The following is a 72,089-nucleotide window of genomic DNA, read 5'->3' as shown; positions in this document are numbered from 1 at the left end:
TTAGAAACGTTACATTGAAGTCCCCAAGCACTATCACATCTCTTCTGTGTTTGAATATGAGACGATCTCCTCTGTGTTTGAGTATGTATATTATGAGAGCCTCTAACTGCTTCAAAAAGAGACTAAAGTTCCCTCAAGGTGCTATGTGTACTGTTGCTAGTGAGATATGAAGACAGTTCTATGGCTCACACTTCCAAATATTATTCTAAACATTAATTCTGCACACCAGTTGCTCTACATGTGGTACTGCTTTTCACGTAGATGGCAGCACAACCTGTTTCTTTATATTTTCTACAAAATGATGATGTTAAGTAATAACTATCAAAAGTTTTTCTATACCAGAATTAGTAAGGTGCTCAGTAAAGCACAAAACATGGGCACACACTATACTTTGTGGAAACTGATTATAGGTTCAAGGTTCATTGGCCTTTGGTGTCACAGTGCCACCTGTGAGACTGACAGTATCTTAATAGGCAATTCAGGATGATAATTTGCTGTTTAAAATGGTCATTATCCATATTCCAGTATATACTGGTAAAGGATATTCATTCTTTTGAGGCTCACCAACAAAGGTGGCGCAGTGTTTAAGGCAGCTGTCTTGCTTTCGCGAGGACCAGTATATAATTTCTCACACAGACAAACTGTACAGGCATAGAAGCGAAGCCTGATCAGGATGGAATAGGATAGGCATATGAAGGGAGTTTTTGAATTAAAAGAGTAAAATAATGTGAAATTTGTATATATATTTATGTACTCTGGATACACAAGGGGTCGTCTGGGCCGAACTGTAAGGGCATCAGCCAGTCCAGGTGGTAATAGAATAAGGGAATAAGAAAATGGAGATAAGGTAGATTGCATTTGAGTTCACTGGTGGCCAGTCTAGAAGAACAGTTATAGACATTTGGCCTAAGCCTTCTGTTCTGTAAAAAGCTAAAAGATAATAGACAGTACAAAGCAGTCCATTCTGTAGTGGACCTGGAGTACAACAGTGTGACCAGACTGTGTGCTGCACTCCAAGAAAGGGCCAGCAACCACCACATGACACGTTTCATGCATCCAAATGACTAGCTGTGGTGGTGCATGTAGCTGGTTTTGTCAGCAAAGTATCAGAGACAGTGGTGTGATTCTGATGCCACTTGTCTATCAGGCACTTAGACACAGTAGGAACTCAGGGTTGTAGCAGGCCAGAGTATAAATGAATTATCAATGAATACTTCTTGTAATCCAGACTGTTTACACGTCCTGTACAATATAGATTTAGGCAATCTGTGATTTCCCCTCGGTCAATTAAGGCAAATACCGAAACTGTTCCTTTGGAGAGCATACAGTCTATTCCTTCCCACCATCTCTAGTGGCCTTTCTTGTTGAGATTCACAAAAAAATCACATACTAATAATAAATTATTAGTATTTATTATCAGGTTGCATCATTCATCAGTCATGCCTGGACAGACAGTGTCAAATATACAGTATTAATGAATTACAATACAAATAATAAATGACATTTAAACAAATTAAACATTTCTATCCAGAATACATTTTCTTCAACATATATTTCATTAATAGTTTTGCTAAATTTGGGGAAAGTTCAGCAGAGCCATTCACTGTGATTAGGGTCAAACATTACTATATTGAACAATGGAAGATCCAGGATGGAATAACGACAGTGTTGTGAAAAGGACAGATTCCTGCTCACCATATATAGAAACACACACACACACTCACTCACTTTAATACAAACACGACCACACACACAAATTACCAGTGTCTATCCAGACTGATGGCAGTAACTGCATTGTTATATATTCATTGACTTTTGAGAGTTTATTAACTATTTAATCATTTTTTATGTGAAACAAATACTAACAAAGAGATAGAGGGGCTGGCCAGTACTTTCCTCAGCTCAATACAGCCGATAGATTCACAAAACAGAACATAAAATTTACATTCCTAGCTTTCGGAACTTTGTTCCTTCATCAGGGAAGAGAGAGGGGAAGAAGGGAAAGTGGATTCAGTTACTCACAACCCAGGTTATGAAGCAACAGGGAAAGGTAAACAGGAAGGGTAGCAAGGATGGAGGCATGGTTGTCAGAGGGAAGCCAAAGATATTCTACTGTTAAGTACTGTGCCAGCTTCAAACCAAAGAGGATGCATACAGAAGTAAAGAGGTATATCGTATAAAGATGAACACAACTATGTAGGATGAAAAGATGTGTGAATGGCTAAAGAGTAGAGGGAAAAAGGAGAAGACTGAAGAGTAAATGGGAGTGAGGTTGGTTAACGTAGGTTCAGTCCAGGGGGATGGCGGGATGAAAGGATGTGTTGGAGTGCAAGTTCCCATCTCTGCAGTTCCGAGGGACTGGTGTTGGGTGGGAGAAGCCAAATGGCACGTATGTTGTAGCAGGTTCCTAGGTCCCTAGAATTATACTGGACGGCATGCTCTGCTACTGGGTATTGGACATCTCCTAGGCGGACAGTTCGTCTGTGCCCATTCACGCGCTGAGCCAGTTTAGTTGTCGTCATACCGATGTAAAAGGCTGTGCAGTGCAGGCATGTCAGCTGATAAATAAATGTGTGGTTTCACATGTGGCCCTGCCTTGAATTGTGTGTGTTTTACCAGTAGCGGGACTGGAGTAGGTGGTTGTGGGGGGGATGAATGGGGCAGGTTTTGCAGCGGGGTCGGTTACAGGGGTAGGAACCGTTGGGTAGAGAAAGTGTTCTGGGAATATTGTAGTGTTTGACAAGGATGTTACGGAGGTTAGGAGGGTGACGAAAGGCAACTCTGGGTGGTGTGGGGAGAATATTGTCAAGGGATGATCTCATTTCAGGGCTTGACTTGAGAAAGTCATATCCCTGGTTGAGTAATTTGTTGATGTATTCGAGGCCAGGATAATACTGGGTGACAAGGGGGATGCTTTTGTGTGGTCTGGGGGTAGGAACATTGTTGTTGAATGGGGAGGAATGTATTGCTCGGGAGATCTGTTTGTGGACAAGGTCTGCAGGATAGTTGCGGGAGAGGAAAGCACTAGTCAGGTTATAGGTGTAATTGTTGAGGGATTTTCGTCACTGGAGCAGATACGTTTGCCACGAATACCTAGGCTGTAGGGAAGGGAGCGTTTGATGTGGAATGGATGGCAGCTATCAAAGTGAAGGTGTACTGTTGTTTGCGGGTTTGATATGGACAGAGGTGTGGATGTGAGCTTCAACAAAATGGAGGTCAACATCCAGGAAGGTGGCTTGGGTTTAGGAGAAGGACCAGGTGAAATTCAGATTTGAAAAGGAGTTGAGGTTATGGAGGAAATTAAGGAGTGTTTCTTCACCATGAGTCCAGACCACAAAGATGTCATCTATAAACCTATATAAGGCCAGGGGAAGCAGCTGTTGTGTCTTCAGGAAAGTCTCCTCCATGCGGCCCATGAAGAGGTTGGCTTAGGATGGAGCCATCTAGGTTCCCATGGCCGTTCCCCTGATTTGTTTGTAGGTCTGGCCTTCAAAAGTGGAGTAATTATGGGTGAGGATGAAGTTGGTAAGTGTGATAAGGAACGAAGTTTTTGGAAGATCTTTGGGTGGGCATTGGGAGAGGTAGTGTTCAAGGGCAGAGAGACCATGGGTATGTGGGATGTTTGTGTAAAGGGATGTAGCATCTATAGTGACAAGAAAGGTTTCAGGTGGGAGGGGAGTGGGAACGGATTTGAGGCGTTCTAGGAAGTGGTTTGTGTCTTTTATTGTGTGTTTTTTATTATTATTTTATTTTTTATTATGTTTTATATTTTGTGTCTTTTATTGTATGTTCTGTTTTGTGAATATATCGGCTGTACTGAGCTGAGGTAAGTACTGGCCAGTCCCTCTATCTCTTTGTTAGTATTTGCTTCACATCTTAATATGAGATTTTCCATTAATCATTTTTTTTACAAGTTCATATAATGTTTTGTATTATTTTCATCACGAGTAATAGTTTCACTCACCGTCTCTATTTCACATGGTTTGCAGATAGTTTTTGTGAGTTGTTCTGGTTACCATGTCCAGATTCCATTGCAGACGGTATTTCTTTTGTCAGTTCAAAACGTAAGCCACACTATCATGCTTCTAAATAGAACTTTATTTATTCTTTGAGATACTCACAATGTGGACTCTGCTGTTGCTTAGACCAACATTGTTAAGGCCTGTAGTGGATGATGAATGCTACTAATAAACAGATGTGCCCAGTTAGCCTAAGGGCATTGAAACTTAACTAGCACAACACCTCAAGCACGTTCAACAGAAAACAGATTCCGAATTAATGCAACTAAAAGAACTACACCTACATCTACATACATACGAGGTCTGTTAGAAAAGTATCCGACCTTTGACCGTGAAAAAAAAACTGGATTATCTGGAACGTTGGACACCTAATCACCCTCAAAGTAGTTCCCTTGGGATTCCACACACTTCTCCCAGTGATTATTTCATTTTATTAGTGCTTACGGGTCTGTTAATTGATATTCCAAAACCAAGCTTGCCTCTACATTACGTAAACTTGCATATAATAGAGGTCAGACTTCAGTAGGCAAGCCAACGAAATAAGAATACACAAACAGAATAAAATACTGGCTTCGTATTTACGTTTTGTTGGTGGGTTCACTTTTATCATACAAGGTGCCTAAACAATTTATATATTTTAAGAGTCTTTCGTTCCTAGTCAGGGCCAAAGCTGCTGTATCTAACTTGGATTTAAAATATTGTAAATACTGACACTGTAATAAAATAAACTCTTTGCTACGCAAGCTATTAATAAATGAAATGCTTTAAAGTGCTTTGTGGCTGCTGCTGTGGAAAAAGACATATTCAAAATGGCCTATTAATGCCATCTGATTGTTATATATCAGCGATGTTCTTGTTTTCTGGCGGCATGGCAGCTATAAGTGTATAAAACATTGACATGAGGGATCAGAAGGTTACTTCCAATAATAACAAGGCTAACATGTTATACATATATTAACAATTACAATGTAAATGACTCTTTCTCCAAGAATAGTGAAAACAGAAGTAAGACAGAGAGAAGAATAGCGGCTATTACGACTGCTTCTTTTATAGAACAAGAAATGATATTATTATTTATAATTACAGTTGTCAAGGATGGTAGATTGTTCAGACTATGTCTTAGATGAAAAATAATTACTGTACATTTCAGACATTTTAGTAGTAAGTTACAAAAATTACACAGTGTTTAATGTCCAAATTTGAAGACAATTTCGCCCCCCGGAAGTCCAGGAACACTCTTATTCACAGTTTGTGTGAGTGGCATTCAGTCTCATTTTATTTCAAAAATAATATGAGTTCTTGTCTTCACAAGTTCAAAAATTCACATACATTACACATTGTTTGTACACACCTTTTGAAACATATTCGAGTTGATACTCTCTTTGAGTCTAGAGTTGATTTCATTGGTGTTATGTAGTCACAATGATTAAAAACTTTATGTATTTCTACATTGTTATTTGTTGAATGCTTTATGCTGGGGACTAATCTTCATTGGATGCTCTTCCATTTCGATGCGGGCCAACAGGAAAACCCTGGCGGAAGGGACTGACAATGCCACTCATTTCTTTCATTTTATGCTTTTGTTTGCCATACATCACCATGAAATTAAAACAGTTTTACAGAAACAGATTGAAGATGTTACGCAAAAGATATTAACTCAACACTACATGGCACATGACAAAAAGTTTTTCAGTTTACAATGTTAAGATTTAATTTTTCTTAATTTCGGTTTTTGTTCTGTGTTGGCAGTTTATTCAGAATTTATTACTGTAGGCACAAATGTGATCAATATATTTTCAAATTAAAGGTTTTTTGTTGTTATTTGTTTCCAAAAGTTCTTATATGGTGAAAGTGTCTAATTCTCTCTTTGAGCTTCTGCACATTGATGTGTTTAAATATTTTCTTGAATGGCATTGTCTTGATGCATCACTACAGTCAGTGAATGTCATCATAAGTCTACGCTGAGTTGAGTGGTGGTGCATTAGCTGGAAACCAATGTCGTCGGTGAGCCAACGTCTGGCTGGAACGCACGTTTGCCAACTCTCAGACATGCTGCTACTAGTCTGAAATGTTGCTCACAAATGGGTTCATGAAAATAAATTTAAAAATGGTATAGAATTATGACCCCACACAGATGTTATTTTGCTGCAGGATAGAATTTGATTAATGCACTATTTATTGTTCTGCACAGGCCCAGTTTCTGTCACTGTCTCTTACACTTGTGCGAGGATTTAGTGCCTTCATTTTCTAAAATGTGGTTGTTTTAATTCGTACTACATAAATCAGTTCACAAAGAGGTTGTAAAACAGTTATTAATTAGTTATGTTTGTGAAATTATAATGCACATCACTATGCAGGCACTTAATAAGCGTTCCTCACATTGACGGTTTGTATCCTACACGTGGTTCCACAAACATTTCCACGTGCACCTGCTTACTGTTTATTTCAGCTAGAATCGACAGCGAAGCAGAAATTTACATTGTTGCTGTGCTGCAACTCGTGTCCATTCCAAACACACTGAATTCAATGTTTTGGTTCTACTATCATATCACCTTCTTAACGTCTGGCATTTTTCTGTGCATAGTATGGCTAAAGTTCAAAATTACACTCAATTTTCAATAACCATAGTTAATTCACCATCACTGTTACTACAAATGTTAGCTTTTTAATTGCTTTCATCAACATACTTTGTTTTAAAGTTCATGTCTGCTTAGCATGATTGATGGCTTTGTGGTGTTATGTTCCTTTATATGCCACAGCTCACACTTTTAGTACATCTCGTGTGTGAACATCTAGGCACATACTTATTTGTATTTCCTTGTTATTACTTAGAGCACACCATGTCAAGGTTTTGTGTGATCAGTTGATTATTAAGACTGGTAACAAGACTCTGGCCTGACTTTACAATATTTCTACCTTATTTTCAAACTAAATCATATTTTTATGATTTCATTTATCCTTGTAAGACCACCTTGCTTTGTACTCAAGTAGCAAACTGAAGATCCTATCGTGAAGTTAAATTTAGATCACAGTGCCAAAAATCAGCAAATACGTGTGTGTGCAAATAGTATGACACAATTAAAATGGATGATCCTACATGTTTTATTATCACAGCATCATAGATCATTCGTGGTGTTTGTTATTTCCACTGCATTATACACGTGATCATTTCCTCCACTGATTTCATTAAAGTCTCTTTCGTAGCATGATTGCAACTTAAGGACTTATAACAGCAAGTCATGAAAATGTGACATAACTGCTATATCTACTGTTTCAAAGGACTAGAATTACATCTGAATTGCAAATAATAACCAAAGAAAATTAAGAAAAAACATAAGATCCCTTTCACTCATTGACTTCTTAATCCTCAATAATAACTACTACTCTCAAAGGTAATATGTGGTTGACCAGCTGTCCATTGCAAACTTATCTGCACAAATACACTAGACAATTGATACAAAACAGTTAATGAATAATGCAATTATCAATGAGAACTTACAGCTTCAGTCAAATGATGAAGATTCATTGAATACTTGTGTACTAGCACATAAAAAGAGTAGAAATTCTCTATATGTACTGTACAAAACACACTGTCTATACATTTTAAGATCCTTATATGGATAGAAGCCCTTTATCTTACCTGTCTCCACATTTGTCAGCACATAGCTACAGTTGTGTGGCATATGTACAATTTTGTAAGGTCCTGCATACAGCATTTGCCATTTCTTATTTCTCTTATTTGTTAAGGACGACATAGGGTGGTTTCTAAGTGAGAATAAGTCATCTACTTGGTAGTTAATTGTCTTTTTCACAGTCTTTTATCATATCTTGCTTTCCTCTTTTGAGCACAACTAGTCAAACTGACTAGAGCTTCTCTTACTTTTTCATCTCTTGATTTATTTGGCCTTGGTAATTTTGGCAATAGCATTAGACACTCATTTGATTCAATTACATTAAAGGCGAGCTCAATGGGTGTGTAACCCATCACTGGATGTGGTAAGTTTGCTTTCAAATACAGGTACCAATTCAGACCACCTCATATATTGTTTAGAAGCATAAGTGTGTACAAAACAATGTGTTCCACTGGGCTTGCTTCTGGGTGGAATCTAGCAACTAGAATGTACAAACTTGGATTTTTCTAGATTGGCTATTAACCCAGCATCTGCAAATTTTCTGAATACTCTTTCTAAGATGTCAACATGTTCTTTACACATAGAGATGGCCACTAACAGATCGTCCACGTACGAAGTTACTCTGTCAAGTACATCTGGTCCTAACACTATATCCAAAGGGGTTATAACTATTCCCAAGCTCACATTGGGGCCAAAGGGAAGCATTTAACTGATAATTTCTACCTTCAAAAATAAAGGCAGAAAGTGGGACCTGCCAGTAACTGAATTTTAAATCAAAAACGAGCTTAGATACTTAACCACAAAGAATTTATGTACAGGTACGGGTTTTGCTGGTTGATTTAGGGGAGGGGACCAAATAGCAGGGTCATCAGTCCCATCAGATTAGGGACGGACGGAGAGGGGAGTCGGCCGTGCCCTTTCAAAAGAACTATCCCGGCATTTGCCTGAAGTGACTTAGGGAAATCACGTATAGCTACAAAGATGGTTCTATTATACCGAGTAGTATTATTTTTCTTATTTCTTTGGTAACTGCATCTTTTTTCCATGAGTCAAAGGACATAACCTTTAATTACACTACGCTTCTCAGAAAAAAAAAAAAACACATAAATGACCATTTAATAGCTGAGTCGATTGCTTTTATTGTTCCATATCTAAATAATCCAATTGTTTTGCCTTGGACTTAATCAGATTTATCGTACCAAGAGCATCATCTTCCACTGTGTCAGAGTAGTAAAAATCCTAACTGTTAAGTCGGTGCTAATCCATAGTATTTGCAGCCCCCTGCACTTTACTTGGATACTCTGACAGTATTTGGCGTGTATCTCCTTGGTTCGCACAAAAAGCAAACAATTCTCCTACCTTCATTCACTATGCTGAATTGTCCATTCTGCCTTTCTCTCGTGTAAGAAGTCACACCCCAGGGTACAGGTCACCATTAATCACTTAACCACAAGAAATGAGCATTTCATGGCTTCTTTACCAAATTCCTGCACCTTGATATGCTACTTAGTAGTTTGTACCTGTGCACAAATGGCTCTAGTCAGCTTACAGTTGTGCACTGGATACGTGGGCAGTTTTTCTGATTACTTATGGCTTTAAAAAAATGATAGCTCAGTACACTGGTCATTGCTCCTGTGTCAATATATTCCTCCACAGGTATGCTGCCTATACATGCCTTGACTATTGCTTACTTTATCTCAGCTCCAGTGCTCTTGCATCTATGTGGTTCCATTAGTACATCTTTCTGCATCTCAATACCATCATTGTACCTCAGCATTTGTATATTCTCATTATTGTCAAGGTGTGTGTACTCTCTCTGCCCACCGACCAACAATGGGGAGCTTATTGCAGTCAATTCTAGTTTGATGGCCACGAGGGGTCCGAACAACTTTCGTTCTTCACCTCGACAATTCTTACATTATGATTTGGATCAGGCCATGGTGGTTGGTTGAGGTTTGCGTTCTGTCCTGATTTCCTACTGTCAATATATGATTATTATTCTGTGGTGGTGGTGGTCGTCCTGTGCTCTGGATCCACTGTACTGGATAATTACTGTTACTGTTGTTATTATTATTCCACTGATTTCTGTTATTTCTCTTCCACTGTTTACTACTGTTGTTGTTATAACCTGGATTAAAAATCTGTCACTACAGCACTATTTTCTGTTGAACTGCACATGACCATTTCCATTTTGCCATCCACCATTACCTTGTTGTTGTTCATACTTCCTCTCGTTATTATTTCCTTGGTTAGATTGAGCATTTTGGTTTTCGTGTTTGCTCAGAGACGACTGATTATTCCCATGCTCTCTGCTTGCTTTTGTGTCTTCCTGTGCCATGTCAGTGGCATCTAACACAGGAAGATACATTTCTAGATCATCTTCCGGTACATTTATTAATTTATCTTCGATGTGACTTGGTAGTCGTAATTCCAATATCCTAATCACACCTTGATTCGAAATTGGTTCGGCCCAGTACCAGTCTCATTTATATATTTCTCAAAATACTTTCATAAAATTCCCTGTTTGGGATCGTATATCTCAGGGCTGTACTTCCATTCTAAGTCTTTCTAGTATTGAATGCGACCAGTACTTCGCTAAAAATGCTCTTTCAAATTGGTCAACAGTGTGACACCTATCTATCATCTCCTTTTCCCATAGTACTCCATCATCTTTTATATGGGAAACAATGAACTGGATTTTTTGTTTCTCTAGCAAAGCATTAGGTAGTATATTCATAAACCCATTGATAAATATAACACGACGGACAGACTTCTTTTCTGTATTGAACATTTGAAATTATCCATGCTTGATGAGGCTTTCTTCTATCACCATGTTAGGTACAGATGAAGCCCCCATAACATTAGCAGTTATTTGCGGTTCTCTTTGTGGGCTAAAACTCCCTGTAGTATATTCATATGGTGGTTCATGAGTGCCAAAAGCACTTGCTGCATTGCCGTAGGTATTGCTACCATTGCAGTGCTACTTTCAGGTTAAGTGAGCTTTTTCATTCCAAATTGGAAATATGCTGTACCACGGCACATCATTGGTGTGTTCTAAATCAGTTTGCTCGCTTCAGCTTCATTGTCGTTACTGAAAGCTATAACATTACTTGCTTGCTGTATAGCATCTTTTAACTTAATGTCAATCTGTTCCACAACTTTGTTATCATTAAATTTTGTTTCTACCTTCTTTGCTTGTGGTTTCCCTCTCCACAAGCTCTAGATTTTCTTAACGATTAGTCAACATTTCCATGTCATCTTTAATAACTGCATGGGCAGTCTACAAATTTTGTACATCACTCACAAGGTTACTGACTAAATTTGGTAGCTCGCAATACGCTTTTTTCGTTTTAGATATCTCTATTTTAACTTTTTCAAACTACTTGTTAATCTGTTCGGCAAGTTCCTTATCCCTTGCAGCCTGCTACTCATTAGTGTATGTGCCGGCTGACTTATCTGATCTAAATCCTTGCTAGTCATCGATAGAGTGAATTGTAACTGATTATTGTCACTACCTCTCTGCAAAGTACTAGCTGCGGTACTGACTACACTTTCGTTTCGTACATTGCTTATTTCTTGCATGTTTTCATGCATCCCTAAATCTGAAGTAAACTATGAACCAATATTCTGTCCAACCCTAACCATAACTGATCAGACTTCTGTAGGCAAGCCAATGAGATAAGAGTATATAAAGAGAATAAAATACTGGCTTTGCATTTACTTTTTGTTGGTGGATTCACTTTTATCATACAAGGCACCTAAACAATTTATATAATTTAAGATTCTTTACAAAATTGTTAATGGTTTCGTGGCCACTTGTTGACAAACTGCCTATTGGCTTCTGTCTCGGGTTCTTAGGCCGACATTCATATGATGATTTTACTGACATTTCGCCAGCACAAGTAGCTGGCATTGTCAAAGCTTCACCCTCCATTGCTGGTGGTGAACTGGAGCTGAGCTTGCGGCCGCAGACTATATGTCCCAAGTTTTTGCCATCCCTTGTGATGTGCTGGTCACAAGGGGTGGCGAAAACCTGGAACACAGTGTGTATCGAAAGCCAACACACACGGACCAATACCTGCACAAACTATCAAACCACCATCCAAGCCAGAAAAGAGGCATGATTAATACGCTCGTAATTCGAGCAGGACAAATATGTGAGCCGCAGCACCTCAGATGCAAAATGCAACACCTGGAAAGTGTTCTGAGGAGCAATGCGTACTCCAGAAATTATATTAGAAGTGTAACAGAGCCAAAAAACTCGGTAAAGTAAGAAATCAGAAAAAGATATGTCAGGTACGGCCTTTCTGCCATACATCCCCAGAGTGACGGCCTTATATTGCGCAAACACGGTGTAAAGACAATTTTCAAACTGACAAGTAAGATCAAAGAGTGTCTTAGATCGGCAAAGGAGAAAAGGGACCCAGTTGCAATGTAGGGAATATACCGCATACCATGCACATGCAGAAAAGTTTATGTCGGAGTGACTGGACAATCAAAGAACATAAGCGACATTGCAGGTTGGGGCAGGTGAAGAAATCGGCCGTGGCAGAGCACACACTGAGTGAGACCAACCACGTAAAAAAATTCGCTCACACGGAAGTTCTGGCTGTAGAGAAGCACTATCACACCCCCTTGTTCAGAGAAGCTGTAGAAATACAAAAATACCTGAATAGCTTCAACAGGAAAGAGGAAAGCCTTAAGGAAAACGCATCCTGGCTTCCTGTGCTGTAGCGAACGACCGTCGCAGGTAGCAAGAGGAGAACCACACTGGAAATGACTGCGGAGAAGCCCTCGGATGTTGGCGCACCAGATACATATAGTCTGCGGCTGCGAGCTCGGCTCCAGTTCACCAGCGGCAATGGAGGGTTAAGCTTTGACAATACCAACCATTCATGCTGGCGAAACGTTAGTAAAATCATCACATGAACATCGGCTGAAGAACCCGAGACAGAAGCCAATAGGCAGTTTGTTAAGATTCTTTCCTTCAAGGCCAAAGCTGCAGTATCTAACTTGCATCTAAAATATTGTAAATATTGATAATGTAATAGAATAAACTCTTCGCTATGCATGCTATGATTAAATTAAATTCTTTAAACTGCTTTGTGGCTGCTGCTGTGGAAAAAAGACATGAAATATTTCATAATATTGGAAACTGCTGCGTAACAGCGGCTGATTGTTGCACACCAGTGGTGCTCTGAATCCTGGCGGCAGGAGGGGGAAGGTGGAAAGAAAAAATCATTGGGATAATTTCTGTATTTAAAGTAAATTCTTTAAAACTTGTGTTACAGAATATCTCTCTCTCTCTCTCTCTCTCTCTCTCTCTCTCTCTCTCTCAAGAAAGTACAGATACTCTCCTATGTGGATCTATACTAAAGACAAAAACAACATAGATTCCAACAGAATTCCACTACAGTCGAACAAAAGAATCTGATTACCTAACGAGGCACTTGTAATGAGTACTGCTATCTTTGATGTTAAAACCTAGTGATACTGTACTCCTTACTTATCACTGGCTTCTGGGATTTTCCACGCTGTGCACGCCTTTTCTTTGGAGGGAGCACTGTCTAGCTGTATAACACTGACAATGGCCCAGCACCATTGGTCACGAGTGAATTGTTGAACTTCAGCATGTAGCTGTCACGCACAACCATGTCACAGATAAATACTATTAAGAATTTGCTAGTAAGTACAGTTAAAAGCTGAAATTTTATGATGGTTTGTACAAAACAAGTGTTTGAGTAATAAATTTATTTCACAGAAAGGCATGTGGGATTAGCTACGAGATTTATGGTTCAAATAGTATTGTGTTTTTTTTTTAATCAATAACTTAAATGGAAAAACATATTGATGGTGGAATGAAGATGAAAAGGCTTCCCTGATTAGTGATTACCCATTTAATTAATGTGGATATGCAACACACAAATGGTTACTTTAGAATAAATGTGAAATGAACTTAACTGATAACACAAGATTTGATGAGTTTAGGCATTGTAAGGGAAGTAAGTGTGTTATGTGTTAAAAGGCCAAGAAAACAAAGTAATATTAATTTGTTCTGTTGTTATTTCAGAGTGAAAAAAACTGAACAGATTTTTAATAATTGAAAAGTAGAAGAGAGACATGTTCATACTAGGTACATAGTCAGGTTTATTTCATAACGAAGCACGTTCTCTATGTAAAGCTCCCATACTCGAGTCCAATAGCTGCAAAGTTAATTAAAACAGCTGAAAAGAGGAGCCTTACATCTGTCACCATGATGGGACAGTAATTTTATAATCTCATCATTTTTCCAGCTAACTGTAACACACTGACATTATCATGTAGTAGGACACTTATGGAAATGTCATAAGCCGCCAGTACCTATATTTTTAACTACTGTAACGTTGGGTTTTACAGATGAGTGCAAATGGTCAGTTATTGATGATAAGAATGCTCACAATTCCACTATGGAGAGCCAGAACTACTTTTCATGTCCTGACAGTACAGTGGCTGCAGACAGAACTGGAAGAAAAACTAAACTAAATTAAACAGACCTTAGGGCATTAAAATGACTGTTATCTCGAATAAGATGATGTCTGCCATGAAATACACTGCTGAAATTCATGTGAACAGAGAATATAGAGGCAACAAAACCATGCCTTAGTGACAATGTAAATAAAACATTCACAGTGCAACTGCTATATCCATATTCCTTGTAATACTTATGAACGCCAGCATAAAATGCAAGGGGTAAAAAACCTGAAGTACTGCCAGTCAAAACATGAAAAGACAGACCAATGCATTTACTTTCACACAGTTGCTTATTTCAGAATGTTTTGTGTGTAGTAGTACATACAGGCAATATACAACTGAGAATGTCTTTTTCCAGCTGTGGAAATGCAGCAGCTTTGGTATATTTTGGCTCGTCATAAGAGGTTTTCAGTGAATCCTGCAGTTGTATTGAAATGAAAGGTAATTGGTAACATCTGCAAAACTGTTTTAGATGAAAATGTTTGTCAAACAGCACCATCAATATTTCTGCCAGGGAGTTGCTTTGCCTAATATGATAATGTCCCAAAACTTGTGGCTGAAAATGTCGTGGATTGGTTTGGTGAATGTAATGATCAGATGACTTTTATTTCCTGACCTGTACCATCACCGTAGATTATATCACTGTGGTTTGCACTTGTGCAAGGAAAAAAAAATCTATCAAGGAATCAGAAGTTAAAGAGGGATTTATAAGATCCCATTAAACACCATTAAATTTTTACATATACATCAAACTCCAGTTTATGGTGAGTTGTAAGTGAACAGTAATTCTCATTATGTACATTTAAGTTAATATCTTGTCTGTCTGAAAAACTTAAGATCATTGCACCTAAGTGCACTACTGGTAAAGTGCATTTTAACCAGTGCCTGTATTTTCAGTCTTGACTGCTTAAAGGATAACTGGTGCTGCTGAGGATAACAGATGTTGTCCTTAACCCACTGGGTTAAAATCTCAAATACAATTGGAACAAAGCACTTGTGAAACTGTGAATGACATCACACCAAATTTCTGTGTTTGTATGTTGTGCTAAAAAAAAATGAGAATTATTTATGGCAAAGTAAACACTGCACTGATAACCTAATGTTAATATCCCTGCTAGAGTTCATGTGGGCTTTGTTAAAGCCTCGCACAGGAAACAAATTCTTAAGCCTCATTTACATCAGAGTGACAACAATTTGCCAATCTCCGTAATCACTCAGTCGAATGCCTCCACCAATAATAATCATCATACTGATTTAACTCAGTATAACACTAGTCATAGCCACAATACAAAACTGAGATATTCAGACAGGATCATTGTACGCAGTGAGTGCACAGTACCTGACAAAACGAACAAAATGTCAAAGTAAAAGAAAAATGCAGTTGTTTGAATTTGTGTGTAAGCATGAAACGCAAGCAGGTAGTGCACTTAACACAGAGTTTCACCTCCAGCTTTCCTTTTTTCTTAATGTTTAGTAACTCAATGCAGAATGCATGTTAATAACAAATGACCTCTACAATTACTAACTCTGCCCCCTCCCCCCACCCCATACATGCCTTTGAGCACCAGTCTAAAATATAATTGTTTTTGACAAAAGACAAGATTATAGTTGGCAGACTAAAGCCCGTTAATCAATTATTTGAGTTAGCAAGCTGCTAAACTTACTCAGCACAAAGTATTTTTTTTTATTTATAGACTGTTTATATTCTTGTATCTAATTTAAATAAGAATTATGTGTTACATGGTATTGTTTGAGTTATGAATCAGTTTGAGACCATAACACATGAACTAAAATGTAATGTATAAAGCGGATCTCAACATACACGTCTACATACGTACGTTGCAAGCCACCATAGAGTGCATGGCGGAGAGTACTCTGTACTACTACTTGTCATTTCCTTTCCTGTTCCACTAGCGAAAACTGCGAGGGAAATGTGACTATCTACAGGCCTCTGTATGAGCCCTAATTTCTCATATCTTATCTTCGCAGTCCTTAAGCGAAATGCATGTTGGTGGCAGTAGAATCATTCTGCAGTCAACTTCAAATGCCGTCTCTCTGAATTTTCTCAATAGTTGCCTTCACTCTAGGAATTTAATTTGAGTTCCCGAAGCATCTCGTATTACTAGTGTGTTGTTCACCTACTGGTAATAAATCTAGCATCCGGCCTCTAAATTGGTTCAATGTCTTCCTTTAATCTGACCTGGTGCAGATCACAAACACACAAACAGTACTCAAGAATGCATCACTGTAGTTACCTATATGTTGTCTCCCTTACAGATGAACCACACCTTCCCAAAATTCTTCCAATAAACTGAAGCTAACTGTTCACCTTCCCTACCACAATCCCCACATGCTTGTTACATTTACTATTTCTCTGCAATGTTATGCCCAGATATTTTAATAACATAACTGTGTCAAGCAGGATACTACTAATGCTGTTTCCAAAAATTACAGAATTGTTTTTCCCACTCATCTTCATTAACAATTTTTTCTACATTTACAGATACCTGCCCTTCTTCAAACCAACTAGAAATTTTGTCTAGGTCATCTTGTCCCTCCTATAGCCACTCAACTTTGACATCTACATCTACATCAGTACACATCTTGCCATACACCACAGTATCATCAGCAGACAACTGAAGATTGCTGCCCACTCGGTCCGTCATATCATTTATGTATACAGAAAATAATAGTGGTCTATTACATTTGCCTGGGAGTGTATATAAGGCATGGATTGTTTTATATAATTTTTTTCAATCATAATCATTGTATTTGCAAAAGCTTTCAATTTTATGACTATAGAGAAAAAAGTAAATAAAAGTTCAATGATCAGTGCTTACAAACACACAAAGACTGGCTGCTAAATAGTCGTCATTTGTAACATTTGAAAACTTTGTGTTCAAGCTCCTTAATATAACTTCCTTCAGTACACATCGTCCTCCACATTTTGTACACTAAGAACACACACTTCAGATCATAAGATTTTCTTTTACAATAGTACTGAAAGGAAAGGCTTCAGCAGGTATTAAAAAAAAAGTTTTATATGTATGCTGCAGTAAGTAGTATGAATAAAAGTAGTATAAATATCAGTTGACTGTTTCATTTTATGAGATTTCTAGACCATTTGTAGAATTCCTCTACTGTTACATGAGCCTCTTCACACTGATTTGTTCTACAAGATTAAATAGCGTTTTTCATTATATATTGTATTTGAATGCCTAAAGCAGCAATTTTTACCAATGCATCTGATAAATTAGTGGAATATTTAACTTTATCCAGCCCCGTACCTTTAGTTGTAACACATTCATGTCACTAAGTATATGTGTCTGAACCAGTTTTTTATTCCACTAATTGATAATAATTTATAATGGAAAAATCATTCACTAAATACTCATGAGATGTTAATGGTATGATTCTGATAGAATATTAATGATATAGTTGTTAACATTGTCAGTTTTAGGTTCTTAAACAGTGTTTGGTATGTAAATCAAACATAAGCTCACCAGACAAAATATTAATCACTCCAACGCACAGACACAGACGAATCGTCACGCCTTTACAGGTGGTGCAGTGATCGAGTCATGTGCTCAACAGTGCAAGCACTGCCTCTCAGTGAGCTTGAGGCAGTAGTGATTAGTGAGACATTTATGTTTGAAGTGGACACTGTACATAAACATGGGTAAATGTAAGGGTATGACAGAGTGGCAAAAAGGGGCAATTGTGTTTGGCCATGCCCATGGTCATATCATGTGTGAAGTTACTGAATTTGTTTGTATTTCACAGCAGACTGTTGAACATGCCTACAGGCAGTGGTGTAATGCATGTTGCCACAAAACACATCAGAGTTGTGGTCACAGAACGATCCTGACTGAGAGGGATCGGAGACCCGTTTCAAAGCTTGTGAATCAAAATTGCTTCCAAACCCAGCAGTAATTGCCTCAGGCAGTGAATGAAGGTCCATCCTAGTCTGTCAGTGAGAGAACCTTCTGACAAGAACTGTATGAAATCAACATTCAGAGTCTGTCACCTCACAAGATGCCACTACTCATGCAAGCACATAATAATGACAACAGCACAGCACATCAGGCTGAAAGTGTGTGCCACTGGTCTTATGAACACTCCCCCACACTATTACATCTCGTCTGTACTGTAAAGTCACCTAACTTGCATCCCATTCAAAATCTGTGGGATATAGAACACCACGTAAAATACCGACATCAGCATCCCCACATCTGGTGGAATTGCAAGGTCAAATCCGCAGCAGGTGGCTTAATCTGGACGCTGTGTACCCCCACAACCCCATGGTCTCACTTTCTAATCAAATCCAGATAGTTTTTAGGTCCAGGCGTGGAATTACAGGGTATTAAATTTTGCTTCTTTTGTCCAGTGAGCTTAGTAATCTGCAGATTTCTTCCTGCGGCATAAACTGCTCAAAGAAGAAAAATTTCATAACTGATTGTAGCGTTCTTTCACACACACCTTTCAGTGTAAATGGACATATGTTAACGAAAAGAACTAAAATGAAACTACTATAAATAAAGGTAGAAAAACAAAATCGCTTTAACATGGCAGCAGACAAAAGTATCACAAAATTTTGGTGCAAATTCCTTGTAAGGAGAACTTGCACATCATTCCAATGTAACTGCTGTTATTTACACTTCAACTGTACACTTGAATTATATGAGTAAATATCAACTTTGAAGCAATCTTGTAACAGAAAAAGTGTCACACAGTAGGTTTACACAAATACATGTCTTATTTTGCTGGTAGAAAATGCTGATAATAATTTCGTGTAAATTCTATCATTAGATCCTGTGTACATTCTGGCAATTCACCAACACAGACACCAGGTGATCCAGCGTAGCGCGTAAATGATGGAACAACTGTTTCTGGTGGTAGTACAGTGTCATCTTCAATCATGCAGCAGTCTTTGAGAACACATCGTCTGCCCTGTAGAACACAAACATGAACTTACTTTTCTGTCTTTCGAATTACATTTGCAAGTGAAATGATATACAGACAAAGCATACGTGTGATAGATCATATGATAAAAAAGATGCCGACCATTGTCACTTTAATGATCATTGGACAGATGTACAGAGCTATAAGCCTGGACTTAGTATGTCAGTGTGATGTAGAATTATGGGATCACATATTACGACCTTTTTGACCTGCCATGGTAGCCGAGAGCACTAACGCGCCACTTCCTGGACTTGGGTAGGCGCATTGACCCCAGATCGAATCTGCCCGGTGGATTACTGACGAGGGCCGGTGTGCCAGCCAGCCTGGATGTGGTTTTTAGGCGGTTTTCCACATCCTGTTAGGTGGATACCGGGCTGGTCCCCACGTTCCGCCTAAGTTCCACGGCTCACAGACATCTGCACACCTTCGCACTATTCCATGGATACACTGGACACAGACAGATGGGGTACACTAACTCCGTCCCGAGGGGTACCGGGTGGCGGCAGGAAGGGCATCCAGCCACCCCTTAAAATTAACGTGCCGAATCTGATTAACCATGGCCAACCCTGCATAACCACGGAACAAGGCACAAGCGATAGATAGATAGATATTACAACCTTTTTGGAGACCAGAAATCTCATATGTGAGAATCAGCATGCAGCTATCTTCTGAAACACAGAAAGCTATTTTCAAGGGATCCAACAATCCAGTGGGTAGTGGTGCCTAGGCTAATACCATGTTCCTTGAATACTGAAAGAAGTTCCACACAATTCTAGTGAGCAACATATTATAGAACATTGGATCAACTTTGTCACTGGATTGCGGAGTTCCAAACAGATAGAACTCAGCACATTGTTCTTAAGGGGAAAATCATTTTATGTGAAACTAGCTTTGCTTTTACCCAATGGACAGTTTAAAGCCTTTATTGTACAGAATATATGTAAGTCACCTGGTGAACACAATCAGGAATTCTGTGAGGTCGTTTGTGGATGGTGCTGTTGCACAGAAACTAGAAGACATGCAGAGAACAAACACTTCGTGAATGGATTGGCACTTGACCTTGAATATTCACAAATGTAACATACCACACATAAATAGGTGCAAAGACTCATTATTGTCTGATTACGTTACTTGAGACAGTCACAATGGTACAAGGCATCTTGAGCAATTTAAACAGCTGTAGAAAAAACCAGTTGTAGAAAAAGCATATGACAGACTGAAATTCAGATGGATTCTAAGGAAAGGTAATTCATATATCTTACAGTGCCCTTGTTTAATCAAATCTTGAATATTGCACGTCACTTCGGGACCTTTACTGGGTTGGATTAACAGCAGAGAAAGGAAATATTTGAAAAAAACCAACACTTTTCATCATGGGTTTATTTAGGAAATGTGTTATCATTGCAAAGACACTCAAGCGGCTGGTTCTGCAAGAGAGGCACTGTGCTGCTAAAATTCTGAGAATGCATATTACAACCAAGTAACATATTACTTTCTCCTGTATGTCTCTCACAGAAGGATCACATCAGTACCTACATAGAAATTTGCCCTCAGCCGTCTATCACAGTGACTTAGATAGAGTATGGTCAAGGCTTTGAACTGTACTTCTTCAGTATTTTAACCATAACATGTCTTGATATGGTACGTAAATTAACCATAAGAAGAGCAGTGAAATGAGGTATAAGGAATTGGTACTGATAACTGTAAATACAACAAACTAAAAGTATGTTGGAAGTGTAAGAACTGGCTGCCATGCCTTAGGTGTTACATTGCCATCCCTCTCACTATGCAATGGGTGCTGAATATTAAAAAAAAACTCAACATTTGCAGATTTTTTTTTCCTTATGGATGGACACTTTTTTACTACAGTCAACACCAATACAGCAAAGTGTGAATATGTGTAATCAACAGAAATCATTTGATTAAAACATTATCTATTGAACTTATAACAAACTAAAAAGTGATGCGAAATGCTGCCTTAAGTGCCGACATTGAACTCACAATGAAATCATTTACTGACAACTGTAATGGCATATGTTAGGTTTACAGTAAATTACATAGATCAGTGTTAATCAGTCATCTACAGCACTGACATAGATCTGACAACAAAATCATCTACTACACATTCAAAGGCCATCTTTAGGTTTACGCCAAATGATGTGATGCAGTGAGAGTCCACCAATAGAACTGCATTCAAACTGATCTTGTATTCTGCCACAGCTAAGAGGTAAACGTGCAAATGTCTTAATACTTCAACAGCTGTCAACCAGTCTATGGGCAAGACAGTGCTGAGCTGTTCTAACAGTCAACAGTACTCAGGACACAACAAGCTTAGACTACTATGGCAGTCCATTGCAGTAAAATGGAACTAATTTTCAGCATTTGTGTTGAACACATACAGCTTGAATGCGGATCTAAGCAAATAGAGATATGGTACAAAATTCATTTAGTGTTGCTCTCTGAGTTTCTTGTGGCGGTGTGCATGACAATCTCTTCTTGGATTATGAGTTGTGTCACTTCAAATTAAAAAAACTCGATGATTTATTCGAAATGACACAGTCTGTAAAGCAAGAAGAGTGTTGAAATAATTACTGATGAAACACACTAATTTTGTGTATTACAGGTAACACTCTGTATTCATTTTGTTAAGCCATAAGAGAGTGGGTTGCTGGGAGTAGAAGAAGCAAGTTCTATTCTGCACAAAGACTGGCACAGGAAGAGAAATGGTTGCTGTCACCCTCAAACAATGCCTGTACTTTAGTCTTGTATGGAGCATCTCCTCTCACTTTTCGAAAAAGAGTTGCAGGTAATGCCCTCAATGGAGTAGGTACTGCTTCAGCACTCATTCTGGTAGTAAACATATTACTCCACCCGAACAGGCCTTGGAGAAGGCCAAATGATACTGATCAATCACCACGTCACCCTCAGCCAACAGACATCACTGGATGCAGATATGGAGGGGCATGTGGTCAGCACATTGTCCTGCCTGCTGTTGTCAGTTTTCTTGACCAGAGTAACTACTTCTCAATCAAGCAGTTATTCAATTGGTCTCACAAGGTCTAAGTGCTCCCTTCTTGCCAAAAGTGCTTGGCAGACTTGGACTGTCACCCATCCAAGTGCTGGTCACGTCAACAGCACAGAGCTACCACTACAGTCCTCATCATGAACATTGATATGGCAATTTTTTAAATCAATGCACCATTGCCTCACTCAGCGTTCACTCTTTATTCCTTTTCTATACACGCCACAAAGGTCCTGATACATTTCAAGTGGTTTGCAGTTTTTTGCCAACAAAAACATGATCACAGAACACACTTCACAAATGGCAGGATTTTCTATTGCAGCGCATATTTTAACACATCACAAGTAGCAGAGACACAGACCACATGCTACCACCACTAGATGTGTACTGAGTGTAGGAACATTATGGCATCAACATGGCGGCTGTAGCTCTGCCCACTGCCACACTTGACCATATTGTCTGTTACTTTATGGATAGCCCTCATATTATTTTTCCACGGAACTGTGTTAAAGACAGAATTATAAATTTCAGCACACACTGGTCATGGTCTGTTTTGGTACATGTAATGTGAACTTCAAGAAGCTGTTTTTGCCCTGTTAATTAACTTTAAATAAGTGCCATAATTGTTGGGAAATTTTGAGAATTCAATTCTGCTCTAGTGCACCAAGTACAACTTTTATGCTATATTTGTGCCCCACTTATCTATTTAGACTTAGTTTCTTGGCAAAACTTTGGTTTCTTTTCAGTTTGTGTTCATAGTAACTTTCTGATACTACCATCAAGCTTTCACTACAACAATTTTGTGATTGACATTTCAAAGTTGGGCACTAGTGACCAGCTACACACCATTCATAGTTGTTCCTCAGCCGCCAAATGCTTGCTGTGTTTTGCACGTGCATGCAGAGCCTTGTCAAGTGCGACTGCCTGCATACTTTCAACACTGTCTCCAGGTACTGCAATCTGTCAGTCACAAACATATTTTATTCAAGACATAACTTGCAGTGAATCTTTCTGATTCAACATTGCCTTTTGTAACATACATCTGAAAGTTGAGCCCTTCACATTTTCAGTCCCTTAGTTGAAAGTTTGCTTTTGGTTTTGTATTTACTAATAAGTTACTTGTTACATTCTATAAACAAAGCTATGTTCTGTACCTATTAGATATCTTTTAATCAAATTTACATGGAGAATAATAATCAAAATGATGAAATTAGAAAAATTCAGACCCAGAGTTCTATAGATGGTATTTCATCTCTAGCACCATTCACAAGTGGAACAAGAAGAGTAAATGACAACAGTAAACTGTGCTTCCTGCATCACAGCCACTTGTTGACTTGCAGAAAACAGGTGAAAGTGTAGGTTAGCCTGTAAACTTTTTATTGAATGCTCCACTCCCAACTTCTAAATCTATAGAAGTTGGGAGACTTTGGTCACATAATATTTTGTATCTAGCCACCGCCAGCATTAGCGATCAGGCAATGCTGTATACAGCAGCACTGTAATAGCCACTGTTGAAGGCCATTTTACAGTTTGCTGTGCTGTAATGAGTTTGGGCTGTTAGTACTGGAATAGGTGATGAAGCAATATCAGTCCAATGTAAGTATTGTCTACAACACTTTTTGGAAAAGAAAGCTCATTATCCACAGTGAGGACAGAGGCTCAGTACAAAGTCAAACTACAGTCATTGCCTGAGAGAGACAGGAGATGCTATCTCTGCATTATACCTCTGCCTGTGCAAGTCCTGTATGTAGGATAGGACTTGTTTCTTCCACTTCACTACCCTCTAATAGTATTCAACAAAAAATTACATACTGTATTTCCTGTCCTCCTCAGGGGACACCGCCGTAACGTAGCACTGTCCGTTCTCTGGATCCGAAGGGCTATCCAGCAGTAGCTTAGCTACCAGAAGGGTCACCCAAACCGGACAGGCCAAAGGGGAGGAGCCAGACAAAGTGTGTCCCACCACAGCCTATCGCTCCCCCTTTCCTAACCCAAACCTGTCCTCACCATGTCATTCTCCTGTCATTTCCTGTTATATGTATAAGACCTCAACAGCGGAGAAAGAGTCTTTCGGAACGGTGAAGCTTCCGGAAGAGGCACCTCTTCTCTTTGGGTACAAAAAGAGTACAAGTAGTGACTGTACCCCAGAGTGATGGCTACAGACAGTGTCTGACTCATAGTTTGTGGCTGATTTTATGCTGGGCAACCTACTGCTTATGTGGAAATAAATGGGAAACTAACACATTACATTCCCAAGCAGTACATGGTATGGCTCACCATGTGAAAGATTGCGGAGTTAAAACTTCTCTCATTTGGATACCCGAGAGGAGAACACATTGAGAGTAGACATATTGAAAGGAAGAAAGGGACAATGAATGAATGAAAGATAAGGATTGGTACATGGAATGCGAGGACACCACTGCAAGCAGGAAAGTTAGAGAATGCAAAGCAGGAGATGAAAAGGAACAGATTAGACGCCATTGGTTTGTGTGAAATGAGATGGGGAGAAAGAAAGTGGAGATTATAAACTCTTTTACTCAAGAGAAATCAAGAGTGGTGAAAACGGAGTAAGAATATTGATAGGGCAAAAGCTGAAAAATAAGGTAATGAAGGTACAATATATTGATGGAAGACTGATGATGACACGACTGAAGGGTAGTTCAAAAGATTTGGTGTTAATACAGCTGCCAACCAGCCAGCATAGAGATGAGGAAGTGGAAGAATATTATGAGAAAATACAAGAACCCACTGAAAAAGAAAATAGAAATGCCTGCATTATCATCATGGGGGACTGGAATGCAGTGGTGAGTGAAGGAAGAGAAGAAGATACAATAGGGAAATTTGGATTACGAATAAGAAATGAGAGGTGAATGACTAAGTAGTTTCTGTAAAGAAAATTCATTAGCAGTGGGTAACACACTATTTGAACACCATAAAAGGAGATGTTACACATGGATATCAAATTTGAGTAGGGAAAGATATCAGATGGACTACAATCTGATACAAAAAAGGTTTAGGAACTGTTTGAAGAATGCCAAAGCTTATCCAGAAGCAGATATAAATTCAGACCACAACCTAGTAGTGGAGAAATAAAAGTGAAGTTGAAAAAAGTCTGGAGAGGGAAAGCAAAAGAAAGACTAAACATAGAAAGACTCAAAGAGGTAGGAAAGGCATCAGATTCAGAAAACAGATTTATGGAAAAATGGGACAGACATAGTGTTGATGAAAGTGTTAATGACAAATGGATAAAAATGAGGGAAGGACTCATGGACTCTGCCAAAGAAGTACTGGGAATTACAGTATCCCATAGGACCAGGAAAGAATGGATAACAGAACAGCTCGTGGTCGTGCGGTAGCGTTCTTGCTTCCCACGCCCGGGTTCGATTCCCGGCGGGGTCAGGGATTTTCTCTGCCTCGTGATGGCTGGGTGTTGTGTGATGTCCTTAGGTTAGTTAGGTTTAAGTAGTTCTAAGTTCTAGGGGACTGATGACCATAGATGTTAAGTCCCATAGTGCTCAGAGCCATTTTTGATAACAGAACACATGTTGAAAAAGGTGGAGAAAGTGGAAAAATGTAGAAACTGAAGAAGGCAAAAAGAGGTACAGGAAACTGAATAATGAATTAAAAAGAAAGGGAAAAATAGATGGTTTTGAACAGATGGCAAGAATATATTGAATGTCTGTATAAAGGCAATGAAATACAAAGTGAAATTAAGGTTGAAGAGGAGCAATATGTGCCGGAAGATAGAAAGAGATTCACCATCTTGGAAGTAGAAGTAGAAAAGGTGCTGAAGGAGATGAAGAATAGGAAGGTATGTGAAATTGATGATTTGCCTGCAGAACTGTTTAAGAGTCTGGGAAACAAGGCAAGAAAAGAAATAGTCTACCTCTGTAATGAGATATATGACAAAGGGGAATGGCCTGAGGACTTCCTTGCAACAGGTATGATACCAATAGAGAAAAAGAGAAACACTAAAAAATGTGAAGAGCATAGGGCCATTAGTCTAATGTCTCATGCAGCTAAAGTGTTGCTGAGAATGTTGAATAGGAGGCTATATGGCACGCTGGATACAGGGATTGCAGAGGAGCAGTTCGGATTTAAAAGAAGAAAAGGAACAAGAGATGCTATTGGCCTGTTAGGAACTATAGGGGAAAGATATATGGTAAAAGATAGAGAAATCTTTGCTGTTTTTATACATTTAGAAAAGGCTTTTGACAGAGTTCAGTGGAACAAGCTGGTGAATATTCTGAAGAGGAAAGGTGTAGATTGGCAAGAGAGACAACTGATACCGAATCAGTATATACACCAGAAAGTAAGGGTAAGGATTGGAAATGAAATGTCAGAAGGACGCAGCACTAGACGAGCTGTTAGACAAGGTTGTTGCCTTTCCCCACTGTTGTTTAATGCATATCTTGAAGAGATTATTGAGAAAGGCTTAGATGGGAAAAGAGGAGTATGTATTGGTGGAAAGAATAGAATGTGTAAGATTTGCTGATGACATGGTATTAGTGGCAGAAAGTGAATAACGTGCTGAAAGAACCGAATGAAGGTTGTGTGGAATAAGGGATGAAAATAAACACAGCAAAAACAAAGAGGACAGTCATCAGAACAAGACTCCAGACTGTCCAATATTAAAATATGACAAGCTACCATTAGCCAAGTAAGTGCATTTAAATATCTTGGAAGCACAATAACTGAAGATCTGAGATGTCACCAGGAGGTGAAAACTCGAATTACCACAGTGAAGGAGGCATTCAGCAAAAAGAGGAGACTCTTATGTGGCAAATTAGATGAAGGTCTAAGGAAAAGGTTTGGCAAATGTCTTGTCTAGAGTGTGGCACTATGGGGCTGAAACATGGACACTGAGACAAGAGGATGAAAAAAGGTTAGAAGCATTTGAGGTGTGGATGTGGAGGAGAATGGAGAGGATGGGCTGGATGGAAAGAGTGAGTAATGAAAGAGTATTGGAAAGGGTTGGTAAGAGAATCATGGATCATATTTTGTGGTCATACATAATGACCTTTCTAGGCTCTGAGAAGCTCATCTGCAGAAACCAGCACGGTTTTAGGAAACAGCGGTCATGCGAGACACAGTTGGCCCTCTTTGTGCATGATACTGGCTCCCAGGTTGATGCCATATTTCTCGACTTTCAAAAGACGTTCGACTCAGTTCCACACTGTCGCTTGCTACAAAAAGTGCGTGCTCCTGGTCTATCCACTGACATATGCGGTTGGATAGAAATTTTTCTAACAGACAGGGAGCAGTATGTTGTCCTGGTCAGAGTAACTTCAACAGAAACAAGAGTAACTTCAGGTGGGCCCCAGGGCAAAGTAATAAGTCCTCTGCTTTTTACAATTTACATAAACAATCTGGTTTATGGTATTGACAGCGGCCTTAGACTGTTTGCTGATGATGCTGTAGTCTACAGGAAAGTAGTATCACACGAAAGTTGTGAACAAATCAATGAGGATTTGCAGAAAATAAATGTGTGGTGTAATGACTGGCAGTTATCTCTCAATATTAGTAAGTGTAATCTACTGCGTATAACAAGGCGAAAATCCCCATTAATATATGAGAACAAAATAAATGATCAGTCTTTGGAAGCGGTAACATCAGTCAAGTATTTGGGCATGACTATTCAAAATGATCTCAAATGCAATGATCAGATTACACAAGTAACGGGTAAGGCAAACTCTAGATAGCAGTTTATTGGTAGAATCCTGAAGCAATGCAGTCCTTCAACAAAGGAAATAGCTTAGCTTACAATATGTTAGTTCGTCCAGTCTTAGAGTATTGTTCGTCTGTATGGGACCCTTACCAGTTGGGTCTGATTCAAGAGATTGAGAAGGTCCAAAGAAGAACGGCAAGATTCGTGACTGGTACATGAGAGCATTACAAGTCTCATAGAAAGTTTGAAGTGGGGCATACTCGCAGATAGATGATACGCTAAACAGAAGGGGCTGCTCTCTAAATTACGAAATCCAATCTTCACCCAGAATGTAGAGCATATATTATTATCACCACCTTTCAAATCGCGTAATGATCATCATTCAAAGATAAGGGAAATAAGAGCTTGTACTGAAGCAATCAGACGGTAATTTTTCCCTCGCGCAATCCGCGAGTGGAACAGAGGGGGGGAAAAATGACTTTGGAACGAATTGTGCCCTCCGCCACACACCGCTTGGTGGCTAGCAGAGTATATATGTAGATGTAGATGTAGAAAATGTCTGCTGAAGGTTATAAGAGAAAGGAAAAAGAACTGGATGGGGCATTCATTGAGAAGGGAGTGCTTCCTAGCAAATGCTTTGGAAGGACTGGTTTGTGGGAGAAGACTGAGAGGAAGAAGTAGATACAAGATGATAGATGATGTAAAGGGAAGAGGAAATTATGTAGACCTGAAGAGGATGGCAGAAGACCGGACAGCCTGGAGAACTACTATGTGAAAACCTGCCTTTTGGCAGAACACTAATGATGATGATGAATTTCCTGTAACATAAAAATTATTGTGTTTCATTAGTAATTATTTCAATATGGAAGAACTATATTTGCTTAAATTCTATACATGTTAAAAACAAGTGGTGCATATTAACTGTTTGATTGCAATGGGCTGCCAGAGTAGTCTGAACCCACTACATCCTAAGTGCTGCTGAGTAGCACAGCAGGTCAGCGCTGACGTGCCCAAGGATTAGCTGACTGCTGTTGAATTTTTGAGACATCGTTTATTTATTTTCAGAAATACTTTCCAACATACACTGAATCCTTAGTTATCAAATTTATTGAAGTATGCCAACTATTTGGAAAACAAGCACTAATGTAAAACACTACACTGTCAACTACTGTTTGTAATTTTATACCATACTCACAATAACACAGTTTTTGCCGATGTAAACATATGAACCAACATTTGCTGCATTTACCACTGAGCGTTCACCAACAAACACATGATCACCCATGTGTATTGGGAAAAAGGCCACACTGTAATTAAAGTGGTATTTATTAGTTCACTGACTTAACAATGATTCACACACATGTATATGCTACTGTTATAAACAGATGATCAAGACATGCCAAATTTACAAAGATCTTAAAAGAATACGGAACATGTTTTCATCCTATGACAGTAGTGTTCAATATGACCAAGAAGTGAGGCCTTTTAGTGTTCAATGGCTATAACATGTGCTCATGACAATCTGTGTACCACTGAGCTCCAAATCAATTTTAACATTGTAGATATCACATACGAGACATAATATATGTCACTGATAATGAGCTGTATGCCAGAATACCATTCTGAAAATTATATGTATCTTACATGCACGTCATGGTATACAGCACACCAGGCATACAAGATTTTCGTAATATGCATCATCTGGAACTAATAGTCTAAAGTAGTCAATCAGATGTCAGAACTTTGTCACACCCTTAGTCATCATATCAGTGGTATGATCTATTAAGATATTTTCCACAAATATTTTAGTTCAGTCAGTCTTCTCTCTAACAGAAAATGGTTTATGTGACCCTTATATTAACTTATTTTTTACAAATCTATCACTCCTTTATTGTCACGCAAAAGATGGATAGCACCATCTTCAAAAAATGGAGATGAACTCATTAATATTTGCAGTTATAATGCCTTTAGACATGATGAAGTCAATGCCAGGTGCTGAAAGAACTACTGTTTGTTGTTCCTGGCTGATCCAGAAGATGACTGCTCCATATTCTGTTGCATATTTTTCATCTTCAGAATCTTCTGCCCAATCTACATCACAATATTTAACCATGTGGAGGCCATCTTCTTTCATGACATGTTCTTTCATGTCTTTGATCACTTTGAGATAATCCCAAATCATCTACACTGCTCACCATACCAGGATTATTACTGGATGGACTTATAGCAACAGCATATACACAAGATTCAGTCTGGTCACAGAACTGTGCATGTCTGAGATTACAAACATGTTCTCTATAAAGAAGATTCCTCATTGCTCCTCTTTGGTCTTCAGTTTTAAAACCAAATCAATGGGCAAGGGGTTGATTTTTGCATTGTGGTACTGAGATAAAATTACAGTATTTAATCCTGTGCTTACCCAGAATTTGCTTCACATAATGAGCCCTCTCTCATAATGTCTTAGCAGGTTCCAATTTCCCCAGGATCCACAAATTCGAATTTTTCATCCAGCTTCTCTTGAAAACTTTTCTCCTGTTAGGAATCACTAAAAAAAATCTGTGTCAACTGCAATGTTGACATTTTCTTTGTTCAATTTCCATTATAAACACAAGGATCTGCACTTGATATCTTGAAATTCAGAGTTATCAGTATTATGTCCAGCATTAAGACTCCAGCAATGGCCTCCTCAGTTCAAACCACAAATTACCTTTTTCAGTGTGTAGTCACTTATATCTTTAATTCTTTTAGTAATTAAACTGAATTCCATAATTTTCCCAAGAGCGTGCAGCTCTACTGTATGGTTAAAAAATGATAGCGTCCTATTGGCTACAACATTCCTGAGGTAAAATATTTTCCAAATTGTATCTCCATGTGGGGACTACTCAGGAAGTCACTATCAACAAAAGAAAAACTGGCATTCCACGGGTTGGAGCATGAACTCTTGGATCCCTTAGTCGGGCAGGTAGGCTAGAAAATTTAAAAAATAAAATGGATAAGTTGAAGTTAATAAGACTTATGGTCCGGTGTGTACATGGTTACAAACACAAAATCTGACAGGGGTAATGCTGGAGTAGGTCTAATGATGAATAACAAAGCAGGAATACGGGTAAACTCCTATGAATAGCAAAGTCAATGCATTATTGTAGCCAAGTCAGACATGAAGCCAACACCCACAACAGAAGTACAAGTTTATATGCCGATTATATCCCCAGATTATGAAGAAATAGAAAGAATGTATGATCAGGTAAAAGAAATTATTCAGATAGTTAAGAGGGAGGAAGATTTATTTGTGCTGAGGAAATGGAATTCAATAGTTGGAAGAGGAAGAGAAGGACAGATAGTAGAAGTACATGGACTGAGTGCTTGAAATGAAGGAGGAAGCCACCTAATAGAATTTTACACATCACCAACACTTGGATCAAGGACCATTAAATAATCCTGCATTTAAGGAAGGGCCTGGAGGGGTGGGAAGCTTTCAGATTGATTATATAATGCTAAGGTAGAGATTTCAGAACCAGATTTTACACTGTAGGTCATTGCCAGGACCACAATTTACTTGTTATGAACTGCAGATTAAAACTGAAGAAATTGCAAAAAGATATGAAATTATAAGGAGATGGGACCCTGATAAACTGACACAACCAGAGATTACTGAGAGTTTCAAAAGGAACATTAGGCAACATTTGACTGAAATAGGGGAAAGGACTAAAGCAGAAGAGGAATGGGTAGTTTTGAGAGCTGAAACTGTGAAGGCAGCAGAGGTTTACAAACATAAAGAGAGAAGGCCTAGTAGAAAGCTTCATTATTATAGGATTTAAATGACGAAAGGGAAAAATATAAAAATGCAGCAAATTAATCAGGCTAGAGGAAAGATGCAAAACTATAGAAACATTTATAACTTGGAGAAAGATAGATGGCACCTATAGCAAAATTACAGAGTCCTTTGGAAAAAAAGAGATGCAGCTGTATGAATATCAACAGCTCAGACAGAAAACCAGTACAAAGCAAAGAAGGGAAAGCTGAAAAGTGGAAGGAATATATAGACAGCCTATACCAGGGAAATGAACTTGAGGGCAATTTTATAGAAAGGGAAGAGGAAGCAGATAAAGATGAGATGGGAGAAATGTACTACAAGAATAATTTAATAGAACACTGAAAGATGGATGGAGGGCTAACCATGACAAAACTTTTCTTCCTGGGGTGCAAAATTTATAGACAAAATACCCTCACAGACTTCAAGAGGAATGTAATAATTCCAACTCCAAAGAAGTCAGATGCTGACAGGTATGAATATTACCAAACTATCAGTTTAATATGTCATGGTCGCAAAATACTAACATGATTCTTTACAGAAAAGGAAAAAAAAACCTGGTAGAAACTGATCTCAAGGAAGATAAATCTGGATTCGGGAGAAATATAGGAACACGCAAGGCAATACTGGCCCTACAGCTTCTCTTAGAAGATAGGTTAAGGAAAGGCAAGCCTAATTTTCTAGCATTGGACTATGCTGACTGGAATCATTTTTAGATTAGATTAGATTATTACTTGTTCCATAGATCATTAATAAGACACTTCGTAATGATGTGGAACGTGTCAGGTTAATAAAAGGAGTCTATACAAGATATTACATTACACAAACTACTACATGACACTCAATTTTTTTGTGGGGGTACATGACACTTAATATTTTTAATTTTTGTGTGTGTATGTGGGGGGGGGGGGGGGGGCATTACCCACTTACTATATCCAAAAATTCATCTAATGAGTAGAAGGAGTTGCCATTAAGAAATTCTTTTAATTTCCTTTTAAATGCTATATGGCTATCTGTCAGACTTTTGTGGCAGCATAATTTACCCCCTTCAGACCCAAAGTTAGATTTAACCTTGAATAGTGAAGATCATCCTTTATCCTAGAGTTGTAACCATGTACACTGCTATTACTTTTGAATTTTTGGATTTGTTAATAACAAATGTCATACTTGAATAAAGATGAGGTGACTTACCGAACGAAAGCGCTGGCAGGTCGATAGACACACAAACATACACACAAAATTCAAGCTTTCGCAACAAACTGTTGCCTCATCAGGAAAGAGGGAAGGAGAGGGGAAGACGAAAGGAAGTGGGTTTTAAAGGAGAGGGTAAGGAGTCATTCCATCCCGGGAGCGGAAAGACTTACCTTAGGGGGAAAAAAGGACAGGTATACACTCGCACACACGCACATATCCATCCACACATACAGACACAAGCAGACATATTTAAAGACAAAGAGTTTGGGCAGAGATGTCAGTCGAGGCAGAAGTGTAGAGGCAAAGAAGTTGTTGAAACACAGGTGAGGTATGAGTGGCGGCAACTTGAAATTAGCGGAGATTGAGGCCTGGCGGATGACGAGAAGAGAGGATATACTGAAGGGCAAGTTCCCATCTCCGGAGTTCGGATAGGTTGGTGTTGGTGGGAAGTATCCAGATATTCCGGACGGTGTAACACTGTGCCAAGATGTGCTGGCTGTGCACCAAGGCATGTTTAGCCACAGGGTGATCCTCATTACCAACAAACACTGTCTGCCTGTGTCCATTCATGCGAATGGACAGTTTGTTGCTGGTCATTCCCACATAGAATGCATCACAGTGTAGGCAGGTCAGTTGGTAAATCACGTGGGTGCTTTCACACGTGGCTCTGCCTTTGATCGTGTACACCTTCCGGGTTACAGGACTGGAGTAGGTGGTGGTGGGAGGGTGCATGGGAATCAAAGGCAGACAAATCACTAGAATAAAAAATTTAAAAAAAATAAAACCTACTCATCCCTTTTCATATATCTTCACAGTGACTAAATTAGCTGAAGTGACTCAACATTTTTACTATCTGAATTCTTCTATGTTGAAACTACCCGACAGATTAAACCTGTGTGCTGAACTGAGACTTGAACCTGATGATGACAATATTTTAGGTGAGGGGCAAGCAACATCTTTGTCATCAGTGCCCTGACAAAACGTCAGCATGCCAATCTCATGGGTGGGACAAAGGCTATTTATAATGTATTAAAATCTGTCTCCCTTCCCTACCAATTTAGGGATGAGGCCTGACAGTTCACAAAACGTTACCACTCTTGTAACACTGGAATCAATATTGGCGAGGATGGTGAGGAGATCTCCATCAAGATTGAGGGCTGCCCTGATATCAGTATATAAGGCACACATCACCAAAATATGCTGAACTGAAAGTGGCATGCCACAAACCTCACCTCCCACTGCAGGAGGAAGCCACGTGTTAAAGGGCTATGTCCTATGTGCAGCCTGGTAAGCAGAACCTCCTTCCAGCGGTGACGCTGATATGAAGTATGCCATGCCTGTGTGGTCAATTTGAGTGACCACAGTCTGTTTTCTGTCATCTTAAACAATTCAGCCTCCCACTGATGCATGATGTGTCTGTCAGACAATGAGATCACAGCATGAATGGGATGGGGCACTGACAGACACCACCATCCCGACAAGCTTCCTTGGCTGCTTTGTCAGCCATGTCGTTTCTCTGTATCCCAATGTGGACAGGTACCCAGCAAAAGATCACCCCTTGCCACAGTGTTGGAGCCATTCTAAGGAGTCACGGATGAGCTGAATCAACTAGTGTACTGGATATATCTGGTGAAGTGCTTGTAGTGCACTAAGCGAGTCGAAACAGACAAGAAACCTTATATGGTGATGTCTGAATCCTCTCCAGTGTCGCCATAATGCCTTATAGCTCTGCATCATAATTTGTAAACTGTTCCGGAAGACACACTGTCAGGAAAAACAGCAGAACAACCATGGACATTCTCTTGCTGGGATCCATCTATATAAACAACGATAAAACTGTGGTACGTACCTAAAATGGAAGAAAACAAAGTTGTAAACATGAAATCTGGAGTATACGTTTTCTTGTATCACATCAAGATTAAAATCACCTTGGGCTCTGAAGACATCAAGGTGGCAACATGTTCCATTCCTGGCTGTGTATTCAGAGGTCTGATAGATCTGGATCTTTTAGACAGACAGCAGCACTTACCCTGAATGGCTTCGTCGCATGGGGCCGATTCCTGAACAGCCATTCAAAGCTGGGTTCGCCCACTGCACCAAATGCCAATGACTGAGATGATGCTGATATTTTCAGTGCTTATGTGCCAAAAGGATATGTTGCCAAATCCTGAGTGGTAGTCCCACCAGCTTCTGCACACTGACTCTGAACATCACTGGTCCAAAAGGCTCCAGTTGATATCCAAATGCCCTCACGGTGGATAGCGTCTAACATCTTGAGGTAGGAAGTACAGGCTGATCCATAGACCACACTGCCATAATCTAAACTGATCGAACAGATGCCCTATAAAACTGAGGAGACCAGACCCATCACCATGCTTTTCCATTAAGGTATTTCAAAATATTCAGTAACTGAAAGCCCTTTGTTCATAGGTCTTTCAGGTGAGCGCCAAGTTTATTTTGAGTCAAATAATAAACCCAAAAAGCGACCAGTTTACTGAAAATGTAAAATATTATCCCCCTTTGTGAATACTAGTCAGTTAAAACTTCAACAAGCATTGTTAAAACTGACACGCATAGTCTCCTCCGGGGAGAACCATAAACCAGTTGTTTTGGCCCAGATTTCCAGCCTCTTGATGGTCAGCTGTAGCTCCCTCGTCATCACTGTAAGATTGGAGGAAGAGTAGAAGATTGCAAAGTCAACCACAAAAAAAAGAGCATTTGACAGGGCTTCTAACTCCAGAGAAAATGCCTTGATAACAATGGCAAGCAATATGACACTGAGTATACTGCCTTGGCGGACCCCATTCTCTTGAACATAGCTGTCAGAGAAAGCATTACCAATGCAATATCGAAAGCGCCAGTCCTTCAGGAAGGATGGGATAAGAAGTGGCAGATGTCCACGTAGTCCCTATTAATTAAGTTGGTGAAGGATGTTGTACCTCCAAGTGGTACTGTATGCTTTTTCGAGTCAAAAAACACACAAACCAAATGGTTTTTGCATAAGAAGGACTCCTGTATCGCCGTCTCCAGTAGAATCTTTGTCATGGGTGGAATGCAAGAAACATAGAATAAAAAAGGTATGCCAGATTGGCTTAGTGTGCTCTCATTGGTCAGCGACCTGTTATGTCACCCGGCAGCCAGACGGCAGCAGTCTCCGTTTGTAGAATATGAGAGATTGCAAAATAACTGTTTTCACGTTTCTTCTCATATAACTTAAAGTTTCGCGCTCACAGGGTTGAACACACTTCATGTTAATATTTTATACAAGGTTTCCGAAAGAACTACATTAAATATTAGTAGCAATGATGATATATCACCACCCAAAACTAGTGGCCGATGTTCGCATCCGCATTCATGCTCGTGTTTTAGGCATCTGACTACTGTAAATGTTTTACAGTTGGGTACTGCCTATTTTACACATGTTTTTGTAAATAAAAAGATAGTAATCTTCGAACTTACCTTACAAAGCTGATGTAGAAGCTATGTCGAAGATGCTGAAGGCAACGCTGACCAGAGCCGATTCTTCCTTGCCGAATTCCGTTTCATTGCATCAATTTTGGCTCTTTTGATTAAATGTCTAGTCCGTATAAAAGTTCTTATTCTGACGTATAACTGAACTATTTTGCTATTAAGTTTGGGAAATTTCGCACTTACATGATCTGCTAAGGTTGCCATCACTCTATTACAATGAGAAATATTTGATCCATGAAAAGCAGCAAATATAATTTCAAACTCATGTATTTTAGCAAACCAGTCAGTAGAGGGAGAAATGATGCCCCCTTTTGAAATAATAGTAATCCAGTCTTGCTTCAGACTTAATTCTGTATCAACAACACACTGCCCTGCTGTATTTCCCAAAGAACTGTCAACGTTTTTGCACTTGAATGCTATATATCCTGCTAGATATTTTAAAGCATCATCATTCATGTCTTCACTGGTACACACTGAATCACTGAGCTCGAAATCTAAGAGCAAGTTTTCGTCATCTGTGGCGACGTCAAATGATTTATCAGTTACTCTTATACATAATTCACTCGAGAGAAAACGTGCAAAATCTTCCTCAGTTTCATCTGCTGGTGTCAGGTAGTTTTCAGAAGCAGAATTCTCATTTCTGTCCTCTGAAGTTGAAGCACCAGAAGACAAAGGTGTTTCACTTGCATTTCCAGTCAGTATAAACGAATTCTGTTTTTTACCTCGAAAGGAGTGGGATTGTTGTAGAAGACACCAAGGCCACGGATTCTGGAAAAGAAATTTTCCAGACAATCTTGATTAAGTCTGGCTGTCAACATGTAAGTAGCTCCGGAATTTTTCATATCATTGTAAAGTCCAAAAAGTGAATTTATTGATATAATGAATCCCTTCTGAAACGGGAGAAGACTGTTTCTTTTTCCTACTCGCATATTAGAACACATTTCAAGAAATCTTTTTAGAGAGTTTTCCTGACTTCTGATATTAAACCCGTAATCACTTCTAAGGGGAGCTTTTTCATCTTGAGGGTATCTCGAATTCAGCACTTCGAAAACATCGTTCACGAGCTCAATGAAGCTTCCTTCGCGATCTTCATGCAGAACATATCTCACAGCTTGGGCAGTGCGACGTGAAAATATCTGTGCAGCCCTTTGGACATTCTGACGATCACGTCCACTAACATTAAGATGAACCTCCGATATGTGGTGATTGATCGAAAGATCGCCTTTCTGATGTCGAAGAAAATCTTCTATAACCATTTTTGTAATCACAGTACCATCAGGCAAAGTGATTCCGTCATCAAGAAAATGATTTCTTAATAACTTAAGCAAATGTGGAACATCAAAAATAACCCAGACTTTTCTGCTATGATCAACAGGATTTGAAAAGAATGACTTGGATGTAGACACACCAAGTTGCTTCCACACGTACATATTTTTTGGTCCCATGTCACACGTAACAGCTACGATACGGATTCCTGCTGTTTCAACTTCTTTTATGACATTCTGCAACAAATCACTAGACATTGCAACATCAAAGTCATAATACACTGGCTGCTTCCATTTTGAAAACAAGCTGCGAACCATGACGACTTGGACATTGTTGTGTGGTCCAAGTACTACATCGTCGGACGAATCGTAAGTCACACGACCGTCAATGCTCATCTCGTCGAAGCTTAGGACACCAATCGCCTCTAATGATGTGAACATTTCTGACCTACCTTTAATTATCTCCAAAACTGGTTTCAAAATACCTGGTTGGCACTTGAACTGTTTCGTCCATGTCTGGAGTGTTGGCCTGCAGGGAAAAGGATAATTCTTCCTCCTCAGGTAGGCATATGCTTTAGGAGACAAAGCTCTCAATGTGAGAGCATTTGCAATGTCCTCTGAGCACCACTTTACTTGCTTCCTCTTCTTTAACAGACAACGAATTTGTCCTGGTGTGAAACACTGAGAAAGTGTACTTCTTACATCCGAGCATACACATTTGTGCTTCTTAGTGTGAGACACATTATGTTTTATAGATGTAGCTTGCTTTATAACTTCTTTCATGGACTTAATTCTTTGTTCCAGTCAAACATTTTTAATCTTCAAACTAACCAATTCTTTCTTCAGTGCTTGAATTTCCTGGTCTTTAAGTGAAATTAGCAGATCAGTAAAAACGTCTGTGTTGCTGGATTTGTCCAGCTTACTTTTCTTGGGAGATAAAGTTTTCAACGTTGAGAGAGCTCTTTTTTTACTGTTCTAGTGTCACAGCGACGTTCTCTCTCTGTTAGAACACTACTGGTAACATTCGCGGTCCTGGGACCTGGAACTTTGAATACATTTCCATGCCAGTTTGGTATTTTTAGAGACGGAACAGCATTATCTTGTAGCAGTTTCCGTGTAGGTAGACCTAACAATTCATTCTGCAAGTCTCGTTTGTAATCGCTTTCACAAAAATGTTCAGAACAAACTCTTGCATTATTAACATTAATATTGTCCTCTCGTTTACAACGAACAATCCACTTACGCTGTAGTTCAACATTTTTTGGAAAACGATGATAAATTACGCCTTCAGTCTTACGTCCACTATTACGACATTCAGCAACTGCACAATACGACGTATTTATAGAATTACATACAAACTAACGTGTAACACGAACTCACATACACGCCTTCGATAGAAACACTGAGCGACACCGTTGTAAACACACTGCAGTAGCTGCCAGGTGACGTCACAGCTCGAGATTCATCATGGCAGATAAAGGAGTGGGAGGTCGCATTTGCACTCCCGTGGGTGGAATGGTAGTGTCTGAAACCACACTGGGAGTGGCTCACGTAACCTCAGAATCCTAGCAGCCAGACGAGGCAGTGGTTGACCGTGCGTTCAAGAGTCTTATCCATACAAGTGGTAATGGCTTCACTCCGGTAACTGTTAGGGGTGCTAAGGCCCTTGCGTGATTTCCATAATGAAATTAATATTGCCTCCTTTCAGGTAGTGGGGTATTGTCCTCAACCAGATCTGATTGAAATGAGAGGCGCTGTCCTTTCACTTCAGGGCACAGATGACAGAGCATGGCATACTGAATCTCATCAGGTCCTGGAGCAGTGTCTCTGGTTGCTGACAGAGCTGGTTCCAGTTCCCACATGGAGAATGGAAGGTTGTAGACTTCATTATGTGAGAAGAAATGGAGCTTCCTCATCTCCACTGTGCTACAACACCTGAAACATAGGAGCTTGGCTGGGCAACTTAGTGACTGTAAAAAAAGTGTTCAGCTAAAACCTGAGCCATATCTTAGGTGCATCCGCCAAGACTCCATTTCTCAACAAGGCTGTAAGGGGACGCGTACTGCCCTTGTCTGAAATCCCCAAAATTGCGCAGTGGAAATGGATCAATTAATGTAAGTCATGAATTCCTTCCAGAAACATGTCTTCCATTCTTTTATCACTTGCCTCCCATGTGCTCTCCCAGATTTGAAGGCAGGAAGGTTTTCTGTAGTTGGATGGTGTTTGAAGTTCTGTAGAGCTGTTCGTCTGGCTCTGACTTCAAATCAACAGTCATCATTCCGCCAAGGTACAGGTCGTCATCTGAGGTGATTGCTAGGCTTGGGGTGGACTCTTGTTGCAGCCCATTGGATCTCACAAGTGATATGGGCCACCATGTCCTATGCACAATCCTTTTGTTAAAAAAATAACCTGTCAACTATACAGCAACCAATTTGCCCTTTAAACCATCCATCTTCATGGTCTCCTACTGACCACTATCCGAGCTGGCAGACGGATCCACACTGGGAAGTGGTCACTAGAATGTAAATCTGTAGCCACTTACCACTGAACCATGTCCGCAATAGCTGGGGAGCAAAAACAAAGGTCTAAGGCCATAAAAATCTCTTTAGCTGTGGAAAAGTTGTCAGCTGATCTGAACTCAAAAGGTAGATATTCTCAGAATGGAAGAGTCACTGGATAATATGACTCCTGGAGCAAGTGACAGCTGAGCCCCACAACACATTGTGTGCGCTGAAGTCCCCCACAAGGAGGAATGGGTGTGGGAGTGCCCAAAAGTATCATCAGGTGGAAGATGTAAGGAATGCATTGTGGCGTTAGAACTTTCATGGCAACTGCTTGCATGGCAATTGTAAGATGTATAGGAGACTAGTGACATCTGTCTTCAATGAAAACAGCCATTCCACCTTTAGCCCTGTCTCCTGTAATATTGTCCCTCCTGTAAGGCTGGTGACCCATTGATGTAGATGTGTTGGTGACTTTAAAATGAGTTTTTTTGCACGTTTTCTCCTGGACCAGGACCTGTAATTCTTCCAAATGTTATCGGTATCCATTTAAATTCCACTGCAACACAGAAGTCCTGTGAGACTACTGATTGTTTTTTATTTTTCCAGTCTTTGATCACAATATCAATCCTTAGACGATGACCGATTTCAGTCCGTAATGATCATCCTCAGATCTGGAATATACAAATACATACACCTAGTGAGCAGTGGGTCTTTCAACATAATACAGCAATACGTATCACAATATACTATCATACAACCAGGGAAATGTACAGATAAAATACAGTAAAATGGACCTTTTTTACACCATGTCCTAAAGTGATAAGGCCATAATGGCATCAACAAAACATATAATCAGCACAGCATCGTCACATATATCTAAAATTAATGTGTAGAGTAGGCCACATCGTCCACACAGTCATTATTGCAACTGGCTACTGAAGTACAATAGCTACCAGCTGTGGGCTTAGATGTAGTCATCATTTAGGCAAAAAAAATAATCTGATACAAAAACTTAAGGTAAAATACATGTAGCAGACTTATAAAATTGATAACTATCATGGAAACCAATTGCGATACATTAAAAGACGAATACAGTTACCCATATAAAATTATTAAACAGAAATATATGAAGAGAACAGGACCGATCTTTTTTTATGGTGAATATATGGTCAACAATTAATATACATAATACATTGCCTGTAGCAACCTGTAAATTGCCTATGAAAGCTAAAATGTCTATATGACAGCTGAAAAAAGGACAGATCAATGATCAGCGTCCTCTGTTGGGTCGGCCACCAGGCTGTTATGTAGGTGCGCACCGACCTTAAGAAGTTAACCACTAGAGGGCTTTACATACAACGTGATATGTCTCCCACAGAAAACGTTTAAACAACACATTAACAGTCATTAAATAAAATTATATAGTCTGGCTATACATTCCATAAATAGGTAGCATAATCAGTTACAGGATTAGAGTGACTAATGTATGGAAGTAAGGCAAATGCCTACTGTTCTCGACATGAATCATCAAGTAAGGCTAGGTATAATACGTGAGGCATTATTTGGTTATCGTAGTACATTATCACACAAAACAAAGTAGGTGTTGGGCACAAAATTGCTTTGTCCATTGAGTACCCTAGTGGAGTCATGCTTTTTGACTTTGCAAATCTCCATTTCCTCCAACAAGTTGAGGGCGCGACCCTTCTCTGCCCTATGTAGAATACGCATACAACTCTCGATATTGCCTACAGTATGGCCGGTTTCCGCCAAATGCATTCCCAATGCAGTTTTGTTATGTGCCTGCAAATGCTCCCTGAATCTAATTTTACCTAGCCTTACTTGATGATCCATGTCGAGAACAGTAGGTATTTGCCTTACTTCCATACATTAGTCGCTCTAATCCTGTAACTGATTATGCTACCTATTCATGGAAAAAAAAAATATATATATATATATATATATATGTCTTCCAGTATATATATATATATATATATATATATATATATATATATATATATATATATATATAGACACACACACACACACACACACTAAAGAATTGATATTGTGGTTAAAGACTGGAAAAATAAAAAACATTTGACAGTATTGGATCGCTGTTTGTATACGCGGCCATGTCGCAGTTGGTATCGACTGTTAATATGTTGTTTAAACGTTTTATGTGGGAGACATATCACGTTGTATGTAAAGCCCTCTAGTGGTTAAGTTCTTAAGATCGGTGCACGCCTACATAACAGCCTGGTGCACGACCCAACAGAGGGCGCTAATCATTGATCTGTCCTTTTTCAGCTGTCATATAGACATTTTAGCTTTCATAGCCAATTTACAGGTTGCTACAGGCAATGTATTATGTATATTAATTGTTGACCACATATTCACCATAAAAAAGATCGGTCCTGTTCTCTTCATATATTTCCGTTTAATAATTTTATATGGGTAACTGTATTCATCTTTTAATGTATCGCTATTGGTTTCCATGATAGTTATCAATTTTAAAAGTTGCTACATGTATTTTACCTTATGTGTTTGTATCAGATTATGTTATTTTGCCTCCCCCCATGAACCATGGACCTTGCCGTTGGTGGGGAGGCTTGCGTGCCTCAATGATACAGATAGCCGTACCGTAGGTGCAACCACAACGGAGGGGTATCTGTTGAGAGGCCACACAAACATGTGGTTCCTGAAGAGGGGCAGGAGCCTTTTCAGTAGTTGCAGGGGCAAAAGTCTTGATGATTGACTGATCTGGCCTTGTAACACTAACCAAAACGGCCTTGCTGTTGTGGTACTGCGAACAGCTGAAAGCAAGGGGAAACTACAGCCGTAATTTTTCCCGAGGGCATGCAGCTTTACTGTATGGTTAAATGATGATGGCGTCCTCTCGGGTAAAATATTCCGGAGGTAAAATAGTCCCCCATTCCGATCTCCGGGCGGGGACAACTCAGGAGGACATCGTTATCAGGAGAAAGAAAACTGGCATTCTACGGATCGGAGCGTGGAATGTCAGATCCCTTAATCGGGCAGGTAGGTTAGAAAATTTAAAAAGGGAAATGGATAGGTTAAAGTTAGATATAGTGGGAATTAGTGAAGTTTGGTGGTAGGAGGAACAAGACTTCGGGTCAGGTGAATACAGGATTATAAATACAAAATCAAATAGGGGTAATGCAGGAGTAGGTTTAATAATGAATAAAAAAATAGGAGTGCAGGTAAGCTACTACAAACAGCATAGTGAACGTATTATAGTGGCCAAGATAGACACGGAGCCCATGCCTACTACAGTAGTACAAGTTTATATGCCAACTAGCTCTGCAGATGACGAAGAAATTGAAGAAATGTATGATGAGATAAAATAAATTATTCAGGTAGTGAAGGAAGACGAAAATTTAATAGTCATGGGTGACTGGAATTCGACAGTAGGAAAAGGGAGAGAAGGAAACATAGTAGGTGAATATGGATTGGGGCTAAGAAATGAAAGAGGAAGCCGTGTGTTAGAATTTTGCACAGAGCATAACTTAACCATAGCTAACACTTGAATCAAGAATCATAAAAGAAGGTTGTATACATGGAAGAATCCTGGAGATACTAAAAGGTATCATATAGATTATATAATGGTAAGACAGAAATTTAGGAACCAGGTTTTAAATTGTAAGACACTTCCAGAGGCAGATGTGGACTCTGGCCACAATCTATTGGTTATGAACTGTAGATTAAAACTGAAGAAACTGCAAAAAGGTGGGAATTTAAGAAGATGGGACATGGATAAACTGACTAAACCAGAGGTTGTACAGTGTTCCAGGGAGAGCGTAAGGGAACAATTGACAGGAATGGAGGAAAGAAATACAGTAGAAGAAGAGTGGGTAGCTCTGTGGGATGAAGTAGTGAAGGCGGCAGAGGATCATATAGGTAAAAAGACGAGGGCTGGGAGAAATCCTTGGGTAACAGAAGAAATATTGAATTTAATTGATGAAAGGAGAAAATATAAAAATGCAGTAAATGAAGCAGGCAAAAAGGAATACAAACGTCTCAAAAATGATATCGACAGGAAAGGCAAAATGGCTAAGCAGAGATGTCTTGAGGACAAATGTAAGGATGTAGAGGCTTATCTCACTAGGGATAAGATAGATACTGCCTACAGGAAAATTAAAGAGACCTTTGGAGAAAGGAGAACCACTTGCATGAATATCAAGAGCTTTGATGGAAACCCAGTTCTAAGCAAAGAAGGGAAAGCAGAAAGGTGGAAGGAGTATATAGAGGGTCTATACATGGGTGATGTACTTGAGGACAATATTATGGAAATGGAAGAGGATGTAGATGAAGATGAAATGGGAGATATGATAATGCGTGAAGAGTTTGACAGAGCGCTGAAAGACCTGAGTCGAAACAAGGCCCCCGGAGTAGACAACATTCCATTAGAACTACTGACAGCCTTGGGAGAGCCAGTCCTGACAAAACTCTACCATCTGGTGAGCAAGATGTATGAGACAGGCGAAATACCCTCAGACTTCAAGAAGAATATAATTCCAATCCCAAAGAAAGCAGGTGTTGACAGATGTGAAAATTACCGAATTATCAGTTTCATAAGTCACAGCTGCAAAATACTAACGCAAATTCTTTACAGACAAATGGAAAAACTGTTAGAAGCTGACCTCGGTGAAGATCAGTTTGGATTCCGTAGAAATGTTGGAACATGTGAGGCAATACTGATCCTACGACTTATCTTAGAAGGAAGATTAAGGAAAGGCAAACCTACATTTCTAGCATTTGTAGACTTAGAGAAAGCTTTTGACAATGTTGACTGGAATACTCTCTTTCAAATTCGGAAGGTGGCAGGGGTAAAATACAGGGAGCGAAAGGCTATTTACAATTTGTACAGAAACCAGATGGCAGTTGAGTCGAGGGGCATGAAAGGGAAGCAGTGGTTGGGAAGAAAGTGAGACAGGGTTGTAGCCTATCCCTGATGTTATTCAATCTGTGTATTGAGCAAGTAATAAAGGAAACAAAAGAAAAGTTTGGAGTAGGTATTAAAATCCATGGAGAAGAAATAAAAACTTTGAGGTTCGCCGACGACATTGTAATTCTGTCAGAGACAGCAAAGGACTTGGAAGAACAGTTGAATGGAATGGACAGTGTCTTGAAAGGAGAGTATAAGATGAACATCAACAAAAGCACAACGAGGATAATGGAATGTAATCGAATTAAGTCGGGTGATGCTGAGGGAATTAGATTCGGAAATGAGACTCTTAAAGTAGTAAAGGAGTTTTGCTATTTGCGGAGCAAAATAACTGATGATGGTCGAAGTAGAGAGGATATAAAATGTAGACTGGCAATGGCAAGGAAAGCATTTCTGAAGAAGAAAAATTTGTTAACATCGAATATAGACTTAAATGTCAGGAAGTCGTTTCTGAAAGTATTTGTATGGAGTGTAGCCATGTATGGAAGTGAAACGTGGACGATAAATAGTTTAGACAAGAAGAGAATAGAAGCTTTCGAAATGTGGTGCTACAGAAGAATGTTGAAGAATGGGTGGTTAGATCATGTAACTAATGAGGAGGTATTGAATAGGATTGGGGAGAAGAGAAGTTTGTGGCACAACTTGACTAGAAGAAGGGATCGGTTGGTAGGACATGTTCCGAGACATCGAGGGATCACCAATTTAGTATTGGAGGGCAGCGTGGAGGGTAAAAATCATAGAGGGAGACCAAGAGATGAATACACTAAGCAGATTCAGAAGGATGTAGGCTGCAGCAGGTACTGGCAGATCAAGAAGCTTGCACAGGATAGAGTAGCATGGAGAGCTGCACCAAACCAGTCTCAGGACTGAAGACCACAACAACAACATGTTTTTTTGCGTAAATGATGGCTACATCTAAGCCCACAATAGCGACATCTAGGGAGAATGTAGGCAAACAGATTTCTGGCAGCTACTGTACTTCAGTAGCCAGTTGCAATAATGACTGTGTGGACATTGTGGCCTATTCTACACCTTAATTTTAGATATATGTGATGATGCTGTGCTGATTATATTTATATGTTTCGACGATGCCATTAAGCCTTATCACTTTAGGACATGGTGTAAAAATGTACGTTTTACCATATTTTATCTATGCATTTCCCTTTGATGGTATATTGTGATACGTATTGCTGTATTATGTTGAAAGACACACTGCTCACTAGGTGTATGTATTTGTATATTGTGTATCTCAGGATGATCATTACGGAGTGAAACCGGTCATCGTCTAAAGAACTGGTATTATGGTTAAAGACTGGAAAAATAAAAAAACATTTGACAGTATTGGATCGCTGTTTGTATACGCGGCCATGTTGCAATTGGTAAGACTACTGATTAGTGATGGTTGTTAGTCATGTATTACTTCCTCAGAAGCAGAGATTTATCTGGCAGTTCAATTTAGACTGAAGGATACATGACCAATCAGTCCTGTTTGTGTCATTGCCAAATTTAAATCAACATGCAGTGAAAAGTTCAGGAACTTAAGACAAAATGTGAATTTGTCTCAAAACTGAATGAAACTTCTTTGTAATTCAGCAACCAGTGTTTAGTACACACTAACTACAAAGCTTTTGTATCAGAAATCAAGAGTATATTCAATGAATGGTTTCCTTTCATAAGAGTTTGTGAAAAATCTAGTACAAAAACTCAGGTATAACTGAAGGCATCAAAGTCTCTAGCATCAGAAAGAGGAAATTTCACATGGAAGCAAAGACCAACTATGATACAGAATTTCTCATATATGTAAGCAAATACAAAAGAATATTTAGCAAACTTATTAAACATCCAAAGCAAATGGCAAACATTAAGCTCATCTCAAATGCCATAAACAAATCAAAAGCTGTATTGCAGATTGTCACAACTCAAGTAGGTACCAAGAAAACTACTGATTTTAACCTTAAATTACAAACTGATGAGGAAACTGTTGCAGACACCAGACAGATCTGTGCAGAATTAAATAGGTACTTTAAAATTTCAGATAAAATTACTGATCTGACCTCCACCTCAAAGATAGCTACATCAGTCCCTCCATCCATATCAAACCTACTAACTACCAGCAATACCTCCACTTTGACAGCTGCCACCCACTCCATACCAAGAAGTCCCTTCCATACAGCCAAGCCACCCATGGTCATCGCATCTGCAGTGATGAGCGATCCCTCTCGAAATATATCAATGGTCTCACTGAAGCCTTCACAGACCATAATTATCCCTCCAACCTTGTACAAAAAGGAGAAAGGAGAACCACTTGCATGAATATCAAGAGCTTTGATGGAAACCCAGTTCTAAGCAAAGAAGGGAAAGCAAAAGGTGGAAGGAGTATATAGAGGGTCTATACATGGGTGATGTACTTGAGGACAATATTATGGAAATGGAAGAGGATGTAGATGAAGATGAAATGGGAGATATGATACTGCGTGAAGAGTTTGACAGAGCACTGAAAGACCTGAGTCGAAACAAGGCCCCGGGAGTAGACAACATTCCATTAAACTACTGACAGCCTTGGGAGAGCCAGTCCTGACAAAACTCTACCATCTGGTGAGCAAGATGTATGAGACAGGTGAAATACCCTCAGACTTCAAGAAGAATATAATAATTCCAATTCCAAAGAAAGCAGGTGTTAACAGATAACTATCAGTTTAATAAGTCACAGCTGTAAAATACTAACGCGAATTCTTTACAGACGAATGGAAAAACTGGTAGAAGCCGACCTCGGGGAAGATCAGTTTGGATTCCGTAGAAATGTTGGAACACATGAGGCAATACTGACCCTACGACTTATCTTAGAAGGAAGATTAAGGAAAGGCAAACCTACATTTCTAGCATTTGTAGCCTTAGAGAAAGCTTTTGACAATGTTGACTGGAATACTCTCTTTCAAATTCGGAAGGAAGGTGGCAGGGGTAAAATACAGGGAGCGAAAGGGTATTTACAATTTGTACAGAAACCAGATGGTAGTTATAAGAGTTGAGGGACATGAAAGGGAAGCAGTGGTTGGGAAGGGAGTAAGACAGGGTTGTAGCCTCTCCCCAATGTTATTCAATCTGTATATTGAGCAAGCAGTAAAGGTAACGAAAGAAAAATTCGGAGTAGGTATTAAAATCCAGGGAGAAGAAATAAAAACTTTTGAGGTTCGCCGATGACATTGTAATTCTGTCAGAGACAGCAAAGGACTTGGAAGAGCAGTTGAACGGAATGGATAGCGTCTTGAAAGGAGGATATAAGATGAACATCAACAAAAGCAAAACGAGGATAATGGAATGTAGTCGAATTAAGTTGGGTCATGCTGAGGGAATTAGATTAGGAAATGAGACACATAAAGTAGTAAAGGAGTTTTGCTATTTGGGGAGCAAAATAACTGATGATGGTTGAAGTAGAGAGGATATAAAATGTAGACTGGCAGTGGCAAGGAAAGCGTTTATGAGGAAGAGAAATTTGTTAACATCAAGTATAGATTTAAGTGTCAGGAAGTCGTTTCTGAAAGTATTTGTATGGAGTGTAGCCATGTATGGAAGTGAAACATGGACAATAAATAGTTTGGACAAGAAGAGAATAGAAGCTTTCGAAATGCGGTGCTACAGAAGAATGTTGAAGATTAGGTGGGTGGATCACGTAACTAATGAGGAGGTATTGAATAGGATTGGGGAGAAGAGAAGTTTGTGGCACTACTTGACTAGAAGAAGGGATCAGTTTGTTAGGACATGTCCTGAGGCATCAAGAGATCACAAATTTAGCATTGGAGGGCAGTGTGGAGGGTAAAAATCATAGAGGGAGACCAAGAGATGAATACACTAAGCAGATTCAGAAAAGGATGTAGGTTGCAGTAGGTACTGGGAGATGAAAGAGCTTGCACAGGATAGATTAGCATGGAGAGCTACATCAAACCAGTCTCAGGACTGAAGACCACAACAACAACAACAACAACAGCAACAACAACAACTTGCGAACAATGTAATTTCGGCTTTGTTACTGTGAAAAATCAAAAGACTATATGATATACTAAAATGTCAAAAAATTTATTTATGTAAAAACAAAAATTCTTCAAATTTCATTAGACCAATTTAACAATGTGGATCTAAAATGTGACATTTTCAGCTTCAAGAATCAGACCCCTAGACAAGAAGAACTGGAGACAACTCTACATGAAAAGCTAAGTAAACTAGAAAGTTTACTGTAATCTTCGCTCATCTCGAATCTACAAAAAAGACTAATGTGGACAATAGATGGAATAAGGAAAGAGGGAGGAGATTACAAGCTTCACTACCGGACAAAAAAAGTATTCTTAACAAAGTTCCCCAATTTACTGCTATTCCGGGAAGTTGTCACACTCAACTTATTCTCAGAACCGAAAGCTTGCTAAATCATGAGGAAGAAAATGCCATAATATTTAGCTAGGCATGGAACTTATATTATAAACACAGATTGGATGTCAGAGCAGGGGGAGTATTCACTGCAGTCGACAAAAATATTGTGTCTATCGAAGTCAAAACTGAGTCTGACTGTGAACTTATCTAGATGCGAGTAACAAGTCTAGGCAAACTCAAGTTAATAATTGGATGTTTTCACTGGCCACCCAATTCTACTGTGATAGTTTTAGAATCATTCAAAGAAAGTCTACGCTGAGTAGAGCGGAAATATCTAGATCATGCAATATTAGTTTTAGGCGACTTTAACGTACCCAGGATAGATTGGAATGTCTATGGATTCATGGCACATGGTATGGGCAAGCAGTCTTGTGGAGTAATTTTGACCACATTTTCCAAAATCTATCTCAAACAGTTAGTTTGACAGCTTACACACAATGAAAATATTTTAGACCTTGAAGCTGTAAACAGGCCTGACCTTAGTGACAATGTCAGTATAGAGACAGTGATTAGTGATCATGATGTCACCACAGTGACAATGGTTACTGAAGTTCATAAATTCATCAAGAAGGGTAGGACAGTACTTTTGCTAGAAAGAGCAGGTAAGTAATTGTTAGCGTTCCACTTAGGCAATGAATAGATACCATTTAGTTCCAATATAATGGACATCTAGAGAAATTATGGGAAAAGTAAAACTGACTGTAAATTGGCTCTGGAGAAGTGTGTGCCAAGTAAATGGATTAAGGACAAAAAAAGCCCCACAGTGATTTAATAAAAAAATTTAGTAAATGTTGAAGAAGCAGAGATTGTTGCACTCTCCATTAAAAAAAGTGCAAATGTTAACAGACAAAAGTTAGCAGAAACTTGTGCACCAGTAAAAAGATGGATGTGTGAAGCATACAACAATTTCCACCATCATACCACAGCAAAAGATCTTGCTGAGAAACCAAGAAAATTCTGACCAGACACGTGTAGCGACAGAAGACAGCAAAAAACGAAAGCTGAAGTTTTAAATTATGCTTTTAATAAATCATTCATGCAGGAGGATTGAACAAACATTCCATTGTTTGACCGTCAGACAGGCTCACATATGGAGAACATAGTAATAGGTATCCCTGGTGTACAAAAGCAACTGAAAGAGTTGAAAACAAATAAGTCCCAATTTAGTTTTACATAGAGTATTCTACAGCAGTAGCCCCTTACTTATGTTGCATTTACCACAAAGCTCTCATTCAGCACAAAGTCTCATGCAACTGGGAAAAAAGCAGAGGTGACTCCTATTCTTAAGAAGAGTAAAAGAACAGACCTGCAAACATACAGGCCAGTATCTTGCAACTTGGTTTGCTGCATAATTCTTGACCATATTCTCTATCTGAAGACAATAAATTTCCTTGAGACAGAAAAACTTCTGTCAACAAATCAGTACAGATTTAGAAAGTATCACTTGTGCGAAACTCAGCTTGCTCTTTTCCCCCACAATATCTTACAGACCATGGATGAAGGGCAACAGGCAGATCCATATTCCCAGTTTTCTGGAAAGCATTTGACACTGTGATCCACCGCAGACTGTTAAGAAAGGTGCGAGTATATGGAACTGATGAACACAGTGAGCAGCACTCTGCAGCTGGTTGCTAGTGATGCTGTGGCAAACAGGAAGGTGTCACCATTGAGTGACTGTAGGAGGATACAATATCACTCAAACAAAGTTTCTCATTGGTATGATGAATGGCAGCTTGCTCTACATGTAGAAAAATTTAAGTTACACAAATAGGTACAAAGACAATACCATAATGTCCGAATACAGCATTAGTAATGTGATATGCGGTACAGTCAAGTTGATTAAATATCTAGGTATAACATGGCAAAGCAATATGAAATGGAACGAGCATGTAAATATGGTGAAAGGGAAGGAAAATGGTCAACCTCAGTTTATTTGGAGAATTTTAGGATAGTGCAGCATACCTATAAAGAAGATCAGCGAGAGAACACTAGTGTGACCCATTGTCGAGTACAGCTTGAGTGTTTGGGATGCCCATCAGGTAGCGTTAAAGGAAGACCTTGAAGCAATTCAGAGGCGGTCTGCTAGATTTGTTACTGGTAGGCTAAAGCAGCATGTGATTATTATGGGGATGTTCAACATGTGAGTATTACAGGGTTGCTTTGTGAACTTAAATCAGAATTCCTGGAGGGAATACGGCATTCTTTTCTCGAAACACTAGTGGGGAAATGTAGAAAAATGGCATTTGCAGTCGTCTACAGAACGATTCTCCTGCCACCAACATACATTTTGTGTAAGGACCTCGAAGATAAGAAAAATTAGAGTTCATATGGAGGCATAGAGATGGCCATTGTTCCCTTGCTCTATTTGCAAGAAGAACAGAAGAGGTAATGACTAGTAGTGTCAGAATGTACTCTCTGCTATGTACCATAATGTGGCTTGAGGAGTATGTATGTAGATGTAGATATTTTTGGGTACCCATACTGATGAAAACTTTAACTAGAAGAAGCATAGTAATGAGCTTCCTAAATGATTAAATTCAGCTACTTTTTCTCTTCATATAATTACTAATCTTGGAAACAAATCAATCAACCTCCTGACACATTTTGCATATTTTCATCCCTAATGTCATTTTCTGGGTTAACTCACCAGTCAGAAAGAAAGTACTGATTACACAAAAGTGAGCTGTAAGAATAATATGTGGTGTTCATATGCAGTTATCATGTGGGTAACTCTCCAAGGAGGTAGGTATCTTAATTGCATCATCACAATACATATATTTGCTAATGAAATTCATTGTAAATAATCCATAACAATTTGTGGAGAACATTGATGTCCATACCTACAATATTACAGGAAAGAATGACATTCATGACTCATTATTGAAGCCATCAGAAAGGAGTTCCGTATGCAGCAACAAATATTTTTGATCATTTGCCCAATAACATACTATGTCTGACAGGTAGCAAAGTTAGTTTTAAATATAACCTAAAATAATTTCTATTGGGCAACTCATTCTATTCCATGGATGAATTTTTATTTACAAACTGGAAAAATCTCTTTCTCAAGTGTACTTGAATGGTAGGACTAAAATAATATTGGGTTCATAATTATGATGCTAATCATGTACAAATATCCTGTAAAATGTTGCATTCCACGTCATTTTGATAAAAGAATCATTCAAATTATCTATGGAACATATAACTAACTAAATATTAAATAAAGCACATTTCAGACTATATGTTGTCTTGTCACTGACAAAGCCTACAAGGCTTTGAACTAAACAATAAAATAAGGTTGAAGTTCATGCACAACTACAGATCCAAACATTGTAAAATACTTAAAAAGCAAATGTTATCACAGTGTGAAATATTTTATAAATGAGGAAGATAACTACCATATGCTGAAAATTTTTACATTTTAATCTCCGTGAATATATGTATCTTGTTTTAATTGATGTAAGTGTTCTATTTACATATATGCAAAACTGCAAAGGCAAACACTAAAAATGCTATAAAAGGAAATTTTATTAATGTGGAAAATTTTAAGAAAGAGGAAAACATGTAATAGCCATTTAGAGTTTTACATTGTAATCAACATGTATCTGTGTGAGGTTCTTTTTCACATATGTATATGTTCTTTATACATATTTATGTAGGCATACAACTGCATTCATTGACAAGTTACCGACAATAAATAATGGTTTCAGTGTTATTTTTAATTCTTAACAACAATTATCTCAGCTAATAATCAATTTGCACTTACCCTTTACTGAATTTTTTGAATGGTGGTCGAATGACTGCATGCTTACTGATAATGCAATGCCGGCCTGCCCGTACATTAGCTAAATCTCCTCTAATTATGGCATCAGATTGAACAATTACTTTTCCACTCAGTACTATGTTTTGTGAGCCACACAAAACTGTCTGCCTGCTAACCTTGTTTCCTGATGCCTGAAAGTACAAGAGGTTTTATGTGAGGTCTTGAAATACCTTTGAATGGACTTCAACCATATTATCTCTTAGTTAGCAGTATCTGTTATGTAGAGTCTCACCCATCCCTTTTAACTGTTCATATCTAAAACAGTCTTTATTTTGTATTCAAATTCATTCATAAAAATAAAAAAGTAACAAACCCCTTAGAAGTAGCCAACACATTTAACAACTTTTTCACAGGTGTTGCTGATAATATGTTACAATCAAACTTTAAGAGCACCCAGGCAAATGAATATAGAATAAGTGCATGTAGAGGATCAATGTACATCAGTTCTGTTTCACAAAATGAAGTAGTTAAAGCAATAAAAGGACTAAAAAATTCCAAATCGGCAGGTACTGATGGTATACCTGCAACAATGTTAAAGAAGAGTGCATCAAACCTAATTGAAGTACTCACACACTTATGTGACTGCTCACTTCAGGCAGGCACTTTCCCGATGTGTTGAAAACGTCAAAAGTTATCCCTGTATATAAAAAAGGGGATAAAGAGAATGTAAATAACTACAGACCCATCACAATTTCCTCCTGCATCTCTAAAGTATTGGAAAAAGTTATGTGTGACAAACTTATGAAATTTATAAATAAAAATAGCATCCTATGTAATGAACAACAAGGATTCAGAAATAGGAGGTCAATGACAACTGCTGTCTATGAGTGCATCAATTCCATCCTAAACCTGATGGACAAAAAACAGGAAACAATAGGAGTATTTATTGACTTGTCAAAAGCTTTTGACATGGTGGACCATAAAATTCTGCTATCAGAGCTTGAAAGATATGGTATTCGAGGTTTGTCCAACAAGTGGATCAGTTCCTTCCTGACTAATCGTAAGCAGGCAGTGTGCATCAAGCACACAAATATTGAACTAAAAACTGTATCTAATCACTTATCTGACTATAAACAAATTAAATGTGGTGTACCCCAAGGATCAGTAATGGGACCCCTTATGTTTCTTCTGTACATAAATGATCTAAGCTTAAATGTTGATGCACACAAAACAATCATATTTGCAGATGACACCACAATTCTACTAAAAGGAGACGACGATGAACAGTTACAGCAGACAGTAAACGTGGTCATGAAACAACTTAGCAGCTGGGCACAGAGTAATCAGCTTGTAATAAACAGTAAGAAAACCATTGCTCTAAAATTCCACAATGTTGCTAACAAGGACATGTTTATCGCATCAGTCTCTATTCAATGACGAACCAGTTGGTAACAATACTGAAACCAAATTCTTAGGACTTTGGCTGCAGAGTAACATCAGATGGAATAAGCATACTGAATATCTCAATGCAGAACTGAGCAAAACATGTTACCTTCTTTGTTCATTAAAATCATGCTGTAGTGAGAAAACAGTATTGAATGTATATCGTGTGTACTTTCATTCTCGTCTTAGATATGGGGTCACCTTCTGGGGAAACTCTAAAACAGCTAATAGCACTTTTAAACTACAAAAAAAAGGGCTATTAGAATCTTGTTTGGGTGCAAGCCTAGAGACTCTTGTAAACCCCTGTTTACGAAATCTGGTATTCCTCATTACCATGTGTATACATTATATAAAAACCCTTCTGATCTTTAAATTAAATGTAATAGGTAAGGACTGGAGACTGCAAAAAAACTGTGATATACATGATCACTTTACCAGACAAAACAGAAACTTACATATGACTCAAATCAGCACAGCACTGTGCCAAAAAGGTACTTTTCACATGGGAATTAAGCTTTATAATAAACTTCCAGAAAACATAAAAGCTATCACAGAGGTCAATACATTTGGAAAATCTCTAAAGTTCTATTTACAGCATCACTGCTTTTACTGCATTGAAGAATAATTAAATTTATGAAATGTGTTATACAAATACTTACATGTAAAGTGCATTATTGTAACCTTAAATATGTATGCCTTGAAATGACTTTCAGCCCGTATATTTATAACTTGACTTGTCCAATGTCTTATGCATAAGCTGCTATGTTGACAACAGGACCAATAAAAAATACAATACAATTAATTTTGCCAACTGCCAACCAAATTGTCACCTTCTAACCTAACTGAGACGACAGCCTGCACTACACATCAATCTGTCACCACAACCATCATCTCGAATGTGGCCACTATCACCCTCAAAACTTTGCCAGTAAGCCCATATGCTTCTCTAATCTTCAAGCAAGTAGGTCATTGGAAAGAAGCGGACATGTCATAAATCTGCAGGTTATTTCATCCTAATAAAAAAGTGAACAACTTCAAGAGGAAAGTCAGCAAGAAGAAGAAAAGTAAATATACAAGTTAAGAAGGCAAATGGTTGAATCTATAATGACTGATTGATTCATCTGTTGAACAATACACATTGTAAGGCTGTTGTCAAATGTTTGTCAATATTTATTATAAAAATTATTTCTCTTACAGTTTTTATAGCTCATATACTAGGCCCTACTTTTCCAGTTATGTAATATATAGTACAATGTTCATTAAGTTGCTATCTGTAGTTATTTTAAGAATACATTTACAGTATAGAAACTATTATTTAGTAATATTATTTTTTCTCCTTTGGCTAAAAAAGGTGTGGGGATCATTTACAGCTTTTACTTCTTGTAGCTGTCTATTGCACAATTTTATTCCATGAAATAATACACTATATTGAGTTTTTCAATTGTTTCCTCTGTTTATATGCAAAAAGTGTGTGGATTTTATTTTATGGTCATGTAGAGTGATGTTTGTGGTGTCCAGATTTAGAATTTTTCTTATACAGGGTGATTCACGAAGACATGCAAATATTTTAACGTGTTATTCTACAAGTAAAACTAAAGAAAAAAGTTCATATAAACATAGGTCCACAAATGTTTACTTACGGAGTCACGGGTAGCAAAAGATTTTGCCTGAAATTTAGCAACTTCACTAAAGTGAAGCCATTGCAAAACTGTACAAGATTAAGGTAAAGCACAATTTCCATTATTTTCTTGTTATTGATCTGGTGAATTTAGTAAAACATGTCCCAGACATGTATATCTACAGCAGTTTTCCAGAACATCCAAAGAAGCAAAGACATTATTTTTTTTTTTTGAAAAACAAATTCCATACAACTGCACAAAGTTTTGAACAGAAGAGGTAGAGAATTTAATTTTGGAAAATGATGGTAATAACATTAACTGAAACTTTATGGATGTGTCAGATAATCTGCATTTATTAATACCATAGCACATGTGAATTCATGTTAAACCAGAAAAAACAAAGCTTAGTGTTAAGGAAGTTGTACAGTGTACATACAAATTCACAACAAATGTTAAAAAATGTCTCCATTGAGTTCAAGGCATTTAGCTCTATGTGTATGAACAGATATTGTTGCTTGTTTCAGTTTCACAGGGTTGTTCTTAATTTCACCTAGGCCTATTGCATTCATAATACAAGCAAGTAATGCAGATACATGTGTGGGACATGTTTTATTAGATTCACCAGACCAGTGACAACAAAATAAATGGAAATTGTGCTTTACTTTAACATCATATAGTTTTGTGAAGGCTTCATATTAGCGAAGTTGCTAAATTTAGGGCAAAATCTTTTATTAGCCGTAACTAAACATTTGCAGACCTATGTTTATATGAACTTTTTTCTTTAGTTTTTCTTGTAGAATAACATATCAAAATATTTGCATATCTTCGTGAATCACTCTGTATACATTATGTTGTGACAGATGTATTCACACAGAACTATCAGAATTTCTAGTTTTTTTGAATAATTCTTTACAATGTGCCCTGTTTCTACCATTGGTACAGTTCTTTTCTGTATCTTGAAAATAGTCTGCATGTTCCCAGCACTTATTCCCCAAAATATTATCCCATAACTTACGACTGAATGCATATATACAAAGTAGGCTACATTGAGACATGAAATATGTACAACGATTGGCAGAGCCTAGCATGCTGAAGATACCCTCTTTGAAAAACTTCCCACATATTCTGTCTACTTCAATTGACAATCTACATTCATCCCCAAGAATTTGGTACCAGTTACACACACTAGTACATCACCGTTTACTTTGATGGTGGTATCACTTGGCTTTTAACTTAATCAAAAGTTTATACAGTTTGTCTTTTTCACATTTAACGTTACTCTTTTCTTTCGTGATCAGCTGTGGATGTCTCAGTGAGTTTCATTGGATTTTTCTGTTAAATACGTTGAATTTTTGTCTGTAGTCACTGTGATGCTGTCATCAACAAACAGTATTTTTACCCCACACCTGACACTCTTAGGGAAATTATTCATATATTTGTAAAAGGGAATGGGAATATATAGTAAAGAAACAAGTTTTCATCACTGGAGTTGCTCTTGGAGAACGAGTTTTATGATGTGTATGGGCTATGAAAAGCTCTGACTTCAGCTACACGGTCACTCTATCATTAATAATGTAAGAGCAGCAGCAGCATCCCAAACCGGACCTGCACAACATTACATTCCAAGCAGTAATTTATATTCACGGATTTAATCGCAAAAGTGATAAATTAACTTTTGACGGTGAAAACAAATTTTTTAAGAACATTATTTTTCGGTTTTTTCGTCTGTACACAGAGTCAGTGGTTGTAATGACTAGTAACAACATCCGCGTCTTTTAACTGATTAGAATCTGACAGTTGCCCTAGTCACTGAGATGCAATGGAGTAAGAAAACTACAGTAACACAGGGCAGCTAAAATATTTACCGTTTCGACATATTCAGACTTGTTATAATATGTATCTGTCAACTCCATTGTTGATGTTCGACTTCAGCAACACAACAAACACCCAACCATCACTTGGACACTATTTGCAGCACAGAACAGTGAACACCAATATTTGCAGTCTTGCACTGACTGACACATATTTCGATACAAGAAAATCGATCCATCGATACTCGGGATATTAATCGTGTATCATAAGTTCAGTCGATAGGGATCACAATAGGTTCGTTTGAGCAGTTACCAGAATGCGCCAGACAACAGGCTGTACTGCGCATGCGCAGCTACGATGACGTAGGCAGCCCGTGCTTGGTGCTTGCTCTGCTCATACGCTTTTCGTCGTATTTCTGGTGGGGCATCACGTGACCATGTGTAGCCGTGCCGCCCGTGCGGCATGTTGTTGAGAGGACATACTGAATTGTACTTAGAGCAACTGTTTTATCATATCCCACACAGATAAAGGATGCAAATAAGGAAGCAATTCTTGGCTTTTGAGTCATTTCAAAATTAGACTCCACAGCTCGAAGTACCATAAAATTTTTGACAGATTTTTTTTTTTTTTTTAATTCGTGCTCTGCAATGTTGTTATGTAGCATTTCCAACTCGTTTACATCTACACATCACTGCAAAAAGCTACTAGGATGTAATACAAATTACTTGCAACAAAAAAAGAAAGAGTTTCTTGTGTAGCTTACACCGGAATAAAGGACAATAAATTTCATGACTATTTCAAAATGTGAAAAAATTAACATGGTTGTCTATGAGGCATAGAAGCTGTACAACTGACAGTTTATATTCTACTCTAGGAATAAATATAAAGCCATGTGGGGAGTTTAAAACGATAAAACATGGTATGCTGCCAGTCTAAAATTTAGCATAGAATGGCATTCTATAAATTTAAGACGTAAACACAAATTAAGAAATAACTTCAGGCCCAGAGGAAGTACGAGACAAGTGCCTTGTGATCGAAAAACACTTTCACAGAAGGCAGATCTATAAAATTCTGCTACAGCTGTCATTATATTTGAAACAAAATATTTAGTTTCAAACTACTGACCAAATTTGCCTACTTCGTCAGCTTCAAGTAAATGTTTGCGTATGTTCGTACGTATATAGCATTAAGAGATCGTACAGTGTCATAAAAGGAACTGGACATCAGAGACTACTCCAGCACCATCGGAATTTCGTAAACCACACTAAAATGCTTCATTCCGCTCTAACTGCACATTTCTATGTCCAGATGGACTCTGAAGTTCCTGATATTCAGCTTTTCATGTGGTTCTCGTGATACAAATTTTCTTGGAGGTCCATCTCATATTTGGTTCTTTATTATGGCATAACGCCATTCGTCCCAGAAAATGAAAATTTGCACTTTAAATTGAACGAGGTTGAAAGTAGCCAATAGCGCGGAATGAAACACTTCGTTTCGTTTCAAATAAACTAACTGCCTCAGCGGAAAAAAAAATTAACTGAAGCAAATTTCTCTATAAAACAGACAGAAATAGCTTCATTAAGACATTAATGGTTGATTGCTAATAACGTGGAAATAATATAAAATCAGAAAATTGAAACCACTAACTTATTTTGGTCTTTCATGGTTATGAGAATGTATATTAATTCACTTGATGGCTCCCGGCCACAGAAACCCGTTTTGTTTTCATTTGACGTGGGAGCTGTAAACGAAGACACGGCCACGGGTCACGTGAGGAAGGACCCCCCCACTATAACTCAGCTTGCTCTGCGCATGCGCGAATCTGGCAGCTTGGGGGCGCCAGGAAAATTTTTCCGGGTAGCTTCTGGCTACTTGCTGCTACTGCTCGTACACCAAACAGCCACGCTCCAAGTAGCCAGAAGCGGGAGGAAGGCACTGCTCATACGCGAATTCAGCTCTGCGCATGCGCACGAGCCCGCTGGCAACTGCTCATACGAACCTAATATGAATTATGAATAGTACAGTGATCTCTAGTGAGATCACTCATCACTGCAATTAAATACTCAGTAGTATCACAGTGTTAACGTTATCACACACGATGGTCAGTTTCAGTTCACAGTTGGCCACGGCCACAGTGACTGTGGTGTGACTGTCATCACGTTACTGGACTGGTGCGTGCACGAAACCAATTTGTTCCAAAATGAAACGAAAATGAATTTTTCTTCTGTTGAAGAGAGACATGAGGGACTGAGGGTCAAGTGTTTTGGAATTGGCTAGCCCTTGACGTAGCGACCATTTGTATGCCAACAGTACAGGGGCAAAATTTAAATAGGCCTATTACAAACTTCCTCCAGCGTAGACAAATTGAATAAATCGGCGATTCTTTTCCATTACGGGTGATCTAGTGTGTGTCTTATGCATATAAAAGCGATATTTGTTCATGGGAGTTTCTTAGAAAACTGCAAAACCGGCTTTTGCACAACGGGCTGCAATTATATTAATAACTACCATAGCAAACGGCTCAAATTTTAACTTTATATTCATTAGATATTTATCTAGAAACGCTGTTTTCCCGTTTTCGAAAACCTTCACATAATTTAAACCTCTATGAAACTTTTTCTCGCTGACACCGTCCAAATAATGATAAAGGAAAAAAATTATCCCGTACTACGCGTTCGCTGTTCATTCGCGCCTCGGTTGTGACGTTCATTCATTTCTTGTTTACTGTTACCAGTATTCGCGACATATTTTGCAGACTGTTCACATACACCACCGAATGTACTTGCAAAATTAAATCATTATACAACACACAGTTCAGGATATATGACATCATAAACATTGTTAATAACCATAAGCAGAAAAACGCTCCAGAGAAGTAGTAAAACTTGTATCAAGTTTGCTGTTGGCGCAATAGATATTTCTTTTTTGGCTATAAATTACTTAAATTCCAAGAGACTACTTTATATCTGTAGCATATCAAAACTCTTAAATTACAAGAGACTCGACAAGCTTTGTCTAAAGTTATTTGTTCACTGTTTGGTAAAATATTGCATCAGGCCTCGTGTAGTCCCACTGTGTTTGCTATTCTCTGGCAGGGAATGAGCTAGATGCTATTCATAAGCAACCGGAAATCACCTTGACTACTGTCAAGTGATTGGAAGCTGCGTGAAATGTGTGTGTTGGGAGGGCTGTCGAGAGTTAAGGTTTCAATCTGCAGCACTGACCCTGGAACAGATTGTGGCCCCCCTGGTTTTTAGTCTAGTGGAATGCTTGAACCAGAGACTCTTGAGTGTTCTGTGACAAGTTAAGCTGTGAATTCCTAGACCTGTGTCATAGGGATGAGAGTTGTAGAGTGCATTACAAATCAGAGGCAGCTAACCAGGCAGCTGATTGTGTGTGTGTGGGGGGGGGGGGGGGGGGGCGCACACAAGGTATTTTTTAGATTAGGTGACTCTCCATCCAATCCAGATAATGATAGCTGTGGGAAACGCAGAAGTATCAGTGTAAGAGCCGAAAAAATACTTCCCACAGATAAGAGTATAAAAATCATGGTGATTAACTGCTGAAACAATCGCAACAAAGTGGTAGAGTTTGAAGGGCTCCTAAAAAGCATTGAAGCTCCTGTAATATTAGGCACAGAAAGCTGGTTAATTCCTGAAACTGAGAGTAGTGAGACTTTGGGGAACATTTAAGTGCATATTGAAAGAACAGAGAAACAGGAAGTGATGGTGGTGTATTTGTTGCAGTAGACAAAAAATTCAAATCTACCAAGATAGAAATTGAAGCTGTATGTGAAGAGTGTTAGGGTAAGACTTGGTATTAAGGATGGTCAAAATATTATAATAGCATCCTTCTATAGACCACCAGATTCTCATCCTGATGTTACTTCAGAGAAAACCGCAGTTGGGTCATTCCATGCCAAACTGAGCCTGAGGCTTATTTTTTGGAAAAATGCCAAATTTAACAATGTTATAGTTTTTAGAATCTACAAAAGTTGAATTTTACTGTCCTGAAAAAATTATAAAAATTACATAATTATCTGAGGAAATATAGTTAAAGTTGGCAATTCTACAGATGAGGATGGAAAACAAAAGGTTTGCTTTTTGTGTTGGCAGCTGTTTAAATTTGGGTTGCAGCGATTGTTGATGTTTTAATTGTTAAATTTCAAGAGCAGAATCTTATCTTTCTGACAAACTTCAGTTTTTAAAGAAAGGTAAGTTATTAAGTATGCAACTAATTTACAAAAGTTACTATGTATTTAGTGTCCCACCCGTGACAAAAAACATGAAAAAGTTTACCTTCTAACTCAGCAATTATAGTTATTCTATATATTTTAGGTTAGAAGTAAGAAAAACAAATAAAAACATCCAATGAACCATAAGGCACCTTCTAAGTTGTAAATGATCATTTATAAATCTAAAAAAGAAATTGTGTCCTACCCGTGACAGTTTTTTTGATGTTACTCAAATCTAAACCATTTAACACTTCTTGTTATTGTTAAGTTAAATTGGTTGATATAACAAGTGCTTTGATGGTTTACACTAAATAAAAACTTACTGTTTATTCAGAAAATGGGAAAAACAACATCAGCAGAGCGTATGAGAAAACTTCGAGAAAAACTGAAGAAAGATACCAGCAAGTACAATGTCCAAAAAGAAAGAGAGCGGGATAAGAGAAGAAGGGAAAATATGAAGATGAAGGTATCCTCCAGTGGAAAATCTTTATTGGAATCTCGAAAGAAGGAAACTGAAAGAAAAAGGAAGTACAGACTTAAACTAAAATCCGTATTAATTGAAGATCAGTCTGAGACCTGTATTTCCCAGTTAGGATCATATAAATGTCCTCAGTCTCTTGGCAAAGCTGTTCCTCGGGTAAAGAAGGTGCTTCCTTCAAGCCCCTCAAAAAAATCAGCAGTAATAAAAAAGCTTGTAAGTGAAAGCTTACCTAAAAAGGTAGTAAAGCAGATTTTCCCAGTAGTGAAGAAAACATCTCGTAAACTTACGGGTGATAATCTGCTCAAAATACAAAATTTTTTCACAAATGATGAAATCAGCAGGCAGACACCTGGTATAAAGGATGTAAAGTCTATTGTAGACCATGAAACTGGGAAAAAGAGTTAGCTTGCAGAAACATCACATGAATATGACAGTTAAGGAAGCATTTTTTTTCTTTTTAAGCAAGACAATCCAGATATTAATATCAAGATTTCAAAATTCTACGAGTTGCGGCCTAAAAATGTTGTTCTAACGTCTCAAATGCCTCACAATGTATGTGTGTGCAGATATCATGCTAACTTCAACTTCATCATTGAAGCCATTCACAAAGAAATAGCTAGTTTCCCTGCTACTCACACTCACCTTATGAATCTTGTTTGCTGTGATGTAGAAAGTGAAATATGCATGACAAGTCAATGCAAGAAATGCATCATGAATTTACACACATTAATAGATGGAAAGTTTGATTTGTGTGACATAATATCTTGGAGAAAATGGACCAAACATGAGTGTCACCCTAAACAGACTACTACCAGTGGAACACTTTGTGAAGCTCTCTCTGAACTTCAGTCTCAACTAAAAACGTTCAAGGAGCACTTCTTTGTCAAAAGGATGCAATCTGGAGCTTTCAAGACTGTGAAAGCATCAGTTAGTGATGATGAAGTGATATTGCAATTAGATTTTGCAGAAAACTATGCAGCACTGGCACAAGATGAGATACAAAGTGCCCATTGGAGTCATACACAGATTACAGTGGTCACTATTTGTGTTTGGATGAAAACAGGGCTACAGTCATTTGCAATTGTGAGCGATGAACTGTGCCACGACAAGTACTCTGTTTATGCATGTTTGAAGAGTATAATAAGTAAGCTGAAACAAGAGCTTCCCAATTTGACCTCGATACAAATTTTTTCTGATGGTTGCGCAGGTCAATTTAAGAATAAATTCACCATTTCTAACCTCTGGTACATGATGCAAGACTTTGGAGTGTCTGGAGAATGGTTTCTCTTTGCAACATCACATGGGAAAAGTGCAGTGGATGGCATTGGAGCTGTAACAAAAAGGGCTGTTTGGAACAAAGTTAAGCAAAGAAAAGTCATCATCAGCAATGCACAGGAATTTTTAGACTGTGCCAAATCATCTGTTTCTGGAATAAACTTTCTTCTTCTGATAAAAGATCACATTGATGAAAACAGAGACCTTCTGGATGGCCGCTGGAAAGCTGTTAAAAAAATAAAAGATATTCGCAGCAAGCATTACTTCAACGGTTACAATACCTGTAACCTAGTATGTGGTAGAACTTTCCTAAAATCAGATTTAGAGAAAGTGGAGGTTTTCCCACTTTCACTAATCTACACAGATTCAGAGATGAGTGATGAGGAATCATATCCTGATGTCCTGTTGACACCCAATTCCCAAGAAGTTACAGGTTCAGAACCAGCTGTGGAACAAATCATGCCAGGAACATTTATTTTAGTTGAGTTCCAAACTGCAAGAAAGAAATCCACTACATACAGATATGCTGCAATTGCACAGAGAAGTGTAGAAGACAATGGGGAAATATAGATTATGTGTACGCGATCTGTTGGGGACTCAGCAAAGGTATTTAAAGCTGACGAGCAGGATGTATCCTACATAGAGTTTAAACAAGTTCTTGCTATTCTCCCGAATCCAAATGTCAAACATGTTAGAGACACCTTATATTATGAGTTTCCCGGCAATTTAGACATTTTCGAAAGTGGGTGAGAGGTCAAGTGTATTTTTTCAAAGTGGTACATTCTTCAAGTGAAATAATTAAGTACTCATAATTGTAAACTAATACTATACCAAAATGTATGTTATTTATAAGCAACAAAAATGTTCTACAAAGTTATTAAAACTTAAAGTGCCCTCTAAGTATATGTTACCTACTGATTCATAGCTAACTGACATAATAAAATCAGTTTAAATAAAAAAAAGATTGTACTTCACATGAGTCCCACCCGTGACAGTCTTTGATTGCAATTATTGCAAGTAAGTATTACTAATCTAATATTTATTGATATTGTGTCATCTAGAGAATTGTTTTATTAATGTTAATTCAATATTTTCAAAAGAAAATAAGTGCATAAATCACAGAATTCTTCTAAAATGTTGGTGGTTATTCAATGCTACGTCTATTTGCTGTCCCACCCGTGACAAAGTTTTAAAGATGAATAACAGCTCAATTTGTAAACGTCTGACATTCAGATTTAAAGGGAAGGTAAAACAATTATTTGTAAGGCAACCAGTCAATTTTTACTTTATTTCTATTTATACTTTATGTTATATCAGCATCTGACCGTTGAAAAACGTAGTGCAACTGTCCCACCCATGACAATGGAATCCCCCAGTTAGCTTGTACAAAGTTCCATAATAATACTGTAATCTTCTAGGAGACTACCATACAGCAATCAACTGGGATAATTAGAGATTAGTTAGTGGTGGGCATGACAAGACAGCCTGTGAAACATTACTAAACACCTTCTCAAAAACTACCGAGAACAGATAGCTCAGAGCCCCACTCATGATGGAAATATATTGGATAAGAGTGTTGGAACTTAAATTGTGGCAACTATTTATTCGCAACCAATATAAAAGAGTTACATGTTTGCACCCATTACTGTCCTTCAGAGTAGTCACCAGCATTGTGTAGAACCTGTTGTCAGTGATGTGGAAGGAGTAGTATACCGTTTGCAGAGCCTGTTCTGTTGATGGTGTGAATGGAGCAGTCTAAAGTTATGTTGATTCTCTAACGCATTACGTTCCTCCACGGCAGGCCATTAATACACAGTATTACTGTTCATTTTTGGAGCATCACCTGCGACCAGCTTTGCGAAAGAAGTGGCAACACTTTTTGCAGAACCCACCCATCATTTTTCACAACAATGTGCAGGCACATACAGCGCAAGCTGTGGCTGCTCTGTTCAGTTGATGGGACTGGGAAGTACTGTACCATCCACCATACTCCCCAGACTTAAGACCTTGTGACTTTGATTTGATTTCGAAGATGAAGGAACCACTTCATGGCATTCGCTTCAAAACCGTTCCAGAGATTTGACAGGCAGTAGACTGCTTGATCCGCGCCATCAACAGAACAGGCTCTGCTAACGGTATACTACACCTTCCACATCGCTGGCAATGGGTTCTACACAATGCTGGTGACTACTCTGAAGAACAGTAACGGGTGCAAACATGTAACTCTTTTGTATCGGTTGTAAGTAGTTGCCACTGTTTAAGTTTCAAGCCTCATATAATGGCAACAGGGTCATTCCACGAAAAGAGGACCAGGAATCTCCCACTTGACCATCTCCAAATCTAATGAAATTTGGCATAGAGGTTCTATACGGTCTTTGGTGGCTACATACCAAATTTCAGTTCAGTATCATCAGTGGTTGAATTCTTAGAGGAATTTAAAGAGAGGCTACTCACCTCTGCATCATGTACGAAAGTGCAAATGTGCCAGCTTTGCTAGGCTTTTGTGAAAGTTGTAGCAAATATCTGATCAATTGCTTTAATATACATGCTGAATGCTTTATGCTGAATCACACCATGGCAAAAATTAGGGATTTAGCCTTACCTACATATAGATACAAGCCTCTAAACTGGCTAAAAATTCGTCACACCATTCTGAGAGCCATGGTTTAGCTGGCCACTGCTACATTTGTTGTGAACCAATCACACCATAGGGTTATTCATATCTATGATGCCTATATATTGGCCACATTTATTTAACATTGGACACCCAGATGAAAAGATATGCATCTGCAAAGTAGGCCAAAATTTTCTACTTGCAAATTTTAAGGTATTTTTGGGGGGCCAATATCTCAATTTTGTCTTCTTCAATCCTCGTTTTCTTTCTAAAGCTGGAAAACGCATGCTTTAAGCTTCCAAAAAAATGTTGTTTAATTTCTGGATCATTCAGTTTGACGAGTTAGAATACATTTCAAAAGTTATTATTTTAGCAGTTCGAGAAGATGAAAAGTCAAATATTTTGCTCATTAAGTCCCATAATTAATTATTTTTATTCAAATGTATACGTCAGTTTCAAACATTAATTTAACACGTGACATAAAAACAAGTATAGTACAAAAAAAGCAAATTTGCAGAACAAAAGTACTGAAGAGTCAATTCCATTTTTGGTTAAGCACCTCTACAATTTTTTCAATGACAGATTCTTATGTTGAGCAGTTGAATCATCACTGAAATAATAAATGTTCTTAATGTTTTCAGTCTTTGTCTTTAAATATGCTATCAATTTTATATGAAAGGCATGGACAGCAATGGTATTATGACAGAACAGTCGCTAACCATATGAATGCTAATACTCTGACATTCTTTGCCATCGAAATAGACATGAGATGGTTGAAATGTGGCCTTACTATTATCCCAATGGAATCCTTGCACAGTATCCAGAACAACAAATGAATAATTCTCACCAAAATCTATCAATATAATTAATTCATTTTCTGCAAGATTTTGTTTTTAGCTGCTTAAGATATAAATTTTGGTGTTCTGACACAAAGTGATGGCTTTAAAAGAGTCTGCAAGAAAAACCTCTAGCCACATTTTTCCTCGACATTCCTCATAATGTTGGAGCATACAATTTTTTGTTTCAGAACTGCATACAGTTTTCGTCACTAATTCCTTGTAGTCATCTTGAATGGATGTTGCTGAAGACATTTTGATGAATTGCACATACACGTACTGGATTGATCCAGAATTACCAGCTGTACTACACCATTTTGGCCTGAGCTCACAAAATTTTGTGAAGCTTAGTTCATTTCCATAGTGCTTACAATATGCAATGAACATTTCTTTAAGGTTACAAAGGAGTAGGCATTTTTACTCGTGCATCTTTCCCTATTTATTCTTGCTGCAACACAATCCTTTTTGCCTGGGCATAAATGAGAAAACTCATCATCTTCAAAGAAAGTGAGGACATTTTGTTTTATTTCATCAATGAGCTTTTCCCCTTCTCGGTTTGCAGGTGTTGCCAAAATCCCGTCTTCCATCTTTAGTTTCCTAGCCTTCTTCACCATCTTAGTTGGAACAGAAAATTCTTAAGCCATTTTTTCAGTAGTGCAGCTGTTTGGGACTAGGGTCAACATTTGAACTTTACTACTACTGCTTGAAGTCTGATGTTTAATCTTAAGTTGTTCAATTAAGATGTCCATACCTTTGCTTTTATGGCACTCTTCCATTTGTATCTGAGCAATAACTACTTGGCTCACACCAGCAGCTGTGGCAATTACCTTAGTAATGCTGCCTTGGGCTTTCAGACCTTTGCACTTTATGTATCCCATTGAATCCCTTTCGCTGACCTGTTGAAGCTTTAGTAGTGAGTCTCCAAGTGATGATAATGAAGTGTTAACATTGAAGAAGCAACACCCATGTCTTCAGTGGATGGTGATTCCTGCTTATCCTGGTGGGATGATTCTTTTTGGGCATTTCTTGTCTACATTTGGTACAAATTTTCTGACCAGGTTTAAAAAACTTCAGTGGTAGTAGTAGTCAGTAACTTCAACCTATCAGACATTGCAGTGTTTACTGGGGGTCAAGCCTTCTTGGTTATATGTTTTTCTTTACCAAATGGGTTGCAGAAATTCTGCAGGAATTGAAATTTTGTCATCAACAAGGCATTCTGGTAGGAACAAATTTGTGCATCTTCAGTAAAACCAAGCCCATACCTACACTGAAGAAGCTCCTTGTCAATTGGTGACATTTCCTTAGCTGATTGCAGTTCCCTTTTGCCATGATAGAATGGTGATAACTTCCGACAGTATTCAGTGTTGTTTTTACATAAAATATACAAATTAGGCTATCAAAACATATGGTTTTAGAGCTTACCTTCAGCTACAACAATGATTACTGATTATTCAAACACTCAGCACTCAACAATAAGACTGTACAGTGTCAACATCAAAGATTACACCGCACAAAAGACTGAAACTGCGAAAATTCAGCAATGTATATCACTGCTGTGAGGATAGAGCCTTAAAAAAGCTATTGCTGCTTTAAAATACCAATGGAAACCGAGTGACAATGCATTGTAGGGTTAAAACCTTCTAAAGCAACAGAACATTCCATTATGATCTTCTAGTTCTTATAATCTTCAGCGCACTTTCTGGGGTTTTATTATATTTATATTCTACACCATAAAATAATCTAAAAATACTTCTTGTTAGCATAGTTACTTTCCCTAAACCACAGGAAAATCATATACTGTTAAAAGGCACTACAATTACACATATTTTATTTACAACTTCAAATTGTAGTAATTTTTGGATTTATCAGTAATCCATTTGTCCTACTTGTCGTAGGTATTCTTACTCATCAATATGCAAGCTCCAGAAATTAAACAATATAGCTTTGAAAGCTTAAAGGATGCTTTATCCACCTGTGGCAAGAAAAAAAGGATTGAAGAAGACACAGTTGAGATATTGCACGTCAAAAAGACACTAAAATTTGCAAGTAGAAAATTTTGGCCAAATTTGCAGATGCATATCTTTTCATTTGGGCATCCAGTGCTAATTAAATTTGATTGATATATGGACTTTATAGGTAAGGATATCCACCTGAAGTTTTGGTGTGATTGGCTCATACGAAAAGTAGCAGTGGTTGGTCAAACCATGGCTCTCAGAATAGTGCGACAAATTTTTTAGCCACTTTAGTGACTTGTATCTATATTTATTTATGGCTAAATCCCTAATTTTTGCCATGGTGTGATTCAGCATAAAATTTTGTCTATGTATATTAAAGCAAATGACCAAATGTTTGCTAGAACTTTTAAAAAAAGCCTAGCTAAGTCTGCACCTTTGTACATGATGCAGAGGTGAGTAGCCTCTCTTTAAAATCAGCTAAGAATTCAACCACTCAAGATACTGGTCTGAAATTTGCTATATAACCATCAAAGACCATGTAGAACTTTCACACCAAATTTCATTAGATTTGGAGATGGTCAAGTGGGGACACTTTCTAACATTGGTCCCTTTGACGTGGAATGACCCAACAAACAGACCTGACCTCTTTGAGGAAGTCCACTCTGAAATTGGTATCAGTGACCATAAAGCAGTCATGGCAACAATGAGTACCAAAACACAAAGGGCATCTAAAATAAGCAGAAAAATTTATATGTTCAGCAAACTAAAAAGAGTAACAGTAGTGTCATACTTCAGTGAGGAACATTAAACTTGTAGCCCAGGACAGGAGCATGTAGAGAAACTATCTCCCAAGTTTAAAAGAATAGTCGACCATGCACTGGACAGATACTTATTCAGTAGAACAGTTTATTAAGAGATAGATCCTCCATGGTATTCAGTCACTGTAAAGAATGTGTGTCTAATGCTTAACAAAGCATAGGGCTATAAGTTAGAAAGATGCTGAAAGAAACATGTTTGGCAGTCAAGAGAGCAATGCATGAAGTCTTCAATGACTAACATAGCAGAATATTGTCAAACAATCTTTTGAAATACCCAAAGAAATTCTGGTCATGTGTAAAGGCTGTTACTGGCCCCAAAGTTAGTATCCAGTCACTCATGGACGAGACTGGAACTGAAATTGAGAGTAGCAAAGCAAAAGCAGAAATGCTTACCTCTGTTTTCAAATGATCTTTTACAAAGCAAAACACTGAAGCATTGTCACCAACTTAATTATCGTACTACTGAAAAGAAGAGTGAAATAGATATTAGTGTCAGTGGTACTGAGGAACAGCTGAAATCCTTAAAATTGAACTCATCCCCAGGGCCTGGTGGGTCTATATTAGGTTCTATATGCAATTCATGATGTAAGTTACCCCTCTGATAACTACAAAAAATATCATAGATCTGTTGAACAAAAAACTGTGGCTATTACATGGAAGGAAACACAGGTCAGACCTGTCTACAAGGAGGATAGCACGAGTGATCCACAAAACTACCATAAAATATCCTTGATATCCTTTTGTTGTAGAATCTTACGAGCACATCCTGAACTCAAGCATAATGGGCTATCTCAAATTGAATGACACTCCATGCCAACCAGCACGGATTTCTAAAACATAGATCATGTAAAACCCAACTCACACTTTTCAAACAATGGAAAATCCAGGATGGAATGTAACAATACCAGAGAAGGAAAGTGGCTACTCACCATATAGCGGAGATGCTGAGTCATGATAGGCACAACAAAAAGATTCACACAATTATAGTTTTCAGCCATTAAGGCCTTTGTCCACACACACTCTGATGCAAACGCAACTTGCACACACTTCTGCAGTCTCAGAGAGCTGAAACTACACTGCGAGCAGCAGCACCAGTGCATGATGGGAGTGGCGACTGGGTGGGGGTAAGGAGGAGGCTGGGCCGGGGAGGGGGAGGGATAGTATGGTGGGAGTGGCGGACAGTGAAGTGTTGCATATTAGACAGAGGGCAGGAGAGAAGATGCGGAGGGAGGAGGGGGTAAGTAGCGGAAAGGAGAGAAATTAAAAGACTGGGTGTGGCGGTGGAATGACGGCTGTGTAGTGCTGGAATGGGAACAGGAAGGAGGCTGGGTAGGTGAGGACAGTTACTAATGAAGGTTGAGGCCAGGAGGGTTACGGGAACGTAGGATGTATTGCAGGGTAAGTTCCTGCCTGCGCAATTCAGAAAAGCTGGTGTTGGTGGTTTTGGCAGCGTGTTCAGCAACAGGGTGGTCCACTTGTTTTTTGGCCACAGTTTGTCGGTGGCCATTCATGCGGACAGACAGCGTGTTGGTTGTCATGCCTACATAGACTGCAGCACAATGGTTGCAGCTTGGCTTGTAAATCACATGACTGGTTTAACAGTTAGCCCTGCTGTTGATGGGATAGGTGATATTAGTGACCAGACTGGAGTAGGTAGGTGGTGGTAGGAGGATGTATGGGACAGGTCTTGCATCTAGGTCTATTACAGGGGTATGAGCAGTGAGGTAAGGGATTGGGATCACGGGTTGTGTAAGGATGGACAAGTGTATTGTGTAGGTTTGGTGGACAGCAGAATACCA

General features: G+C 38.5%; 2 protein-coding genes across 5 annotated transcripts; one reads left to right on the top strand and one right to left on the bottom strand.

Annotated features, from left to right (window-relative positions):
- Nucleotides 1-17,245: 17,245 nt before the first annotated feature.
- On the bottom strand, nucleotides 17,246-58,304 carry LOC126417294 (dynactin subunit 5). Of its 2 annotated transcripts, XM_050085108.1 has the most exons (4): nucleotides 58,131-58,304; nucleotides 53,207-53,394; nucleotides 29,009-29,120; nucleotides 17,246-19,111 (listed from the first exon to the last, which is right to left on the bottom strand). In XM_050085108.1, the coding sequence occupies exons 1-4, from the start codon at nucleotides 58,176-58,178 to the stop codon at nucleotides 18,917-18,919; spliced, it is 543 nt and encodes a 180-aa protein (XP_049941065.1). In that variant the 5' UTR covers nucleotides 58,179-58,304; the 3' UTR covers nucleotides 17,246-18,916. The 2 variants fall into 2 exon arrangements, 1 of the variants encoding a protein (XP_049941065.1); XR_007575547.1 differs by lacking the exons at nucleotides 17,246-19,111; nucleotides 53,207-53,394; nucleotides 58,131-58,304 and adding an exon at nucleotides 36,278-39,504 and having other exon boundaries at nucleotides 29,008-29,120.
- A 1,835-nt stretch (nucleotides 58,305-60,139) lies between these two features.
- LOC126417315 (uncharacterized) lies at nucleotides 60,140-64,991 on the top strand. Of its 3 annotated transcripts, none has more exons than XM_050085111.1 (3): nucleotides 60,140-60,248; nucleotides 62,193-62,290; nucleotides 62,646-64,991. In XM_050085111.1, exon 3 carries the CDS (start codon nucleotides 63,333-63,335, stop codon nucleotides 64,635-64,637), a length of 1,305 nt encoding a protein of 434 aa, XP_049941068.1. In that variant the 5' UTR covers nucleotides 60,140-60,248; nucleotides 62,193-62,290; nucleotides 62,646-63,332; the 3' UTR covers nucleotides 64,638-64,991. The 3 variants fall into 3 exon arrangements, with proteins under 3 accessions (XP_049941068.1, XP_049941067.1, XP_049941069.1); XM_050085110.1 differs by having other exon boundaries at nucleotides 60,151-60,248; nucleotides 62,152-62,290; XM_050085112.1 differs by lacking the exon at nucleotides 62,193-62,290 and having other exon boundaries at nucleotides 60,153-60,248.
- The last annotated feature ends 7,098 nt before the right edge of the window (nucleotides 64,992-72,089 follow it).

This window comes from Schistocerca serialis, chromosome 1, assembly GCF_023864345.2.
Source record: "Schistocerca serialis cubense isolate TAMUIC-IGC-003099 chromosome 1, iqSchSeri2.2, whole genome shotgun sequence".
Lineage (NCBI taxonomy): Eukaryota > Metazoa > Arthropoda > Insecta > Orthoptera > Acrididae > Schistocerca > Schistocerca serialis.
Note: the sequence above shows the minus strand (reverse complement) of the source record. Positions and strands in the feature narration are given on the sequence as shown.

Bases quoted from the DNA above. Each gene is read 5' to 3' on its own strand.
- LOC126417294 (XM_050085108.1), bottom strand. From the start codon at position 58,178: ATGGAGTTGACAGATACATATTATAACAAGTCTGAATATGTCGAAACG. The intron at 53,395-58,130 runs GTAAATATTTTA...TTGTACTTTCAG, and splicing joins AGTCTGAATATGTCGAAACG to GCATCAGGAAACAAGGTTAG. The intron at 29,121-53,206 runs GTAAGTGCAAAT...CTTTAATTACAG, and splicing joins TTCAAAAAATTCAGTAAAGG to TGTGGCCTTTTTCCCAATAC.
- LOC126417315 (XM_050085111.1), top strand. From the start codon at position 63,333: ATGCCTCACAATGTATGTGTGTGCAGATATCATGCTAACTTCAACTTC.